This window comes from Hordeum vulgare, chromosome 4H, assembly GCF_904849725.1.
Source record: "Hordeum vulgare subsp. vulgare chromosome 4H, MorexV3_pseudomolecules_assembly, whole genome shotgun sequence".
Classification (NCBI taxonomy): domain Eukaryota; kingdom Viridiplantae; phylum Streptophyta; class Magnoliopsida; order Poales; family Poaceae; genus Hordeum; species Hordeum vulgare.
The window spans coordinates 37229733-37301821 of NC_058521.1; the positions used below are offsets into that span (position 1 = coordinate 37229733).

At 43.4% G+C, this 72089-nt stretch overlaps 3 protein-coding genes across 3 annotated transcripts; 2 read left to right on the forward strand and 1 right to left on the reverse strand.

Moving 5' to 3' along the window:
• The first annotated feature begins 15794 nt into the window (after positions 1 to 15794).
• Positions 15795 to 29298, forward strand: LOC123447760 (probable pre-mRNA-splicing factor ATP-dependent RNA helicase DEAH4). Its single transcript, XM_045124413.1, has 16 exons — positions 15795 to 16024; positions 16415 to 16507; positions 16590 to 16694; positions 17988 to 18205; positions 18902 to 18954; positions 19575 to 19691; positions 20829 to 20920; positions 21658 to 21744; positions 21888 to 22102; positions 22609 to 22701; positions 23817 to 23940; positions 24348 to 24489; positions 25820 to 25889; positions 27705 to 27862; positions 28552 to 28727; positions 28816 to 29298. Exons 1-16 carry the CDS (start codon positions 15795 to 15797, stop codon positions 28964 to 28966), a joined length of 2124 nt encoding a protein of 707 aa, XP_044980348.1. The 3' UTR covers positions 28967 to 29298.
• Positions 29299 to 30891: 1593 nt separating this feature from the next.
• LOC123447761 (exosome complex component RRP43) lies at positions 30892 to 34585 on the forward strand. Its single transcript, XM_045124414.1, has 7 exons — positions 30892 to 31230; positions 31335 to 31404; positions 31498 to 31603; positions 32176 to 32242; positions 32823 to 32898; positions 33756 to 34045; positions 34272 to 34585. Exons 1-7 carry the CDS (start codon positions 31012 to 31014, stop codon positions 34362 to 34364), a joined length of 921 nt encoding a protein of 306 aa, XP_044980349.1. The 5' UTR covers positions 30892 to 31011; the 3' UTR covers positions 34365 to 34585.
• A 368-nt stretch (positions 34586 to 34953) lies between these two features.
• LOC123447763 (dolichol-phosphate mannose synthase subunit 2) lies at positions 34954 to 39331 on the reverse strand. The gene is made up of 3 exons (XM_045124415.1): positions 39156 to 39331; positions 35447 to 35595; positions 34954 to 35354 (listed from the first exon to the last, which is right to left on the reverse strand). Exons 2-3 carry the CDS (start codon positions 35534 to 35536, stop codon positions 35196 to 35198), a joined length of 249 nt encoding a protein of 82 aa, XP_044980350.1. The 5' UTR covers positions 35537 to 35595; positions 39156 to 39331; the 3' UTR covers positions 34954 to 35195.
• Between the last annotated feature and the right edge of the window lie 32758 nt (positions 39332 to 72089).

Below are 72089 nucleotides of genomic sequence, written 5' to 3' on the forward strand. Positions count from 1 at the left end.
ATCAGATGGAAGAGAAGGCAAGAGGAGGAAGAAGAATTGGTAAAACTAGAAAACAACCAGTTGAATATTGACGCACCTAAGAAATACGTTGTGACCGGATCTTAGAAATTTGCGTAAGAAAAAAATCTAGATTGAACTAGTTCTCACTAAAATTGGAAAGAAAAAACATAAGAGTTGAGGCAGACAGATCTTTTTTAGTACAATTCCAATGTAAATAGAATGATGTGCCCTCTATTCCTAAATACCAACCCCACTCCCATTACTAATGTTCATTGCACAATGATGAAGGCGCGCCATCCGAATTGTTCGAGCCCTTGATGAAGTATAGCTCAACCATGTGTAGACATTTGATCGACTTTCATCCTTTGGCCGAGGGACCCCAGTTTTGTAATCATTTGCTCCCTTTTAGTCCCACGAATTATCACCGAATATGTGCCCCTTATCGAGTGGGGCGTTTTGGAGGACGAGCGCCATGAGTGTCGTAATCCTGGCCAGCTATACCAACTTTGCGATGTATGTGTCCTTGGTTTCCAGTTTCATACACGAGCTATTTCGCGAAAATACGGTAGTGTCATGGGCTGGTGTGCATTTACTGATTTACACGTGCTTCGAATCAATTAGGAAAGGTGTTTTCCCCTATACCCTAAAACCTCTGGCGGTGCCTTAGGCGACTAGGGCTTTGACTGTGGATCCAGGGTCTCGTCCGGTGATCTATCGCCGGGGCGAAGGCAATCCGCTACAAAGGAACTCCCGATGGCTGCTCCCAATGACGCCGCTAATGAGGGAGAGGGGGACAGTGCAAAGGCGGGTCGTGATGCGAGGAAGAAACTGGAGGAAGCTCTGGGCAAGTTGGATAACTCTGAGGAAGAGGCTGGTGATTGACGATCACGTCGAAAGAGGAACTACGAGATGGTTGATGGCTGGTAAAATCCTTCACCGGAGCCAATTTCATATCCACACCATCACCAATGCCCTTCATCCGGCGTGGGGGAACCCACAGGGGTTGAAGTTCAGATCAGTTGGATCAAACACATTTGTATCTGAATTTGAGAACCAGCGCGACAAAGGTCGTGTTTGGGGGGATCGCCATGGCAAATCAATAAGCATGTTGTGGTACTTCCAGAGTTCAATGAGTGTATGAGGCCGGACGAACTTAAGTTTGCTCGGCTCCAAGTCTGGGCTTGGGTAGTGAATCTGCCCTATAATCTAAGGGATGAATGTTGGTGGCTGCCCATTGCAAAGCAAATGGATAAGAACATAGAATCTGTGAGTTTTGACCACATTGGTGGTTTTCTGAGAGGAGGGATTTCAATCGAGGTGGAGAAACCATTGCATTTATGGATCCTGATTGACTCTTCCAGGGGAAAGAAGGTGGATATGTATGAAATTCAGTATGAGAAGATTCCATACTTTTGCTTCTCTTGTGGCGGGCCGGGGCACTCTGAATTGTATTGTCCAACGATGGGCACTCGGGATGAGAATGGTGAGCTCGTGTTTGGACCAAAGCTACGCGCGCCAGATGAATTCAAGAAATCGGCGTCGACGGTGCCATCCTCCAGGGATCCAAATTCACGTGCAAATAGCAAGAACACAACCAGGAACTCGAGCACACATAAATATGCTGGTGAAGGAGTGGTCTCCCCTATCAAAAATAAACAACAACAAAAGTAAAAAAGAAGCACCTGCTCCAATTTATCGACATGTGGCAAGATCCTTGCTGCTAACTGATGGGAAGAATGTTGTTGGCGAAGGGGGGAACTGGCCTTGGGATGATTGACATAACTTCTGCAAGCAATGATGTTGAGGTTTGTGGTGACTGTAGCCCCAAGAGGAAGAAACCCACACATGAAAACTCAGCAGAGGCTGCGGTGCAACCCTGCCCTTCCCAATGAGCTGCATCAGCTGGAACTGTCGGGGGCTTGGGAACCCCGAGGCAGTTCGAGAGCTTCGCAGTATTGTGAAGCTGGAAGGACCTCTATACTCTTTGTAATGGAAACAAAAATTCGCACAAAAAGAGTGGAGGACGTGCAGAATAAGTTGGGTTTTGATGGATGCTTTGTTGTAGACAATGTCGGCCTCACTGGCACCATTGGTCTTTTTTGGTCTAAGGATGTTACGGTCGAATTAAGTTTTTTTAGTAAATGTCATATTGATGTCTTGGTACGAAATAAAGTTCAAATTTCTCTTTTGTGGAGGTTTAGAGGGTTCTATGGAGCCTCGCGATCTAAAGACACACATCCTAGTTGGAAGCTTTTACGTTCTCTTTTTGCCATGTCGCACGATGCTTGGTTGTGTATGGGCGATTTCAACGAAACTTTGTATGTCAATGAGCACTTCAATAGAGCTACTCGGCCGGATCAACAGATGAGAGCTTTTTGTGAAGTTGTTGATGATATTTCCTTCCAAGATTTGGGGTGGTCAGGCATGGCGTATACATGGGACAACCGTCAATTTGGTGAGGCTAATGTTAAAACAAGGCTAGATCGAGCCTTTGCAAACGAAGAATCCCGACAATAATTCCAGTTTATACGAATTAAACACCTTTCTTGAGTGGAATCGGATCACTGTTTTGTTGTAGCGGAAATTCAGGAATCCTTCCCTTCGAGGCCAAGGACAAAAAAGCAATTTCAGTATGAGAATGTGTGGTGGACTCACACTGATTATGATTGCCTAGTTGCTCAGACTTGGCGTAGCATAACCCATGGTCCAGGAATGCAGGACATTACTACGGCACTAGGAAAGCTCCAAGCAACTTTAGAAACATGGAGTTCTAAGGAGTTTGGATGCCTCTCGAGGACAGTAAGAAAGCTTCAGAAGAAGCTTGATCTTTGATACGTCTCCAACGTATCTATAATTTTTTATGGTTCCATGCTATTATCTTGTCAACTTTAGATTTTTTGTATGCATTTTATATCTTTTTTGGGACTAACCTATTAACTCAGTGCCAAGTGCCAGTTCCTATTTTTTCCGTGTTTTTGACCCTTTTCAGAGAACAATATCAAACGGAGTCCAAATGGAATAAAATCTTCGGAATGATTTTTCCGGAACAGAAGATATGCACGGAACTTGAGAACCAAGGCAAAGGCTCCCGGGGGAGGCCACAAGCCCCCTAGCCGCGACCGTGGGGGGGCGCCTACCATGCTTGTGGGCCCCCCGTGGCTCTTTTGCCCTACCTCTTCCGCCTATAAATTCCCTAAAAATCTAAAACCACAAGAGAGAGACACAAAAATACTTTTCCGCCGCTGCAAGCTTCTGTCTCCGCAAGATCCCATCTGGGGCATGTTCTGGTGCCCTGCCGGAGGGGGATTCGGACACGGAGGGCTTCTTCATCAACACCATTGCCTCTCCGATGATGCGTGAGTAGTTCACCACAGACCTTCGGGTCCATAGCTAGTAGCTAGATGGCTTCTTCTCTCTCTTGGATCTTCAATACAAAGTTCTCCATGATCTTCATGGAGATCTATCCGATGTAATTTTCTTTTGCGGTGTGTTTGTCGAGATCCGATGAATTGTGGATTTATGATCAGATTATCTATGAATCTTATTTGAGTTTCCTCAGATCTCTTATATGCATGATTTCATATCCTTGTAATTCTCTTCGAGTTGTGGGTTTCGTTTGGCCAACTTGGTCTATAATTCTTGCAATGGGAGAAGTGCTTGGTTTTGGGTTCATACCGTGCGGTGACCTCACCCAGTGACAGAAGGGTAGCGAGGCACACATCGTGTTGTTGCCATCAAGGGTAAAAAGATGGGGTTTATATCTATTGCATGAATTTATCCCTCTACATCATGTCATCTTGCTTAAGGCGTTACTCTGTTTGTTATGAACTCAATACACTAGATGCATGCTGGATAGCGGTCGATGTGTGGAGTAATAGTAGTAGATGCAGAAAGTATCGGCCTACTTGTCTCGGACGTGATGCCTATATGTATGATCATTGCCTTAGATATCGTCATGACTTTGCGCGGTTCTATCAATTGCTCGACAGTAATTCGTTCACCCACCGTAATATTTGCTATCATGAGAGAAGCCTCTAGTGAACACTATGGCCCCCGGGTCTACTTCACATCATATTTTCAGCTCTACACTTTTACTTTGTTGCACTTTCCACCTTCAGATCTCACCTTGGAATCAATCGTGAAGGGATTGACAAACCCTTTGTAGCGTTGGGTGCAAGTTTGCTATTTTTGTGCACATACTTTGGAGACTTGCCTTGATACTCCTACTGGATTGATACCTTGGTTCTCAAATTGAGGGAAATACTTAGCTGTTGTGCTGCATCACCCTTTCCTCTTCAAGGGAAAAACCAACGCAAGCTCAAGAGGTAGCAAGAAGAATTTCTGGCGCCGTTGCCGGGGAGTATCAAGTCAAAATTAGTCTCCCTTCAACGTGTCAATTTCTGGCACTAGGGATTATTCTAAGTGAAGCTTATCCAAGTAACTGTCGCAAACTCATCTCTTGCATTTACTTTTTTCGCCTCTCGTTTTCCTCTCCCCCACTTTTGAAAAACAAAATTTACAAAAATATTTGCCTTTTTCGTTTGCCTTCCCTTTGCTTGTGTGCTATGTGCCTTCAATATGCTTGCATCTTCGATGCTAAAAATCTATTGATATGGATCCTCATCCACTTTCTAATCTCTTTAAGAGATCCAATTATGTTGAACCATTTGCTAGTGAGTTGAGTGCACTTGACTTTATCTATGGAGTTTTGCTTGAGATGCGTGAATCTGAAAATCGCGATGAAGAAATTTATGAAGTAATTCACGAGGGCTCCTTGAATGAAAAGCATGATTGCAATGATTTCATTATAAATTCTACTAATGACAATCATGCTAAAAATATGCAAAACCCTAAGCTTGGGGATGCTAGTTTTGCTATGTCCACTACTTGTTGCAATGATCATGATTGGGGTAATGATTTTTCTTACGATCTTGAAAATTTGTTTAAGCCTCATGATGAATATGATATTTGCAATAGTATTGAAAGTGGGTTTGGAGAAGTCATGACTTTAGTTGATGATAATCCCACTATTTTTGAAGAGTGTCAACTTTGCATGCATGTGGATCATGAAAAGAATATACTATGTGATAGCTATATTGTTGAATTTGATTATGATCCCACATGCAATTGTTATGAGAGAGGAAAATATTGTGGTAGAAACTTTCATGTTACTAAATTACCTCTCGTTTTGTTGAGATTGATATTGTCTCTTTCTTCTTCCTTGCATATGGTAGTTATTGCTTGTCTTGATAATTTGTTTCCCTATAAAATGCCTATGCATATGAAGTATGTTAGACTTAGATGTGATTTTCACATACTTTATGATGCTCTCGTTGTGCTTCAGTTCTTGTCTTTTGTGTGAGCATCATTGAATTATCAATGCCCAGCTAAGGGCGTTAAACAATAGCGCTTGTTGGGAGGCAACCCAATAAATTTATCTTTGCTTTTTTGCTTTCTGTTTTGTTGTGTCCACACCATCATAATTCTGTTATGATTGTGTTTTTTATGTTTCTTTTTGTGTTTGTGCCAAGTAGAACCTTTATGATCAGTTTTGGTGATAGTTGTTTGATCATGCTGAAAAAGACAGAAACTTTGCGCTCATGAAATTATTTTTCATTCTTATCCAGAAAGAGATTTTGAGTTGATTCTTTTTTGCTGGTGGTTGATATGAAAATTTCCCTAATTGTCATAATTTTTCAGAATTTTTGGGATACCATAAGTATACGAAGTATACAGATTACTACAGACTTGTCTGTTTTTGACAGATTCTGTTTTTGTTGTGTTGATTGCTTATTTTGATGAAACTATGGATAGTATCGAGGGGTACTAGCCATGGAAAAGTGAGAATACAGTAATATAACACCAATATAAATAGAAATCAAGTTTGCTACAGTACCTAAAGAGTTGGTAGTTTGTTTTCTTGTGCTAATGATATCACGAGTTTCTGTTTAAGTTTTGTGTTGTGAAGTTTTCAAGTTTTGGGTGATGTTCTCATGGACAATGGGATAAAGAGTGGAAAGAGCTCAAGCTTGGGTATTCCCAAGGCATCCCAAGCCAAATGAAAGGACACCAAAAAGCCTAAGCTTGGGGATGCCCCGGGAAGGCATCCCCTCTTTCTACTTCAATCCATCGGTAACGTTACTTGGAGCTATATTTTTATTCACCACATGATATGTGTTTTGCTTGGAGCGTCGTGTATTATAGGAGTCTTTTCTTTTTGTTGTGTCACAATCATCCTTGCTGCACACCTTTTTGAGAGAGACATGCACTCATCGTGAATTTGCTAGAATACCCATTGAGCTTCGCTTATATCTTTTGAGTTAGGCAATTTAGCTCGCATGTGCTTCACTTATATCTTTTGAGCTAGATAACTTTGCTCTAGTGCTTCACTTAGATCTTTTTAGAGCACGACGGTGTCGTATTTTGGAGAAATAAGAACTCTCGATCTTCACTTATATCTTTTTGAGAGTGCTCTCTCTGAGTAACTTGGTAATTGCCTTGTGATGTGAAAGTAGTCCTAAAGATGGTAGGCATCCAAAGAGGATATAATAAAAACTTCCATATTCATGTGCATTGATTAGTAAAGAGAAGTTTGATTCCTCTCAATTAGTTTTGAGACATGGATATGGTAATATCGGAGTCATGTTAGTAGGGTGTTGTGAATCTAGAAATACTTGTGTTGAAGTTAGTGATTCCCGTAGCATGCACGTATGCTGAACCGCTATGTTAGGAAGTCGGAGCATAATTGATTTATTGATTGTCATCCTTTGTGTTGCGGTCGGGATCTTGCGATGGTTAACTCCTACCAACCCTTCCCCTAGGAGTATGCGTTTAGCACTTTGTTTCGATTACTAATAAAACTTTCGCAATAAGTATATGAGTTCTTCATGACTATTGTGAGTCCATGGTATAGATGCACTTTCACCTTCCACCATTGCTAGCCTCTCTAGTGCCGCGCAACTTTCGCTGGTGCACAAACCCACCATATACCTCCCTCAAAACAGCCACCATACCTACCTACTATGGCATTTTCATAGCCATTCCGAGATATATTGCCATGCAACTCCCACCGTTCTGTCTCATGACTTGTGCCGTCACTTTCATATTGCCATTGCATGATCGTAAGATAGCTGGCGAGATGTTTCAACGTCATACACTAAGCTAGATCGTTGCACATCCCGGTACACTGCCGGAGGCATTTCCTATAGAGTCATCATTGCTCTAAGTGTTGAGTTGTATGTAAATAAAAGTGTGATGATCATCATTATTAGAGCATCGTCCCATGTGAGGAAATAAAAAAGAGAGGCCAAAGACGCCCACCAAAAAAATGAAAAAAGAGGCCAAAGAGCCCAAAAAAAAGAGAGAGATAAAAAGAGAGAAGGGACAATGCTACTATCTTTTTCCACACTTGTGCTTCACAATAGCACCATGTTCTTCATGATTGAGAGTCTCTTGTTTTGACACTTCCATATACTAGTGGGAATTTTCATTATATAACTTGGCTTGTATATTCCAATGATGGGCTTCCTCAAAATTGCCCTAGGTCTTCGTGAGCAAGCAAGTTGGGTGCACACCCACTAGTTTTCCTTTTGAGCTTTCACACACTTATAGCTCTAAGTGCATCCGTTGCATGGTAATCCCTACTCATTCACATTGATATCTATTGATGGGCATCTCCATAGCCCGTTGATACGCTGAGTCAATGTGACCATCTCCTCCTTTTTGCCTCACAACCTCCACCACACTCTATTCCAACTATAGTGCTATATCCATGGCTCACGCTCATACATTGCGTGAGAGTTGAAAAAGGTTTGAGAAAGTAAGAGTGTGAAAACAATTACTTGGCCAATACCGGGGTTGTGCATGATTTAAATTCGTTGTGTGGGGATGATGGAGCATAGCCAGACTATATGATTTTGTAGGGATAACTTTCTTTGGCCTTGTTACTTCGAAAGTTCATGATTACCTTGCTAGTTTGCTTGAAGTGTTATTGTTTTCATGTCAATAGCAAACTATTGTTTTGAATCTTACGGATCTGAACATTAATGTCACATGGAAGAAGTTGCAAATGACAAATATATTAGGTAGCATTCCACATTAAAAATTCAGTCTTTATCACTTCCCTACTCGAGGACGAGCAGGAGTTAAGCTTGGGGATGCTTGATACGTCTCCAACGTATCTATAATTTTTGATGGTTCCATGCTATTATCTTGTCAACTTTGGATGTTTTGTATGCATTTTTTATCTTTTTTGGGACTAACCTATTAACTCAGTGCCAAGTGCCAGTTCCTGGTTCTTCCGTGTTTTTGACCCTTTTCACAGAAGAATATCAAACGTAGTCCAAACGGAATAAAATCTTCGGAATGATTTTTCCGGAACAGAAGATATGCACGGAACTTGAGAACCAAGGCAAAGGCTCCCGGGGGAGGCCACAAGCCCCCTAGCCGCGACCGTGGGGGGGCGCCTACCATGCTTGTGGGCCCCCCGTGGCTCTTTTGCCCTACCTCTTCCGCCTATAAATTCCCTAAAAATCTAAAACCACAAGAGAGAGACACAAAAATACTTTTCCGCCGCTGCAAGCTTCTGTCTCCGCAAGATCCCATCTGGGGCATGTTCTGGTGCCCTGCCGGAGGGGGGATTCGGACACGGAGGGCTTCTTCATCAACACCATTGCCTCTCCGATGATGCGTGAGTAGTTCACCACAGACCTTCGGGTCCATAGCTAGTAGCTAGATGGCTTCTTCTCTCTTTTGGATCTTCAATACAAAGTTCTCCATGATCTTCATGGAGATCTATCCGATGTAATTTTCTTTTGCGGTGTGTTTGTCGAGATCCGATGAATTGTGGATTTATGATCAGATTATCTATGAATCTTATTTGAGTTTCCTCAGATCTCTTATATGCATGATTTCATATCCTTGTAATTCTCTTCGAGTTGTGGGTTTCGTTTGGCCAACTTGGTCTATAATTCTTGCAATGGGAGAAGTGCTTGGTTTTGGGTTCATACCGTGCGGTGACCTCACCCAGTGACAGAAGGGTAGCGAGGCACACATCGTGTTGTTGCCATCAAGGGTAAAAAGATGGGGTTTATATCTATTGCATGAATTTATCCCTCTACATCATGTCATCTTGCTTAAGGCGTTACTCTGTTTGTTATGAACTCAATACACTAGATGCATGCTGGATAGCGGTCGATGTGTGGAGTAATAGTAGTAGATGCAGAAAGTATCGGCCTACTTGTCTCGGACGTGATGCCTATATGTATGATCATTGCCTTAGATATCGTCATGACTTTGCGCGGTTCTATCAATTGCTCGACAGTAATTCGTTCACCCACCGTAATATTTGCTATCATGAGAGAAGCCTCTAGTGAACACTATGGCCCCCGGGTCTACTTCACATCATATTTTCAGCTCTACACTTTTACTTTGTTGCACTTTCCACCTTCAGATCTCACCTTGCAATCAATCATGAAGGGATTGACAACCCTTTTGTAGCGTTGGCTGCAAGTTTGCTGTTTTTGCGCACGTACTTTGGAGACTTGCCTTGATACTCCTACTGGATTGATACCTTGGTTCTCAAACTAAGGGAAATACTTAGCTGTTGTGCTGCATCACCCTTTCCTCTTCAAGGGAAAAACCAACGCAAGCTCAAGAGGTAGCAATCTTTTCCGGTCTCAATCTGTTGGTCGCAGTCCTTCCCATGAGGAGAAATGCACGTTACAAAAACTGAAGGAAGCGCTATACCAAGAGGATATATGGTTCCGACAACGATCACGTGTGTCGTGGCTTCGGGAAGGAGACCGTAACACCTCCTATTTTGAGGCACAAACTCGACAACGCAGATGTTTGAATAAAATTTAGAGACTCCGGAGAGCTGACGGGTCGTTTCGTGGAGATGAAAATGAGGACAAGGCCGAGGTACAATTTTTTTATGAACACCTCTATCAGTCATAGGGCTTTGTTGATGCCAACGTTCTACTTGACCATATTCCGGTGGAAGTTACCCCATATATGAACGTCGTGCTTACCAAGCCTTATACTAAAGCGGAAGTTAAAGAAGCGTTGTTCCAAATGGCGCGTTCGAAGGCTCCTCACATCGACAGTTATATTGTTGATTTCTGTCAGCGCCATTGGTTGCTCTCAGGCAATGAAGTTACCAATGCAATTTTGGATTTTCTCAATGGAGGGGAAATGCCAGCGGGTTTGAATGACATCTTGATCACACTGATCGCTAAGGTTAACCGTCCCCAGTCCATAGTTTAGTTCCGGCCTATTGCCCTATGTTATGTTCTCTACAAGATAGGTGCTAAAGATATCATGAACCATATGAGACCTTTCATGGACGAGATTATCAGTGAAGAACAGAGTGTGTTTATCCCTGGCCGACTCATAACAGATAATGTACTCGTTGCATATGAGAGTGTGCACACTATGAAGAGGAGGAAAAAAGGGGAAAATTATTCTTGCGTGGTTAAGATGGATAGGATGAAGGCCTATGATCGCGTCGAGTTGCACTATCTTGAGGCAATTCTATCCAAACTTGGTTTCAGCTTGGTCTTTATTAGGTTAATCTTGAAATGTGTTTCCTCTGTCAGGTTCTCTGTCCGAGTAAATGGAGAGTTGCTTCCTCTCTTTACTCCTTCCACGGGGTTCCGACAAGGCGATCCGGTGTCCCCTTACTTATTTATGCTTTGTGGAGAAGGTTTCTCCTCACTTTTGAAGTTCTACAATGGTGGAACAGTCGACAGAGGCTTGAGAGTCAGTTACAGAGCTCCATGGGTTACTCATCTACTATTTACTGATGATAGTTTGATCTTCATCAACGCACAAAACCACAGTGCTCTCAGACTGAATGAAATCTTACGGATTTATGGGGATGCTTCAGGTCAGCGTATTAATCGTGATAAAAGTTCCATTTATTTTAGCTCTAATGCCCCTGACTTGTGTGAAGCAAGACACGAAAGCAACACTAAATATCCAGGTGGAGGCGTTCAATGAGAGATATCTTGGACAGCTGACAGACATGGGACGAATCACGAGCGGTACTTTTCAGTATATTGGCGACTGAGCTCGTGCAAAAGTTCAAGGCTGGTCGTAGAAATTGTTAGCATGTGCTGGACGGGAAGTACTTCTGAAATTTGTCATCCAAGCAATGCCCACTGACGACGAGATGATGTATATACTTCTCGCCCCTCGTTGGATACCCCAAGTGGAAGGTGGAGATGTAGTCAGCAGCAAACTTCCCTTACACGGAGAATGTAAGGTTTATCGAACCAGGAGGACTCCTAGGCTCAACAAGTAGGTGTCTTCCACCCTGGCGCTAGCAGAAGATGTGGACCTGCACACAAAACAAATAACTTTGCTCCCAATGAGTACAGAGAGGTTGTCAATCTCTCCGGCCTTATAGTTTGCAAAGGATCGAAACACAAGCGGGAAGGTAATAGTGATTGCAACGGAAAAGTAAATGAAAGCGGTAAATGATGGAGGTGTAAACAATGATGGTGATATGGACCGGAGTCACATGATGTTCACTAGTGACGTCTCTCTCCAAAAAGACGATAAACAACTATGCTAGGGTAAACAAATCACAGTTGGGCAATTGACAGAATTATGATCGCACCACAATGCTAATTATGCTCCTTGATAGTTAGAGGTTCAATAGTAATGGGCAGTACGCTAAGACAAGTAGACCGTTTACTCATAAACATCTACTTACTAATCATCCACCTTGAGATATCTATCCAGAACATCTCTATAGTATTAAGTTGCGAGCCCCACCCAAAGTGTAAACTCAAAGCAACGGACAACTGCATTAACGAACTGTGTGTAAGGTAAACAATCCTTGCAACCGTGGTCACAAGCACCGTTGTTTTCTCCCTGGTGGCAACAAGCACATCCCCTAGTCTCATGTTTCTGTCACTCTAGCTAGACATCGAGGGGCCCGAACCCACAATCATGCATAACGCTCCCTCTTGGAGTTACGATCTACTACTTGGCCAAAGCAATAAAAAGCAACGAAGAACATGCATGAATCACTAAGGAACATAATATAAAAGGATAATCAAATATATAACTCTTAACAATTTGAACATAATCTCATAATCCATCAGATCCCATCAAACCGAGCATAGCAAAAGCAAGAGGATTACATAGATGCCTTGATCATGTAGGGCACCTCACAAGGACTAACCATTGAAGCACAAGATTAGAGAGGAGACATCACATAGCTACTAGTCATGGACTTATGGTCCAAGGAGGACTACTCATGACACGTCCGGGAAGCATCCATGGCGGTGGAGAAGCTCCCGGGGGTCAATCCTCCCTCCAGTAGGGTGTCGGGAAGAGGTCTCCTAACGCTCCCGGTCTTGGAAGCGTTGCGGCGGCGGAACGATGGAGAAATTCGCGATTCTAGAAAGTCTGCGAGGGGATCTCATGAGTGGGGGATGGCAGCTCAATCTCCGTGCGGACAGACAAATGGATACGAGGAACCATTTCTATGATTCCACAAGTGTAGCCATCGTCTACAAGTATTGAAAAAGTCTATGATCTGATTGATTCTGATACTTGTACATGGAGGCAGGATGTTGTCATGGACACCTTTTCTCTTTCTGATGCTGCAACCATTCTGAACATACCTATTCGATAGGGAGGAGGGGAGGACTTCCCTGCTTGTGCGTTTGAAAAATCAGGAAACTATACTGTCAAGACGGCGTGCCGTGCTCTAGTGATTCGGGAAGCGCAAGTTGCTAAAGAGAAAGGGACGGCTACCGGAAGCTCACAGAACGATCAACATTTATGGAAGGCCTTATGGAAATTAAACGTCATTCCGAAAGTGAGGGTCTTTTGGTGGAGAGTGCTTCGGGGCATTCTTACTGCTGAAAGTACACTCAAGCATCGACATATTGCAGATTCTGAACGCTGCAAACCTTGCTCCAACATGGACGAGGACCTGAAGCATGCTCTCATACATTGTCCACATGCCCGGGGCTTCTTGGAAGAGACTTGCGCATGGTTCGTTCTCAGGCTGCCCAACCTCCATCCGAGTTCCTGGGCAAGGGATATTACATGTGATCCTCGGTTCACTCATGACGAACGTGCAAAGATCACAACCAGAATGTGGTCTATTGGCACTCCCGAAACCGTGTTAAACATGGGGAGGAAGCCAGGGATCCGGTGTCAACTATGCGAGCTACTAGGGAGGCGATTGCTCTACTGAATCTCCCTCGGGAGGCTACCGCTATCCTGCCAGGTTTTGGCTGGCGTCCGCCTGATGCGGGGTCTGTGAGGATCAATACAGATGACGCGCTTAATTTTGCTGATGCACGGGGTGGCGCAGGAGGCGTCGCCCACTCGTCGTCCGGCCTTCTAGAAACCTGGTGCAAATCATATGTGGGGGTATCAGATCCCTTGATCATTGAAGCCTTATCGCTGCGGGATGGTGTCCGTTTCGCTACTCTTAGGGGCTTCTCACATGTGTCAATGGAAGTGGATTGCCTAGAGTTGGTTAAACTCTCAAACTCTCGCCACAATTCTCGCTCAATTGTGGCCCCCATCCTACTTGAAATACGAGAGCTTAGTAACATTTTCTCATCATTCAGTTTACTTCATGTTAATAGGTCAGCTAACATTCCGGCTCATCTTTGTGCAAGACATGCTTGCACTTTGAATGTGACCGATAGCTGGCTCAATGTAACTCTTAACTTCCTTGTGACCAGTTTGTTGGCACACTGTAGTGGGTTGACTTTCATATGAAATAAAGCTCTTCAAGTTGCGTGCAAAAAAAATGCTTCCAATCAATTCAATGATTGCAAGAACATGATGTGCCTCGTGGACGGGTTTGAATTTCGGTATTCATATGCCTCACCGCGTGCAAGGCAGAAGCACGTTCGCACAATTTTTTTAACACATTACACACGCAAGCGTTCACATACATGCGCATACACTCATCCCTATGAACGCACACACGCACACCCTACCCCTATGAACACCTTCGAGAGACTGAACCGGTATATCATCTTAAAATTTTACGAAGTCACCGTAGGCGTTGCATACATAGAGTACATGCATCCTTTTTTTCCTATTACGATTTTTGTTTCGTTTTTTCCTCTACTTGTACATAAATATTTACGGTTTTTATATTTCATTCATTTTGAAAATATATATTCAAAGAACGAAAACTTTTCAAAGGTGTTGCAAAAAATGTTCATCGCACATCGAAAACAGCGTAATGTATTCAGAAAAAATGTTGGTCACGTATGTGAAAATTGTCCATCGTGTATATAGAACTGTATTTAAAAAATACTTATAATTTTTAAAATGATCGTGTGTATCCAAAAATGTTCACCGTGCGTTGGAAAATATTCATTGCATATGCAAAAAAGTTCATCATACATTTATAAAATGTTCATCACATATCAGAAAAATGTTTACGATGTATTTGGAAAATGTTAGTCGGGTATATAGAAACATATTAATCACGTATTTGAAAAACGTTCATCGTGTATATGAAATATGTTCATCATATATTTACACATATATTCACCACATATTCAAAAAATGGTCATCGCTTATTCAGAAAAATATCCATGCAATATCGAAACTTGTGCATGACATATTTAAATTTTTTGTCACATACTTAAAAAATGTGTGTCACATATTTGAAACTATACATATATTAAAATTTTAATATATCATTTTCAGAAAATTATCTATTTGAAATGTTATATTTAAAAAACTTAAAATATGAAAGTGATAAGGGGGGAGAAACATATAGGGAAAAGAAAAGAACAGGAAAAGAAAGAAAAAGAAAATGAAAATGAAGAAAAAGAAAAAGGCTGGCGTGTGCACAATGGAACATAATGGGCTTGAACATGGCACGTGTGCGTGCGCTGCTAGGGTGGCGTGGCTAACATGTGATAGTACTGTTTATAAATGGAGAATAGGGTGGTGTGTAAAAAGCGATCAGGTGAATACGTGAGAGTGACACCGGGCTACACCTGATCTCAATAAAGACCTGCGCCAGATTACGAGCTACATGGAGCTCGTCCAAAGAGCATTTTCGTCTCTTATAGATTCCTCCAATCTAAATTCCTCCAATCTTTTCTCTTACATCCAATGTAAAGCAAAAATTTAGTACTTATTATAGGACTAGCCAACCCAATAGGACATATGCTTGAACTTTGGAATGGACTATGATCGACCATCTGCTCTGCTCTCTTGGGTTAGCCCAATAGCTCAAAACAAAAAGGTAAAGAAAAGATAAATCCAAGAACCCTGCTTCGGCCATGTTGTCCTCGTCATCGTTGTCACGACTTTCAGTGTTGCTAATCTACCGGTTCTTTGTTTCTTTCTTACCTTTTTTCCTTCTGATTTTTTTATTTCAAAATTCACGATTTTTTTTAAAAAAATCCATGAACATTCTTAAAACAATTTATGATTTTATGAATAAATTCATGGGTATTTTTAAATTTCAAGAACACTTTTCAAATTATGACCAGGGAAAAAGATCCAATGACGTTTTAAAAACAATTCATGAACTCTTTTTAATATTTATTTACATTTTTTTCAAAAGAGAATATTATCTAAAATTCATAAATACAATATAAACTTCTTAAATATTTTCTTGGAATGGGGAATGGGCCCAGCCCACATAAGAGAGCAGGGCGAGGAATAGACGCGCCCGAACCACGCACGATTGAACTTTGAAAGCCGTCGACCATCTGCTTGCCCTCTGCGCAGCCCAGTAGCTAAAAAAAAAAAAGCTAAACCCTAGCACCTCGGTTCCTTCTGAGATGCCGTCGACGTCGCCGTCGCCGTCGGGGCCGCCGGTGCTGCCAATCTCGGAGCACGAGGACGAAATCGTGGCTGCCGTGGAGGCGAACCCGGTGATCGTGGTCATCGGCGAGACCGGCTCCGGCAAGAGCACCCAGCTCTCCCAGATCCTCCACCGTCGAGGCTACACCCGCCGCGGTGCTATTGCGGTCACCCAGCCCCGCCGTGTCGCGGCCGTATCAGTCTCCAGGTGCTCCCCTCTCTCCCAAGCGTGCGTGCGCAGTTAAATTTGCTAGAGTGTGGGCTAGTCGCGTGGGATGCAGGCGCCAGGGAGGCAGGGAGCATGTGGTCCTACTTCCTGATGTATCATGCTACCATTTTTGTCTTCCCTGTGAGCTGCGAGGGCGCAGTTAGGTCAATTGGCTGGATTGGGAGGAGGATGCAATCGGATCGATTGTGTATCAAGAAATAGATACCAAACTCTGATATTATGTTACAAATTACAGTGTACGAACATAATGTTCGATTGGAGTATCATTTTGTTGCACAGAAAATACATTAAGAGCATAAACACCTAGAACTAGAAGGAACTGCCCTGTATGGTACCTGAAATGCAGAGAGTAACTTCAGTAATTTTCAGGAGGGTGGCACAAGAGCTCGGTGTCTCAATTGGGGAAGAAGTTGGCTATGCTATTCGGTTTGAAGACCGAACTTCAGAAAAGACTAAGATCAAGTAAGCTTTAGAAAGCTTGAATACTCTTGTAACTTAAGTATGTCCTGAGTTCTTGGATTGAATATTTTGAATCAATTTGCAGGTACCTAACAGATGGTGTTCTTCTGCGGGAAAGCCTTTCAAACCCCGAGTTGAAGCAATACTCAGTAATTATCTTGGACGAAGCTCATGAACGTAGCTTGAACACGTATGACTATCTTTATGTTAAACCGATTTATAAGAATCTTTATCGTAATTTAGAGTTTTTTAAATCAAGTTTTGACATATACTTCTGTAGCATGTTCCTAAACCCAAATCATATAATTGTAGCATTTTTTATGTATTACTATAGAGGCATCATTACTATAATATAACCTCTCAAGTTAAAAAGGGTAAGCTTATAACCAAAAATAGGCCATGAAGTCATTACCCTATTAAATATAGTCGATAATCTTTGTTGACAGCATAGTTTTATGCAAGATTCATTATTTGACTGTTGTACTTTTCTGCGACCATCCAAATTTTTAAGTGATAGCCACCACTACCTAGCACAACTTATTTTTTATTGAAGTACAGTTTGCCAAGCGCTAGCACAAATGCATTAATATAATAGAATAAGAACTTTGGAGCTATCAAACTAGTAGGATGATCAAATACTGTTATTTCGGTATCTCATATGTAACTCAATCTTCACCTATACTAGCAGTTTGGGTTTTCTGTCCAATTTTATTTATATAATAAATCTGAGTTGTGAATTTGGGTTAAAACTTTGTACTATTTCTTGTTGATGCCTTCTTTCTACTAGCAGGAATTTAGTGCACAGGTCATACCAAATAATTGACTAACCACTCACTAATATATGTTTTCAAATAATATATAACACATTATCTAAACCATAATTCTCTCTAGCACATGCTTACTTGGTTACTCTTTGGATGAGATGGTCTCTGACTGCAAACACAAAGTAACTTTTAGCTCTTTGATGCATATGTTGATGTTGCAGCCAAGTAGAGTTACTTGGGTTGTACGGGTGGGAGGCTCTATTGAAAGTTTACCACTGGCATGCTGTTGCTGCTTTGATAGTAGAAGGAAATCGGGAAGACTGACAATTTAAAGGGATTAGGATAACAACTGAAAGAGGGAGTCCATGGATTAGGATAGCAACTGGAAGAGGGACCAGTTTGCAGCCATACTTAAATACTTAATGCTGATAATCACATATTCACACTCGTTGTTCTGCACTAAGAGTTGATACTATTTCATCTTTACCCAGACTTTCTGTAGCGTAGCTACACGGATTCAGAAGTTACATGCGAGAATAACAGAATGGATTCAAACATTTGATAACATACTCATTAGGACCGGCTAACTTGTTTTGGGATCCTGTGAATGTAATGTAGCTACCATAGTCTTGAAATGATACCATTTTCTTGATTTGTTTGTGTGGTCTTGATTGTGAACTTATCTGTAGTGGCTCATTTTGATTTTTTTTTTGTTACAGCGATATCCTTTTAGGTTTAATGAAAAGATTGATCAAACATCGAGCTTCAGATTTGAAAGTTCTCATCACTTCGGCGACTCTTGATGGTTTGAAAGTGTCAAATTTCTTCTCAGGATGTCCTGTGTTGAACATCCCTGGAGCTATATTCCCCGTGGAGAAGTTTTACAGCACAGACCGTCCAACAAATTATATCGAATCCTCTCTCAGAACAGCTATAGGTATGGATAATTTTTGTGTGCGTGTAACTGTTACAGTTTAAAACTTCTACAATAGAGGATACATCCATTGGTGATTGGTCCAACATCTGATGAGAATATTCCCTTAAGTAGTACCACCCTGTCCCTGATGAGTAGGTCCTGTACACCCCACCAAACACTAGGATACCGGCATGTCCTAGACCACTGACTAATCCCACTCCTCGCTGTTGATTCTGCCACTGTACTGGCTGCAATTTGCCTCCCTTGTCGTCGTGTGGTCGTCGCTGTCTTTGATGAAAAGGGAGGTGGTGCAAGTGTGGGTTTGTGGTGGTGTGAGCTGCTATGTCAAAAAGATCAGCCTTGGGAGGGTCATGTACTCAGGAGCTCTGGTTGCTGGGCCATTCCCTTGGCTCTTATCCATTTGGCATGATTAAAATTGTAAAGTGCATTGACAGGAAGGCATGTGCAAACTACAGGTTTGCCAGCTAACAGCCTACATGTCTTGGTGGAAATTGTTTGATGCATGCATAAATACGACCAGAGAGTAATGTTTATATTACATGACTAATTATTGGTGGAAACTAACATAGATTATAGGGAAGTCATATAATTATATTTTTCGACTTGTTTAAAGTTTTGGTCCTGATGATTTTTATATGCTTAAATTATTGGAGATCTTATTTTCCGTACTAATACCCATAGATTTTTCTCCAACAGATATCCATGTTAAGGAAGCTCCTGGGGATGTATTAATATTTATGACAGGAAAGGTCAGTATCTCAAAGTTGGCCACTGTCTATGCTCTTATATGCAACTTTGAAGGACATTATGTGGTCTCTGACACTATGGAAAGACCTTGACCTGTTTCTTAGCAGATTTAATTGCACAGTTTATGTTAATTTGTCCTCCTTTCTTGCGTTGTTAGTGTCTGGTGTCTAATACAGAGAGTCCCTGTACAAAGTTTGTCCTTAAGGGCAAAACAAATACTCCCTCCGTCCCAAAATAACTGTCTCAACTTTGTACTAGAGCTAATACAAAATTGTACTAAGCTTAAGACACTTATTTTGGGACGGAGGGAGTACTTGAGATGGTTTTTAATACCTGCTACCACTTAGTCCTAATTTATCACCAAATTACCAATATTCTTATATGGGAATAAAATATTTAGAAAGTAATTTCTCGTTATCATCTTACCTGATTCCTTTTGAATTTTGAAACTGTATTTTGTTCCTCCTGTCTAGAGTGACTGATGATTTTAATTTTGGAATAGCTGTAGAACCTTCATATGTTGTCATTGATGTGGTTTTAAAATGTCTGGAAGTATTTTGCATAATTTTGTTCATAACTATTGTTTGTCATACTTATACAAACTTGTTGGTATCCTTTTCAGGATGACATCGACAAGATGGTGTCAAAATTGGAGGAAAGAATTCAAAATCTCGAGGAAGGTTCTTGTATGGATGCTCTTGTTCTCCCACTCCATGGTTCTTTGCCACCTGAACAGCAGGCAATCAGTTAATCTTCCATTGCATATTTTCTTCTTTAATTTTTTGCCCTAAAACTTTCCACATATCCATCACATGGATGTTAAGATGCTCTCAGTTTTTATTTCGAAATCATAGGGATGCTTTTTCCCCAGCACATCTGTAACTCCAAATCACCCTTAAAAAGGTCCCAATTACAATAATTCCATGGTATGTTTTTTTTTTCAAAATTTAGCAATTAGCTTCGTAGAATTGAAGTTTGATTTTGTTTGAGGTCTACTTGAAGTACTTCAAAATTCACATGGCACTCACATAAGCTGAAATGAAGCAATATTTATCGCAGAAATGCTCTCTTTGCTTTACAAATTACTCTATACCTTTTCTAGTTGAGGATGAGAAGCTGGTTTTCTGCATGAATAGTTGAATCCTATAATTTACATGAAGTTCTACAGGTCCTAGCATTTCAATAAAACTTTCTGGTATGTGTCAGTTACAAGCACATGTATCATTCCAAATCACATACAGACCTTGAACTAAGATGAATATCATGATATGTTTTTATTTTAGAATTTAGATATAAGTTCTTGGAACTTAAGTTTGACTTTATTTTGGGGTCTATGTGGAGTACTTTAAAACTGACAATTTTGCACGGCATACAACTAACCTGAAAAGGGAGCAAGTTTTATCTCGTAAAGTTTTCCCAGTGTTGCTTATAAAAATTCTATATACTCTTTTATTTGACTATAAGAAGCTGATTTGTCTTTCACTTATTATCATATGCTTTTAGAATGTTGCATTTTGCAATTGTTTCGTAACGATCAATTATTGCTACTTGATAGTGTATTTTCTGAACCTTTCTGTTGTTTTCTGTGAGCTATCGTATTGCTAAAATATTATTCCCTCCGTCCGGAATTAATTGACGCTCAAACGGGTGTATCTAGCACTGCAATATGTCTACATACATCCATTTGAGCGTCAACTAATTCTGGACAAAGGGAGTACCTATTTAAGGTTTTGTCTTAACTATGCACATGATCTTGATCTCTTACCTCTTTCCTTAGCAGCATCCGTTTATTTATATATGTTTGTTTTGATTTTACTTTGGTCATAAGCATTTGATACTATAGAACTGTTGCTGATCTGTTCAACTTCATTTATAGGTTCGGGTGTTCTCTCCAGCACCTCCAAATTGTCGACGGTTCATTGTTGCAACAAATGTAGCTGAAACTTCGTTAACTGTGGATGGTGTTGTGTAAGCAAGCAAATGTTATCAGTTAAAGTGCACATACGTCCAGTTTCCATCTCCATACCCCGGGTTTTATATTTGATTTTGATTACTGGATGTTGGGTTTCTGAAATAGGGAATCTATATAGACTTCGCGGTTTTGTAGAAAATATACTCAAGCAAATTACCAGTTTTTTTTTCTGGACTAGTGTATCACTCCATCCTGTTTGTCACCGACACTAGCTTACTTGAATTTTGTAGAAGATTGATTTGTAAAATGGAGATGGCATACTTTTGCCTGTTACACCATAAATTTCCATCTAACTTGCACAATCGTCATTTGACAAGGGTGGTTATAAGTGTGAATTCATGATTCATGCGTGGTATTGCATCCTGAGGAGTTATTGTTGTGGTTGATAAAGTATATACAGCACCAAGATAAACTTGAAAACTGTCGTATGCCTGTGGGAGTTGTTAAGAACTGATGAAATCTACTTGTCAACCTCAGTATATTTTAATGATTTTAGTCGATGATGATCTGTATTATAATCGTGGTGTTACTTTTGATGAATGAGATGCTTTTGATTTGTTCTTATTTATTTTCTGTCTCATGCTAAAATACTGATACAGCAGCAACTACCCAACTGAAACCTGACCATCAAAATTTTGCAATATTTTCTTTATCTAGCTGAGTACTCAATGTCCTGCAATTTTTATGTTCCCAGAGATGCATTTTATTAATAGCGCATATCCTATTTCACCAGGTTTGTGGTTGATTGTGGTTATGTAAAGCAACGCCAGTATAATCCGTCAACTGGAATGTATTCACTTGATGTAGTTGAGATTAGCAGGTAAATAGTATGGGATATGCACTCTGGTTGTCTGTCTGCATCTTATTCAGTATACTTTCATTCACAGATGTCTAGCCATTGTCTTTTTTTTTTGTCTAGCTTTAATACACACAATATCTACTGATTTTTCCATGATTTACTAGAGTACAAGCTGACCAGCGAGCTGGGCGAGCTGGAAGAACTCGGCCTGGCAAGTGTTATAGATTATACCCAAGTTCCATCTACCAAAAGGAGTTTCTCGAGGCTACAGTTCCAGAAATTCAACGAACTTCCCTTGCTGGAAGTGTTCTGTATCTGAAATCTTTAAATCTTCCTGATATTGACATTCTAAAGTTTGATTTCCTCGACCCACCATCACGTAAGACAAGATTCAGAATCTTTTATTCATAATAATCCTTCTGCGCTTAGCTTGTAAAACTTCTTTTCATCTAATTAAGTACTATGTGTGGTATCCTAAGCAGCTGCGGGGCAAGTCTTTGTTCAGGCATGTGAATGAAGTGTTGGATCCAGCCCTTACTATAGAATTTAGTGTGCTGCAGCATGTTTGGTCAGCCGAATGACAATAGTTTTGTTGTGTATGAACCTAACACGAACCCAATATAAAAGTTCTCAAAAAAAGTGATTCATAGGTAAGGTAGATGCTGTTTGCACTTGCCATTTTCTATCGTGAGTTGTATGATATTGTATTTCCTGAACTTGCCTACCACTGTCATTAGCTGCTTGGTGTCACTTGTCAGGAATATGTGACTCCAAAGATCCTCATGGAAACCCCAATTATTTTTGTCTGTAGTGATCCAGTGTATAAAATTTAGGATTATCTTCTCTCTGTCTCCCTATTAATGGACCAATGCTTATGACCTGCAGGTGAATCATTAGAAGATGCGTTGAGGCAGTTATACCTTATTGATGCAATTGATGAAAGTGGGCAAATAACAGATGTTGGGCGCCTTATGGCAGGTATAAGTTTGAGCGTGAAATCAATTGTTGTTCAAAGCTATCTTGAATGATGTCTGCAGGAAAATTGCTATTATACCAAACCACAAACAAATCTGATTAAGAGCTTCAAAGATTCTAGTTGGATAAGTTATGGACGATCACTATAATATAATGCTGTATGTTTAATTCAAAAATGCATGGTGGTACTGTCCACACTTGGTGCATGTGATGTGTATTGGCACTAGTAGATATATTTCAGGTGAATATAGAAACAGTTTGGAATCTAGCCACCATATGCAGCGTATTGGGGCTAGTGGAAATTATTTTAGTTACATCTTAGAAAAGTTAAGATCATAGCCCTCACATCCAGCTGGTCAGTTTTGAAAATGTGACACCAAGCTATAGGAAGAGGATGACCCAGCTGCAGCCTGCAATCCATGTAAGGAAAGATCACAAGAGGTTGCGTTTAGTCCCACATCTAAGCACATTTGAAGTTGGGGCATTACCAAAAAATCGCCTATACAATTCTTGTATTTCACCTATACTCATTGTAAAATGCCTTTTGATATCTACACGAGCTGTTCATGTGAACAGCACTTGTGGGTACTATACTACTGTTGCTCATGAACTCTTAGTGCAGCAGGCCTCCATGTGTTTGACATTTTGTTCAGGAATGCACTTGTATTTCCCCGAATCCACGTATTTGCGTGGTACACCTATATGTTTGAAATTGAATTATACACCCAGCGTGTTCGTTTAGTTGAAGAAGGCCTAATGAACTGAAGTAAGAGCTCATAATAACCACACAGAGATTTTGTAGTCAGGCATCCAAAGGAGAGCATTTGGACAGGAGGGGACAATTCTACTGGTAAAGTTGATTTTAGTAATGAGCGTGGGGGATTTCTGTGGAGCAGTTATTAAGAAGTTAGTATTTTTGTCATTTTCGCTGTGTTACTTGTTGCATCTGTGTAACAAGCATATGCTCCAGAAATCTCTAGTCGACAATTCTCTCTACACTTGTCTAACTTGAAATTTATACACAGGTTTATGTTGGATAAGTTTATTTTGTTCTGGTAAATTTTGAATAGTCTTGATTTGGTTGTCTAAGTTGCATGCTGTGATTTTTTTTTGTACAGAGCTCCCTCTTGACCCTTCGCTTTCAAGGACTTTGATTGAAGCTAATGAACTGGGATGTCTGTCTCAGGCATTAACTGTTGCTGCAGTCTTGTCTGCTGAAATCACACTGCGGCAAACTAGAAGGTGACCATTTGTTTTTTTTTCTATTTCATGTAGGCAACTATGTCCCATTAGATAATTGTAATGTGTTGAAGTGTATATGTGAATTGCCTAGCCCTTTTCATAAGTTTGTACTTTTGGTTGCGTTGGCTAGTGCATGAAGCTTAACATGGTATCAGGGCTAGGGTGTTGAGTTCAAGTCCTGACTTTCTTTATCCAAAAGATTGTCGTTCCCCCCTTTGTGTCCACGTATAGGCCTCTTGAGCCATGCCTCTGAGTCTATCCACGTATTGGCTTCCAGCGTCACACGTGAGAAGGGGTGTTAAAGTGTACATGTGAATTGCCTAGCCCTTTCCATAAGTTCGTACTTTTGGTTGCGTTGGCTAGTGTATGAAGCTTAACATAATGAACTTGTTGGTTCTTATATACAGCAAGGACATGGAGGGAAAGAGAAAACGGCAAGAGCTACCTGATGGTTCTGGCTGGGGTGACCATGTACAATTGCTTCAAATATTTGAAAGCTGGGATCAAGCAGACTATGATCCAAGATGGTGCTCAGATCATGATTTACAGGTGAATGAAAATAAAACTGTGATTCGGATATGATGAAAAGAAAATTCGGATGAGTGAGCACTTGACCGTCTTAAGTTTGTGAACATACATGCAATCATGTTGGGCCTTCTCGGAACAGTTATGGTGTATCAAAAACTGTTGTCATTGTTATGACAACAGGGGGGGGGGGGGGTATCATTAGTAATGTAATCGCAACAATGATTCGTAGGGGGGTGTAGGGCGGCCTTATATCAAAGGTCGTCGTAGACCCACAAACTTGACACTCGATGTTTCTTGAGTAGGTTCAGTTGCGGCCTAGGCTTGCTGAGTCATTCGACTTGATCCTAGGTTCTCTGAGTGAATTTTGGAGCTCTAGTGCTCCCTTCGCTTGTGTTCAAGCGAGAGTGAGTGATGGTACATGCCCATTGGGGGTTTATAACTTTATACAGGCTAGGGGTCCTTGACAAAAGACCAAGGCCACCCGTGGTGTTGGTAGGTAAGAGGGTACATTGGTCAAAGTTGGTCGACTCGTCCATGGTGGACTAGGGAGAGTGGGAGTCCATAGCTTATGGTGGACCAGATCGTCTCATCCCTCCACCATGGTGGGCTTCTCTCATCTTGTGCCTTCCTTCCTTCCTTCCTTTACTTTTTCTTTTTATGTTCTCTTTTTTTATGACTTGTTGACTCGTGCTAGTTGCTTGGACTTTCGTTAACTTGACTTGACTTTGACAATTTGCCACATAAATGCCATGTTGGACTAGGTGGGGCACCGGGCAAGTTTAACTATTTGCACAGCAAGAAACATATGACAATTGACAGTACCTGATTTTTTCTGGAAAATGTTCCAGTAATCTTTGTTGTCAAAGTCTCATGATTCAAATTATGCCCACACTTTTTGTTTTAGTTTGTCAAGATGACAAAGGGAAATGATATTTTGTTCAGCAGAACTGAATCTATAGGGCGCTGACATTATATGTTTTATTCTGATGCTCTGTTTAAATGTAAGGATTGTCTAGTCTTATAAATTGAATGAGTTACTTGAAAGCCAGGGAATTATCTCTTCATAAACAATATGTACAATTTTGCAACGTGTGGCAATGCCTAAGCCTATAATTCACTGCTCAACGTTTGGCCCAACTGTTCTTTGTCCTTCATTTGTTGGTCATTTTACCTGAACTTGTAGTTTACTATTTATAGCTACATACATGACAATAGTAAACTTCAATGTGTAACTTAACAAAAGTTAAAAGTACTATCTAATTAATATCCATGAAAGACTTTGCAGTCGCACTTTGTTTTGTACAAAACATTAGATTTCTTTCTTTATGTTGACACCAGACTGTCTTTGCAGGTGCGGGGCATGAAATTCAGCAAAGATGTGAGAAATCAATTAAGTCAAATTATTCAAAAAATTGCTAAAGGTCAGTTTTCTACTTGTTATATGTTCTGTCTTAAAATTCATGACGAAGTACCCCTTAAAACCGCTAACCTGTTTCTCCTATTCTGAGACGTCTCTCTTGTAGAGTTGCTTTTTATATAAAGAACATGTATTGCTTCACTTTTGATTCCTAAGAATTACCTTAAAATTGTGCGGCAAAGTTAAAACTGAAGACTAGTGTTATAGGGGTTCATATGCTCTTAGTTTTTTTTTTTTTTGCCTTCAGAATCATGTGCAGCGATTTTTTGTTTCGATACTTGTGTTCTGAAAAATTCATATATGTAGCATTCCCAATGCTTTTCCACCATCAGCTGTATCTAAACATGCAACACTGGGTTGGAGCTGAGGTGGTGGGATAATTAGTGAAGAAACAGATGAAAGTTATATCTAACACATACTCCCCTCAGTCCCATAATGCAAGACGTTATTGCATCCAATATGTGAGTATATTAGATGTAATAACGTCTTACATTATTGGACGGAGGGAATAGATTGTATCCTGTCCCAAAGGCCCAAACTCCAATGACATGTTGGCAACTCATTTGCACACAAGCAATCAGTACATCCTGTCATTGAGGATTTAGTATTTCAGCTTGTATCATGATGTGGAACTAATAGATAGAACAATTTAGATACCACCACCGCGAGCACCCTAACATGTCTCAACATATGCCTTTGCAGAATTTGTGAAAGAATAAGTATTACAGAAGATGTGTTTAATCCTTGTACTCCTTTCAATCCATTTTACTTGTCGCAGCTTTAGTAATATGGATCGGAGGGAGTATCTTTTTTTTCCTGGCAGTGCACTTGTTGTGATATTCTTGCCAACAAAAATTGCGCATGTTCACCCCTCGAAAATAAAATGTATACATGTTCAACATGTATTTTTTTTCCTAAGTGTACAAGTACTCAAGAAGAGGGCAGGCCTGGCGCAGTGGTGAAGTACTCCCCACTTGTGCCAAGAGGTCCTGGGTTCGAACCAGCCTCTCTGCATTACACTGTAGCAGGGGTAAGACTAGGTTCGTATAATCCCTCCCCAGACCCCACCTTGTGTGGGAGCTTCTATGCACTGGGTCTGTCCACAAGTACTCAAGAAAATTGTGTGTGCATATGATCTTAAGAGCATAAAATTCCAGTCAGTAGATGCTTGATGCTCTCTGTAATTTTGAGTAATCCTTTCAGATTGTGTTGTCAAAATTCTTCTTTATAAAGTATTTTAGGCTGTATGTTGTCTAATTTTAATTTGAAGGTAAATATAATTAGATAGCAACTAATCAGAGTAGCAAATTTTGTTTCTTCAAATAGCACGGCAGATTTTGTCCTTGTATGTAGATAAACTAGTCTTTGTTGCCTAATGGTAGTATATTTGTTTTCCTTGAATTAAGGCTTCCTATTGTTGGAATGTAAGCAGAACATGTCAAATTATTAATGTATATGCTGTCTCCTGTTGAAATTTCAGCACAACAAGTAAAATAATCATAATTTATGGACAAAAAGGAAATATTGTGACAGCCACACCATGTTGTTCGTATGAGTTGAAAATATCATGTACATTGCTCTCCCCGAGATTGCTGGAAAGTGGTTGGAGTCTTTTTCTCCTTCAGTTTTTCTTCTTTCAAGCTCGTGTTTTGGAATCCTTGAATCATCTCCAAAATTCCTGTATTTTATTTAATTGGAGAACTACAAAATACTATAATCTATTCTGCCTGGTATGTTGCAGTCCTGGACTTGGCCACATTTTCTGGAAATTGCTTAACTTGGCTGAATTTTGTAAGAGAACTTTCTTTGTAAAATTCAGGTCCAACAGATTTGCAAGCAAGGAGAGGACGGAAGAGTGACCCTGACTACAGAAAATTGAGAAGAGCACTTTGTGTAGGATATGGCAACCAGTTAGCGGAGAGGATGATTCATCATAATGGTTACCATACGGTTGGCTACAGGACACAACTTGTGCAGGTATAACCTTGGTAATCTGTCTGTTAGATTCAGTTAGTTTAGAATGCTAGGGACTAAAAAGCAAGGAAGACTGGAACCAGTAATACATGCAGAAACTAGTGCCTCTGTGTTCAAATCGTTTATACTTGCAGACATTACCAGCAAACCGTAAGCGGGTTTTCTAAAGCTGTGATCTACTCCCTCCGCCCCATAACATAAGAACGTTTTTTGAGCTAAAACAATTGGGAAAACGTTCTTATATTATGGGACGGGCTGGTACCATTTAAGTCATTTTAGACCATTTAATTTAAATCCACCACCGCGGAGATCATCCTGGTCAATTAAAATTCAGAATAGGATAGTGGAATCACAGGTAACAAGTATGTCTCATTTGTGCCTGTCTTGACTTTCCTTTGGAATTAGTGGAACTGCCAGTTGCTACTTGAAGTTCACAGTTATTTCTCAGCAATGCTTAATATGTTTATTCTAGGGGACATAGAGTTTGTTGTTTGTGCCATTTGGAAACGTGGTTATGACATGCCGAATATCATTTGTGGAGAACAGCTGTCATGCAACAAGAATTCTGATTCATCGACATATTTAACCTCCTCTTGTAGAACTGTACCTTTGTTTTATTTACCACATCTTGTAGTCTGCTAATTTAATTGCGCAACTACACTGGCACCTTCCTAAGTACGTCTTTTTTGCAGGTGCATCCATCTTCTGTACTGGAAGGTGATGAATACGGGAAACTGCCTGTGTATGTCGTCTACCACGAGCTAATAAATACTACCCGCCCTTTCATGAGAAATGTTTGTGGGGTTGAGCAGACTTGGGTTAAACCAATCTTGAAGAAGCTTGAGAAACTGAACATAAACAAATTAAGGTATGAAAGCCATGTATTCAAATGGTGATCATTCCGGTGTCATGATACAATGCTAGCTAGACAAGTAACCTTGAGTGTCTTGTTGCAGCGGCGGTTCAAGTGCGTTGACAGATTCCGAATCTCTAGAGGAGAAGCAACCAGGGTCGCCAACAAAAGCTGCGGCTGCTAAGCAATCTGATGTGGATAGTAAAATCCAGGCGGCCCGAGAGCGCTACCTTGCACGAAAAGGCAAGAAGTGACATATTAGTGATCTTCCAGTAGTATAATTATTTTGAAGAGAGCAAAGCATGCATAGAGCACATGAACATGAGAAGAGTAAACACATTTGGAACTGAGCTCGTAGTCTGATGTATACTAACCAATGCCACGGAACAACCTAAGATCTTCCCTGTCCAATGCCTTGTGGTGGGTTCCGTAATGTAGCTTGCTCAGTTTGCCCTTAGATATATGGGGCTTAAAGCCCCCAAATTACCTCCGGTTATTCCAGATGTTTATAAAGCTGATGTGGGCTATTTTTATGGACCCCAATAGCGAGCAATAGCCAGCGAATGTTTGCTGGGGAGGATGGCAATTGTGAATGTTTTCCATGGAAAGTTTAGTTGTATTGGGGTGGCAATTTCTGGAAAGAAGAAAACAAAAATTGCAGCCAAAAAGGGCAAGATTCGCCATCTCCTATGGCATAAAGTTGCCATAAAAAACGTCGGCTTGCTATCCCCATCCCAGCAAACGCTGGCTAGTCATCATTTTAGGCTTGAGAAAGCTCGAACGGAAAATCTCAAGTCCGAGTCTGACCTGGCCCAGCCAAAAAATAAACATCCGGCCCTAATGGAATAATAAGATCAATTTCGGGTTGGGCCTCAGTGTAAAATGACAATTTTTCAAGCTTGAGTCCATCCCAAAATACAAACCGGGCCTAGTTTTCAATCCTGAGCCCAGCCGAACACAAAGCACGGTCCGGCTTGGCCTGGGTTTTTCGGTCCGGGCTGCGCATGTCTGGGTGTAGTTCAATCCCCTGATTCTGTAGATACTAGACCGATCCTTTTAAAAGATCAGCCGTGAGCCGTCAAATTTTTCGTGTCTGACAAATAGAGTGTGCCTCACAATTGCAACGCAGATTGTTGCATAATTAATTTTTTTTTTGCAACATAGTAGAATTATTTCTGTAACATATGCCTTGTTGCAAACTTTTTTAAGCAACCATTTTGCTGATTTTTTTAAGGAAAAGATTACATCCCACCGGCTGATCCGGTTGATCCATCCGTCGCCCGCTCGTTCATTAGATCTCGCCTCAATCACGAACCAGATTTTGAAACTGGTTCGTTGTTTCAGAAACTGGAGCGTTGTTTCACGAACGGGGGCTGAAGCTGGAGCATTCCAGGTTCCTCTGCTACCGGGGACGAGCCTGTCGGAGTCCGGCGAACCGCCGCCGCCGTCGGTCCTCGCCAGCTCGCCGGATCCCCACCTCGCTGACGAGATCCAGCCCCTCGCCGGATCCCCACCTCGCCGGATCGCCGGATCCCCACCTTGTGCGACGAACGAGGAGGTGTGCGGCGCGAACGCCGGCGAGTCCCGCCGTCGGGGAGCTTCTCTGCCTCGCTGGAGATGCGTCCCTGCTCGCGCGCCCGACTCTCCGTTGAGCATGGATCCCGGCTGCAACGTGACTTTCGTTGTAAAAATTCCTGAAACTCGAGCGTTGTTGCAAAAAATTCTTCTGTAAAAATACTATGTTACAGAAAGACGAAAAAAAAAATCTGCAACAAGCAATTTGTTTCTGAAACTCGACCGTTGTTTCAGGAATTAACGGATCCAAAGTTTATTTCTTGCAACAAAGCGAAAGTTTCCACAACTCGAGCGTCGTTTCAGGAAATAACTACTGACCATGCGGCGGGAATGCAGGGCGTTAGATTGGCATCCGACGACTAGCTAGGTGACGGATAATTTTTAAAAATCATCTAGCGAACGTGTACCGTTCCCCATTTTTTTGCAACAGTTACATAACCTAGTTTAAGTCATAAGTAACAGCCTTTTTTTTGAACTTTCATAATTAACAGCCTTATATTTATCTTTTGTAAGAGTAAATTTTCGTGAATGTATTTTTATTTTATTTGAAAAACTTCGAAATGCAGCTTTCTTAAACAGCTCATTTGACCACGCGAAGCAGCCGGCGCTGATTAGCTACAGGGAGGCCGGGCGGCATAAACCCTAGGAACCCCGCGGCTCTTCCCTCCCTCCCTCTCTCTCTCTCCCTCCCGACAGAGCACGGCGCGACCCGCCGACCGTGGGAATGGCCGCGGAGACCGACGCGACGGCGCCCGGCGGGCTCGCGGGGGAGATGGAGGTCGAGGCGTACCGCCGCCTCTTCCCCCTCGCGTTCCTCGAGCGCCACCTCCGCGAGTCCGTCCGGCCCGACGCCCGACGCCTCGCCGAAGCCCGCCCCACCACCGTCGCGCTCGGCGCCGTCTCCTCCGCGCACGGGTCCGCCCTCGTCCGCCTCGGCGACACCGTAAGCTCCCCCTTTCGACCCCACGACCTTTTATCCGGCTCCCATTGCCGTATTGGCTGGCGTTGCGCCCCACCTGTTTGACGAAATGCCTTCCGTTGCCCCAGGCCATGCTCGCGTCGATCAAGCTCGAGGTGATGTCGCCCCCCGCCGAGACCCCGGACCAAGGATCAGTTGGTTCGTGTGGCCTTGCTCTTCCTTTAGCTGCTGCTGCTGCTGCCGGTGCTCTAGTTCTCAACGGTTTGGCTAACTTCACTGTTGTTTCCACAGCTGTGGAGTTCCACATGCCGCCTATCTGCTCCCCGCTTGTAAGACCAGGACGGCCAGCGGAGGCTGCGCCGGTTATCTCCAAGGCCCTGGAGGACGTCCTCATGAGGTTTTTGTTGTGGCTTGCCATTTCTTGTCTATCTTCGCCTCGCTGACACAAGGGATGGATGTATTACTGTATTCTGCTTTCAGCAAATCGTTATGGTGTAGTTTTAGATAGTGGGATATGATTACTTCTGTTGGTTCGTTCTTCCACAGCAAATAAGTACTGTATGTCGCACCTACAAGAGCACTGTTTGAAATCTATTCATTTGATTCTCTTTTCCTTTAGCCTGCTGATCACTTGAAGTCCGACATATGATTGTTGATGTAAATGGGTCGTTTCAAATATATTTTCCACAAATTGTTTCTGTGAATTGAAATCTCAGGGGTGTGATTTTACATTTCTTTCGCCGCATAAAATTCCGGTGATTATTTGATTGTTTCAAATGCAAGTTATAGGATAGGCATTAGTGTGCTTGCTGCTCAGGGATGCAGGTGATTTTTTTTCTGTCCCAGATTGGAGATGTAAGTTCGGTGATTTACATGATTACACAAATTTTCTACCTATCGTGCTCTAACACTTCTCTTTTCTCATATATGGCATACACTGAAATTACTTTATTGTATCCTCTTTTGTAGCTCTGGGATGCTAAATTTGAAGGAGCTCTGTTTGATCAGTGGGAAGGCTTCGTGGGTAGCATACTTGGTAATACACCTTCGATTTTGACATTGTGAGCTCGTCAGTGTTCATTGAACCAAAACATTTCCCTGACCAACCATCTTCAGAAGTCACTAGGACAAAATTCATGTGATATTGTTAAGTCGAATAAGATTTGGAAGGCCTCCACCCCTGAATTTCACTGAGGATCGACACTAACATTAGCGCTCCTCAATGGAGTATGATCAGCTTAGCGTAGCAACAAACAAGATAAATAAAACACAGCAGAAATTAAAGAAAATAAGAGCGTATGCATGATAACTCTGTTGTCTTTTTCTATTTCTTACTATGCTGATGTAGTTAGGATTTAATATAGTTCTGATGTTGGTGGTTAATTTGAGCTCCTACCTCTACTTAACAAGAGTTGCTTGTGTAATGTGGTGTTCATGCCTCGTGTATGGTAGCACCAGATATGTTGTTTCTCTAGATTGCTGCACTGGGCAAGCATGTGGCGTGCTTGTACATTGTACAAACCCAATGACGAGACATAAGTTTGAGATACCCGTTCGTAATAAGTATGCCAAATAGATATGTGCTCCGTTTATTTCTTGACACCTCAATTTTACAGGATGTCTATTGTTTGAATGCTGATGGATCTCTTTTCGATGCTGCATTGATTTCAGTGGTGGCTGCATTTACACATTGTAAGTTCAATTTGTTCTCTCTCTTAGTTAATTTGATATCCTTCCACTATTCAGTTGACCTATAATTGGAAACTATACTATTGGTTTTCTGCTGGTGGTTACTCAATAAAGTATGAACTGTTAGTGATTCAATCTTGTCTTTCTACTTTTTTTTATATTTCAAGCGCCTCATGGAGTTAACTGAGAAAATTTGTATGCACCTTCACATTTTAACCAGACCTGACCATAGTATTGTCAATTTTTGTACTTTGTATGGGTTGATTTTTGAGTTATGAAGTTTATATAACCTTTTGAAATTCCGAACAACGAGAACCATATAAAATACGGTAGCTTAAACCATATTGTGTGAGTCCCAAGTTTTGTTTCTAACTCGAGTAAGGTACAATGGCATGACTCATGATTGACTTGATTTTTTCAACCAAACTGACACTGTAACACGGAATACTTTGATGGTTTATGCATGGAACTTTTGGAATGAATCTGAATGATCTCTCAACTTGATTTTCTTTACCTTGATAGTTCAGGTTTGAATAGAGAATCTGTGTATATTACTGTAAGTGGTATGTACTGCATTAAGCTTGTGCCAGGTTCTCAATATGAGAATACATTTCATTTGTTGAGAGCACTGGCCTAAAGCTGTTCACACACTTATTCTGTGATAAACCTGGCAGAGGAAACGATGCTGTTACTTGGTTACTTTCTTACAAGGGACTTTTTGTATCCTGCTTGATTCTGCTTGTTTTGTCCTGTAGTTGAACATTTGTGTGACTTGGCACTAGCAGTATCTCCATGTCTCCTTTTCATGAGCGACTCTGAACACTCTAGTTTCCATTATTAATACTATGCTGCTTTCACAGTGGAAATTCCTCTGGTATCTGTTGGTGACGATGGTAGGGTGTTTACTGTTGGAGGCAATGAAGGCAAAACCAAATATGAATTGGTAAACAGAGAAAAAAGGAAGCTTACTCTTGGTGACATTCCATTTCCTCTCACATGTGCACTCCACAAGGATAGTATTCTAGCGGACCCAACTGCTGAAGAAGAATCGATAATAGAGACCTCTGTGACAGTTGTTCTAGATTCTTCCGGCCGCTTAGCGTCAATACAAAAACCTGGAGGTGGAGTGACGTCCATGGCAGCTATTAAGGTTAGATTTCCGATCCCTTTCCCCATATATACATAACAATGGAAATATGGTTTATTTCCAGATGTCTTAGTAATTTAGTATGCATCCAAGACAACTATTTTAGCTAATTGATGTTCATTTTATTGTATCACGCTACCTTGATATATCCATGGTCGTGGATGGCATATTTTCACCATTGGTTTGTGGTGGATGTAGTGGAAGAGCCAATGACCTTTTCTTTGTGCAGGCGTGCATTGGCTTGGCGAAAGAAAGAGGACAAAAGTTGAAGGAAATACTCACGGACTCCATTGAAGCAATGGAAGTCGACCAAGCTGAATAAGTCGGTGCAAATAGTGCTAATTCAGTGGTTGTACTGCCACTGGTAGTGACATAGAAATTTTGTTGCTTTTAACTGTGGGATTATTTTTCTAGTGACGAATGCAAGATGTAACAATCCGTACCCTGCATATGACTCGACGATATTAGCCGCATTATTTTTCCGAGTTTGTTTCCTGATTTTTCTGGTAGCTATTTTACAGAGTTTAAACTTCATTTCTGGTATTTATTTGTGTGCACCCATTGTTCAGAGGTGGTTACCTTTGGTTTTGTGTTTTTCATTTTGATTTATTGGTAGTCTAATTTTGTTATCTTGAGGATTGTCAATCTCCTTCATTTTGGTTGTAGAGCTCCCGATGCTTCAGAAATACTCCCTCTGTTTCAAACGCTTGCATTTTGACATGGAGGGAGTATTTATTTTTCATGCGTCTTTTTTTTTCATTGAATTTTCCCGTGTCATTTGTGAATAACTATATAAATACAATTATTCCCTCCATTACCCGTCATGGTTCTACTGCTGCGCAAATTTGACTATTCAGCTTTGAGACGTTAGAGAGAACTACACAGAAGCATGATACATGTTGAGCGCCAACTAAATGTAACAATACTTGATATTTGACCAATGTTTATTCTTGGAATGTTATACACCTTGCGATCAATAACTACCAAGAACATGCAAATGCCAGTTAGATCTAATTGAAGACATAAGTGCAATGAGAAATCCTTAGATCACAAGTGAAGGCGATTCAATGAAATACGATCATCCACAAAACCTGTCTACTATCCATAAGGAAACCAGAAATTCTACTGGAAGAGTGGGGGGTCGCGAAATCCATCAAGCAGCCTTCTTCTTTTTCTTTGACTTCAGCATGACAAGACCGATGAATATACTTAGGAATGAAAGTAGCACGACGCCGGCAAACACAGGGATGAAGATTGCGTATTCTTGAGGTAGAAAGTATTGGTGGACAAAATGATCATCGTCAACAAATGGCTGGGTGGGAAAACAGAAACAAAATCACCATCGATACATTAATGCAGAAACATATATAGAAATGAAGCATGTAATGCCCATAAGTTACTAACCAAGATTATGACCCAGAAAGTGTAGTAGGTAAAAATGGATAAACTCGTCATGGTCAACACAAGACCGACTGCTTTGTCACCCATTTCCATTTCTTCAGAAGTTATAGGAACCTAGTCTTGGTTTGAGATTAAAAAAAAAACTGGGTTTCCTGTACAGGTAAATGCAAACACGGTGAGTATCCAAATAACTTCACATGGTAAGGTTCATAAAATGAAGTGCCATGATAGTGACATCAAAATAAATAAATACTCCCTCTATAAAGAAATATAAGAGCATTTGGATCACTAAAGTAGTGATCTAAACGCTCTTACATTTCTTTACGGAGTAAAGTACTTATATTTCTTTACGGAGGGAATACACAATAATACCAAAAGTCCTGATGTACTTGGAGGTGCAACATGGTAACGTAATAAACCTGAGGAACCACTCCACCGCTAAAGCAACAAACTACAGTAGAGGCAAAATCATCAACTGCATATCTAGTGTAAGCATTAACTATACTTTTGGCCTAAATTTAGGCGAAATTTTTCTGCATTGCCATATCTTGCTGAACTTTTGATGACTAATGGACGTAATACTAGGTGAATCTCATATTGCAAATTAAACAACTGGAGAACTCAGCCTGAATTCAATAAGCAACCAATCAGCAAGTATTGCATTTCAATGTTGCAACAAGTAAAACTTGCTCACTAGAATTTCTAAGCACCAATAAAATAGAGTTCAGAGTGTCGCATATCATTTGGGACAACCGAAATACAGAGCTATTATATTCAGGGTGGTGAAGAAGCAACAAAGTCATGTCAAAAGTATGCAGAAAAAGTATCTCCACCAACCACTGCTAGTCCTGCAAACTTCTCAGATGAGCCACTCGACGAATACAAAAACCTTGTGCAAGGAAACTCTTTTGATGATTACATAGATTCAGTATATCAAAAAATAGCTGATAACAGAACACCTTTCATCACCTAGATTATGCTTTGTTATGGGCAGTGATGCTACTACAACAAGCAAGATTTTATTGTCCCTTGTTCACGAATAGAAGAATTTTCTTATGACATGGAGACACATCACAAACGATGCATCTAGGAGATACTGCAAAAGGTAATTCATCCTTTGTTAAATTTTAATAATATGTGAGATTTTACTGTTGATGGTAACACACAAGGTGTCTGCAGCTCTTTCGCTTCATTACAAGAGGTAGATCCACTAGTATGGCTTCTTGATTTTGATTAGCACAAATTATATGGAGTTACTACAGTTCAAATACAGTCCTGACATCAGTTTGTCTTTTGATATAATCATTTTTCAAAGTAGTAACTACACAAGCACCGCTGGGCAAGAACACAGTATACAGAGATCGCCAACAAATTCAAACGCAGGCAGATGAAATCAACCCATGGCTCCAGAATGAAGCAGTGAACTTAACTCTCTCTTCCATAAACGTCAAGCGTTCAGGAGAAATTAGAGCTGTCTAATGGGTAAGAGGGAATAACCTCTTCCATCATTTCCTGTTTAGGCCTTCTGTTTCTACCTTCGCATCTTTCAAAATAAGATTAAAGCATAGACTGCCAGAGCAGACGACCAAATTGGCAACATAGGTGCTATACATTGTGCTCTACGGCTGTATGTGTAGATAGATGGTTAGTTTTGCCTGGACGCTTGTATAATAACTGAACAAGATCGTCAGCATGAAATAGAGGATATAAACAAAACCACCATTCTCTTTACTTGTTTATCTGATTTGTTCTAACAACCCAAGCGTAACCTCAAGCACCTAGTGGTCCTGCTACAGATAACACACTGAAACAAGTGATCTCTCAGTGAATGTCGTCAGGGAAGACATGCAAATAATTTTCCTAAATTATGCATCACATATTATAGTAGTACAGTTAATCAGATATAAGAATGCTTCAGTCATGTATGCGCTACACACTTGGGTTCAGATGTATGTAGCCTCAAACTGCATCGTATCTACCATCCTGGCTGAGTCTAGCCTGGCCAATCTGATGCAAAACTGAGTTCAGATGTATGTTTGGTTGTGTGCATGGCGTGGGGTAGATCAATGTGAGATATTGTTTGGTAGGTTGTATGAGAAGTCAGCCAAGTACTTCCCCAAAGCATGACAGTGACGAAATTCGACGACCAGATCAAGCCGCCACTAACGCGAGCGGTCTTGCCGAGCCGGCACAGCCGGGGCCTCCGCCCCTGACACGGACTAAGCCGGCGAGCGGAGGAGCATGGATGTCCGGCGGCAGGTCGCAGCGAACGACGGAGCTCCGGGCGGTGCAAAAGGAGTTCAAATGGCAGGATTGAGGTGGACAGGGAAGCTCACCGGCTGCGGACAAGGAAGTTTCGACCGGCGGCACAAAAGGGAGCTCCGACCACCGTGACGGCGAATGGTTTGCCTGTTCGATCTGATCTGATGCGTGAGAGAGAGGTGAGGAAAGAGAGATACACGGTTGGTTTCGGTGGCAGTATTGATGTAATTCTGGAAAATGACGAGGTCGATCCCATATACCGCTTCGTTTTAAGTGGAGCCGCGGGTGCAGGTGCGAGGTTGCATCAGAGAAACGCTGGATTCCTGCGTTCCTCTCAGCTTGGCTGAGAGAGTGAGAGGCCTCTTTCTGCATCTGTCGGGCCAGGCCGAGGAGGCCACACAGGTAACCAAACGAGCTGGATTCTGCATCCGTGATGCGAGCCAGGTGCGAGGCACCCTTCCAAACACGCCCTTGGTTCATGGTCCTCATACCAAAAGCTACTACTAGTGATCGGAAAAAAGACAGAGGGCCTAACATGGGGAATGGAGAATGGATTCATTCTCCACCATGCAGTAAACAAATTCACGTCAAACTGAACGCTTTGGAACATGTTATTTTGGCAACATAAAGCAATCAAATTTGGTATGGACACAATAATCAAGCCTGTGGCTATGTCGTGTGCAAGTATGCATTATATCCCAGTCATGCATCCAGAGCAACATCTTACATACATGATGGCATTTTTTTTTCTTGCATTCAAATACCACGGAGGAAGGAGGCATTTCAATCTTTTTGTGTCTCTTGAGTTGGAAGTCTGAACACCACAGTATACGCACAAAGTTCAAGACAAGGGAAACAATATGTGGTAAATAAAGTACCACCTCCGTCCCAAAATAAGTGTCGTTGATTTAGTGCGAGTAGAACAGAAATTAATTGGCAACAAGCTGAAGTATATTCTTTCTTTGATAGAGGAGAGTTCGCTAGCTAAGTTGCTAGTTTCTACATTTTGTAAAAGCAAAGACAATTGGAACTGATTTGTTTCAATCAGCGAAGTTGGATGAACAGACTTATGTCAGTTGTCACAGAAATTAACTAAAGAAATGTTTTATGTTCACTCCTCATCATTGTGGCTAAACAGATCATGTACTCGAGACTTGCTCCCGATTGGCCCCTGCTAATCACACGAGAAAGAGAGAGAGATCAGGCCCCAGCAATCAGAGAGGAGCCTCGTGCTTTGGCCCTAGCCACCGCCGCCGCCAGCGCACACAGCTGACTCGTGCTCAGGCCCAAGCCACGCACATCAGAGCGCCGCCCGGCCGCGCGCATCGGGACGCCGCCCCGAGCCTCACCTAGCCCGCGCGAATCGCCCATACGCCGACCCCGTAGCGCCGTTCCAGCGGAGGTGAGAGAAGTGAGGAGAGGCGGGAAAAAGGACAGAGGGGACACGCACCTACGCCCTGCCGCAGCCGTCGCCCTTCAACCGCCGTCGCCGGAGCCCGCGATCTAGCCGACGCCGCACGGGCAGAGAAGAACGAGGGATGGAGAGACCAAAGAGGCAAACTTTGCCTGGAGTCCGATCACGAACGTCCGCAGGATATCCAACGGAGCCGGATCCTGCATTTTCATCGCTGTCTAGTATATCCTTTATAATCCCTGATTTTATTTCTCATTCACTTGTAAACGATATGTCCATTATGTGAGGAATAAAATATGTTCTTTAAAAAAACATGTAATTCCTTCTTCTATCATCCCAGTGTAAAAGTAATAACATCCAGTCAGCTTCATCGTCTTCATCTTCTGGATGCGCAACGAACGAATCTAGTGCCGATGAAGGGCCTATGAAAGTTTGCGTCGTCAGATTTGTTGACTCTAAATTGGTTGGCCGAGGGTGCCATGACTTCGACTTCCTCTTTTGTGTTGTTCGATGGCATGGCCATGTTTCTTCAACTCTGTGAACCGTTGATGATAGATTACAAGTCTGTATTGTGTTAGATGATGCTCCAGTAGTCGAGTCGATACTTCATTAGCGTTTTTTACAAAGTCTAGTGAAACTACACTTAAATTTTAAAAGATTTGGCATTGATTTGGGTCCCCTTTTAAATTCAAATCGGTGATAATTAATAGAAAACATAAAAGGAAATGGGAAAGGTTTTACCTCGCGGCCCAACACTATAGCAGGCCCAACCCACCAGGGGCTAGGTCGTCTTCTTCCTCGTACCTGTCGGACAAGGAGGGAGCTTGCCATGCGCCACTGTCCCTAGAACTTGTTGAAAAATGTAGTATAAAATATAAAAAATTGTCTTATGAATAAACTCGAGATCACTATGATATGAAGATGCAAATATGTTTGATCTAATCTTTACCAATGAACGCGAGGAAGATTGTAGGTTGGTGAAGAAGTTGATGTTGATTTCCAAAGTTAGGATTAAACCTCCCAACCACTAGAACTTTTCTTCCCCCGATATAGGAACAAAGAGATGATCCATTTGCCGGTATCCATGCGTACGAGATTACTGGTCCACCAGTGCTTCGACATCTAGAACGAAAGCTTACTAGAGTACTAGATGTATGGTGAAGCACTCTTAGGGAGAAGGGGATTTTCTTCCCAAGACATAGGGATGTGGATGACAACCCGTGGCTAAGGATATCAACGATCGAGCCGTCCATAAAATGCACCTTACCAGAGATCGAGCGGTCTAGCTCGACGAATGCCTCGGTCGATCGAGACATGTGGTTCGTTGCGCCCGTGTCAAGGAACAGACTTGCCACTCTTATCGTCGTCATGCGTGGGAGTGATCACCGACCTCTCCTTGTTAAGGAAGGTGATCAGGACATCGATACCATTGTTAACTTGTTATACCTACTGGACCAGTTACTAGAGCTCGCGCACGTCAATTGAATTACCAGGTACTTTCGTTTCTTGGAAATCCTTTTAATGTTCATGAACATATGATGTTGCCTAAATTAGATACTTTTGTATTGCCTATGAATGAAGGACCTAGCATGGACAAGGAGGATGGCCATTGGAGCGGGATCAAGCATGGAGGGGAAGGTGCACACGCGGGAAATAACAAGGGAGATTCCAGTGGTGATTTTCAGACTTTGAAGCCACCACAAGGAAAACATAAAGACTTGGACGAAATATACAAGATGTCACTTCATAAATTTCATCCATAGGCTATTATAGGTGTTGCATCACCTTATTTTTGGGTCAGGCCCATGTAATTTCGAAATACTACCACATAGCCTGTTTTTAGAGTTCGTATGTGTGGGGAAACCGAGTTTAGGGTCGTTTTCGGACCCCTCCTCCAAAGGTCACGAAAATCCCTCTCTATTCCCTCATATATACAACCCTTAGAGCACCGTTTAGACTTGGATCTTGTTTAGATTACAAGTTCGCCATAGCTGAAACTTCACGTTCTTCGTTTGTGTTCTACGACCAGACCAAGACGTCATAGAACCCCACTTTCATCAATAAAGCTTTCCTCTTATATTCGCAATATCGAGATTGCAATTTCAAGTTCTTGCTTGTTCTTCATTTGCATGCAGGAAATAGACCCTCGTGGTCAGGTTGATCATGCTCTGACGTGGTCAATAACCTCTCAGAGTAGGTTTAGCGATTGCTAAGGTGCGACGTCTTCGCACGTTCGTAGTCGGATCGTTAAATTCTACTCCACCAAAAACGATAGCCGCCATCTCATCGAAAGACAGGGACAACTTCACCTCTATCAAGTGGTATCACATTTCCAGGTTGCTCGGTGAGATTTTACTAGTTTTTCGTAGTTTAGATCGCATCTGTTCTCCATACCTATATTCAATGAAAAAAACAAAAAAATAATTAGGGTTAGTTCATCCTATCCGAATCAATCTCAACCTTTTGCAATTTTCTGTTCGATATTTTGCTTTGTTGAACTTGCGGTTGCATTGTCGTGTCGAGTTGCTGCTCTTAGAGTCTAGTCCTTTAGAGTTTCGAGTTCTATTCACAAGTTGTCACGCCGCCACCGCCCCATCTTCAATCTCGCTGCCACCCACCACTATCATCACCGCTGCCATATAGCATCACCCATTATTATCATCATCATTACCATATATCCCACCACATATCCGCCACCAACCCGAGTCCTTTACATATTAGGTGTCATTTCGAGATTCCTTTGTTTTCGGTTTCACGTTTACTTGCTTGAGTAGGTTTCAAAAAAAGGAGTCTTGCACAGTTTTTAGAGTAGTTTTTAGGCCAAATTTCAGCGGGTGAAAATATTTTTCCCTATCCTGTTTTAGGTTGTCCAGAGCGTTTTGAGACACTCGCCATCATAGCAATTTTTTGTCGCAATTTTTGGTCGTCGCAGCCCCGAATTAGTCCCAAAAAAATAGTCAATTTTTTCTTGTGCCTATCCTGTTTTTAGTCCTTCGGAAGAGTTTTGAGACACTCGCCTTTATAGAGATTTTCTGAAGAAAAATGAGCGCAAAAAAGCGCAAAGACAAATAAATCAGAGTGGTTCTTCCCTTGATTATGTGTAGCGTCGTGATTTTGTTCATGTTCTAGGCTCGCGCCTCTAGTACGGTCTAGCCTAGGACTAGCACGGTACCGTCGTTGAGCATCCTTTCAACTTTGCATCTCTGAACTGATTATTGTTGACCCTTTTTGCTACCATATTATGAGACTTCCCAACTCCACATACATCTACATCGTGTGTTTGACACCACCTGACAATCCCTCTATCCAAGCTTTGAGAGTTTTGACTACACCGGTTGCCGATCACCTCCTGTTGTCGGGTAAGAACTGGTAAGGATTTGAGATTTGCTTGACGGATTTGTGGCACACCACCACCACCACCACCACCACTTCCTAGTAGTCTGTTGGTTCATATTCTTCCGTGTTCCTATTGCTGCTAACCATGCCAGGATCACAAGCCGACGAGATCGACTAGGAGAGCCTGACCAACGAGGAGCTCCATGATAAATTTCAGCAAATGATGGCTGACCAGGTACAAGACTTCGTGACCAGCCTTGGAGAGGCCATGGAGAAGCTAGAAAATTTCGACACCAAGATGGATGCCAAGTTCAATGAGGTGCTTGCCCGTCTACCATCACTAGTTGTAGCTTCTGTCCCTCTCCAACAACAAAAATAACAATGAGAGCAACGAGGCCCAGATTTGTGGGACGAGCACGACATGTGCCTTCTAGCCAAGCACATAATTCTGGTGTTGTTGCTCCTACTGCTGCTCCTGCTGCTGCTACTAAGGTTTCTATGGCTGAGCAGAATGAGGATTATGATGGTGATTACAATGATGAGGGAGAGGTTGCTCCAAATCAGTACCAGGGACAACAACCACCACCAAAATCACTGGGTCGTCCACATGGATACAATCGCAATGGTAGGGTTGCACCACGCCCTCAGGTACGGGATCATGACCATCTTCCTAAACTTAAATTGAATATTTCTACATTTGATGGTAGATATGTTCCTGATATATATCTTACTTGGGAGTTAGAAACAGAGCAACGTTTCCTGAGGATAAACTTGTTGCTGCTGCTGTTTGTTCATTCACTAGTTTTGCTTGTGTTTGGTGGTCTGGACATTATAGAATACATCATGCTAATATTCCAACTACTTGGGCTGCTTTGAAAACTGCTATGCGTACTCGTTAGGTTCCACCATATTATCAACTTTAATTACTTCAAAAATTGCAGCGCTAAGACAAGAAAAAAATTCTGTAGAAGAATATTATGAGGAATTACAAACTGGCATGTTTAGATGTGGTATTGTTGAGGACAATGAAGCTATGCTTGCACATTTTATGGGTGGATTAAATAGAGATATTCAGGCTATTTTAGAGTATAACACTATCACTCGTTTATTCCATCTTGCTTGCAAAGCTGAACGTGAAGTGCAGGATCGACATGCATTGGACAGAACTATTTTTTCTGCATGTCGCACTTCATCGTGGACACGACGAACCTCATGTGCTACCACACATCCTTCTACGGCACCACCTATTCCAGCCACTAACTCTAGCCGAGATAGCAGGAAACAGGCACCTGCCCCCACATTCCGTCAAGAGCACATCTTCCGGGCCTGCACATAGTGCGTCTTCATCCGTTGTGTCCACAAGGCGAATACATAAGGTTATATGCCGTCGCTACGAGGGTGGAGGTCACTATGCGAGAGAATGTCCATCCAAGTGTGTGATGATTGTTACTGAGGATGGTGGATATGACTCCGCTAGTGATTATGATGAGGAGACTTTGGCTCTTCTTGCCAGTGACAAAAAAGGTGTCGACGATATTGAACAAGAAACACAATACATGGCTGCTGACTACGCTGACAGGTATGAAAGTTTAGTTGCTCAACATGTTTTGAGTGTGCAGGTAACACAGGTTGAGCAAAATCAGCACCATAATTTGTTCCATACAAAAGGAGTTGTGAAGGAACGTTCTGTTCGCGTCATCATCGATGGGGAGAGTTTCCACAACTTGGCTAACATGGAGATGGTGGAGAAGTTGTCTCACCAGCAGACCACATCCTCATCCTTGTTACATCCAATGGTTCAATAACAGTGGCAAGGTTATGGTAACACGTATTGTTCGTGTGCATTTTGTTGAGGAACGTCGCATGGGAAACAAAAAATTTCCTACGCGCACGAAGACCTATCATGGTGATGTCCATCTACGAGAAGGGATATTCGATCTACGTACCCTTGTAGACCGTACAACAGAAGCGTTAGTGAACGCGGTTGATGTAGTGGAACGTCCTCACGTCCCTCGATCCGCCCCGCGATCAGTCCCACGATCTAGTGCCGAACGGACGGCACCTCCGCGTTCAGCACACGTACAGCTCGACGATGATCTCGGCCTTCTTGATCCAACAAGAGAGACGGAGAGGTAGAAGAGTTCTCCGGCAGTGTGACGGCGCTACGGAGGTTGGTGATGATCTTGTCTCGGCAGGGCTCCGCCCGAGCTCCGCAGAAACGCGATCTAGAGGTAAAACCGTGGAGATATGTGGTCGGGCTGCCGTGGCAAAGTTGTCTCAAATCAGCCCTAAAACCTCCGTATATATAGGGGGAGGAGGGGGAGCCTTGCCTTGGGGTCCAAGGACTCCCAAGGGGGTCGGCCGAGCCAAGGGGGGCAACCCTCCCCTTCCAAACCGAGTCCAACTAGGTTTGGAAGGAGGAGTCCTTCCCCCTTTTCCCACCTCCTCTTTTTTTTTCTTTTCTCTTTGATTTTCTTCCTATGGCGCATAGGGCCTTCTTGGGCTGTCCCACCAGCCCACTAAGGGCTGGTGCGCCACCCCCAAGGCCTATGGGCTTCCCCGGGGTGGGTTGCCCCCCCCCCCCCGGTGAATACCCGGAACCCATTCGTCATTCCCGGTACATTCCCGGTAACTCCGAAAACCTTCCAGTAATCAAATGAGGTCATCCTATATATCAATCTTTGTTTCCGGACCATTCCGGAAACCCTCGTGATGTCCGTGATCTCATCCGGGACTCCGAACAACATTCGGTAACCAACCATATAACTCAAATACGCATAAAACAACGTCGAACCTTAAGTGTGCAGACCCTGCGGGTTCGAGAACTATGTGGACATGACCCGAGAGACTCCTCGGTCAATATCCAATAGCGGGACCTGGATGCCCACATTGGATCCTACATATTCTACGAAGATCTTATCGTTTGAACCTTAGTGCCAAGGATTCATATAATCCCGTATGTCATTCCCTTTGTCCTTCGGTATGTTACTTGCCCGAGATTCGATCGTCAGTATCCGCATACCTATTTCAATCTCGTTTACCAGCAAGTCTCTTTACTCGTTCCGTAATACAAGATCCCGCAACTTACACTAAGTCACATTGCTTGCAAGGCTTGTGTGTGATGTTGTATTACCGAGTGGGCCCCGAGATACCTCTCCGTCACACGGAGTGACAAATCCCAGTCTCGATCCATACTAACTCAACTAACACCTTCGGAGATACCTGTAGAGCATCTTTATAGTCACCCAGTTACGTTGCGACGTTTGATACACACAAAGCATTCCTCCGGTGTCGGTGAGTTATATGATCTCATGGTCATAGGAACAAATACTTGACACGCAGAAAACAGTAGCAACAAAATGACACGATCAACATGCTACGTCTATTAGTTTGGGTCTAGTCCATCACATGATTCTCCTAATGATGTGATCCCTTTATCAAGTAACAACACTTGCCTATGGCCAGGAAACCTTGGCCATCTTTGATCAACGAGCTAGTCAACTAGAGGCTTACTAGGGACAGTGTTTTGTCTACGTATCCACACAAGTATTGTGTTTCCAGTCAATACAATTATAGCATGGATAATAAACGATTATGATGAACAAAGAAATATAATAATAACTAATTTATTATTGCCTCTAGGGCATATTTCCAACACATTTTGCATTGCTACATATTCTGATTATGTTGATTCTGATGCGGTACTCATGCAAGCGTGCTCTGGTTTACTTGGTAGATCATGGCAATTTGATAAAAATTCTGTACACCATGGTAGGACATCAATATACTCTTGTTCATAAGGATCACAATATAACTTTGCTTCCTATGTCTCTTGAACATATTATGAAAGATGACGTTGCTAGAGCTAGTAAACAAAAAGATGAGCTAAATAAGAGTGAAAATCAGATTGTGATAAAGGAATTTGAGAAACACAATAAGCCTAACAAACCATCATCTAGCGTTGCATCTGAAATAAAATAAAAGAGTGGATGTTTACTTGCTACTAAATCTGATATTACTGATCTGGATTTTACAACATGTGTTTGCTATGCCTTTGTGTGCAAAGAGGTATTATTTTCATTCAAGGATGTTCCTACCTCTTTGCCTCCTGCTGTCACTAACATTTTGCAGGAGTTCGCTGACGTCTTTCCATAAGACGTGCCATCGGGATTACCACCTATTAGAGGGATTGAGCATCAGATTGACTTAATTCCCGGTGCATCGCTACCCAACCGTGCGCCATACCATACCAACCCAGAGGAGACGAAGGAGATGACGCATCAAGTACATGAACTGCTCGACAAAGGTTATATACGTGAATCCCTCAGTCCTTGTGTTGTTCCTATTATCCTAGTGCTGAAAAAGGATGGTACACTGCGTATGTGTGTTGATTGTAGAGGCATTAGTAATATTACTATTCGTTATCGTCATCCTATTCCTAGGCTAGATGATATGCTTGATGAATTAAGTGGCTCTACAATTTTCTCCAAAGTTGATTTGAGTAGTGGATACCATCAAATTGGTATGAAATTGGGAGATGAATGGAAAACACCATTTAAAACTAACTTTAGATTATATGAGTGGTTACTCATGCCTTTTGGGTTAACTAATGCACCTAGCACTTTCATGAGATTAATGAACAAGGTTTTACGTGCTTTCATTGGACGATTTGTGGTAGTCTATTTTGATGATATACTGATTTATAGTAGATCTTTGGAGGAACATTTGGAACATTTGCGTGTTCTTTTTCTTGATCTACGTGATGCACGTTTGTTTGGTAACCTTGGGAAGTGCATCTTTTGCACCCACCGAGTATCTTTTCTTGGCTATTTTGTTACTCCATAGGAAATTGAAGTTGATAAATCCAAGACTGAAGCTATTGAGAGTTGGCCACAGCCCAAAACGGTCACACAAGTGAGGAGTTTTCTTGGCCTCGCTGGTTTCTATAGACGTTTTGTAAGAGATTTCATCACCATTGCTGCACCTCTCAATGAGCTTATAAAGAAGGATGTCCCTTTTGCTTGGGGTACCGTACAGGAAGAAGCATTCACGGTATTGAAAGATAAGGTAACACATGCTCCTTTACTCCAACTTCCTAATTTTAATAAGACTTTCGAGCTTGAATGTGATGCTAGTGGAATTGGATTAGGAGGTGTGTTATTACAAGATGGTAAACCTGTTGCGTACTTTTCTTAAAAATTGAGAGGGCCTAGTCTGAACTATTGTACATATGATAAGGAATTATATGCTCTTGTTCGTACTTTGGAAACATGGCAACATTATTTATGTCCCAAACAATTTGTTGTACATTCTGATCATGAATCTTTGAAACATACTAAAAGTTAAGCAAAACTGAACCGTCAACATGCTAAATAGGTTGAATTCATTGAAACTTTCCCTTATGTCATTAAATAGAAGAAGGGTAAAGAAAATGTTATTGTCGATGCATTGTCTCATCGTTATACTATGCTTTCACAACTTGACTTTAGAATATTTGGTTTGGAGACCATCAAACACTACTGGAATCAAGGAATTTGCCATCAGCCAGTTCTCTGTCGTCTGCTGGCTAATGGCAAAGAGCCTCTTTACCGTCAGATGCCATAAAATAGATGGCAAAGATTTGGATGATGGCAAAGAAAGTGTTTGCCATCATCCAAATCTTTGTCGTCCGCCAGCAGAAGGCACACAAGGTGCATGCAGACGACAAAGGGCATAGGCACCAACCCTCACTTTGTCGTCTGCCAGCGGACGACAAAGGGGATGCCCTAACGCCGACGCCACCCTCAACCCGACCCCCTCCTTGCCGTATGTCGCCTCTTCTTTGCCGTCCGCTAGAGGACGACAAAGGGAATGCCCTATAACGTCCACTGCAACCCCCACCCACCCTACCCCCTCTCTCTCTTTCTCTTTGTGTCTCTCTCTCGCCCCCCGAGCGCCGCCCCGCCCACCGCAGATCCCCGCGCCGGCCACCCCTCACCGGAACTCCTCCGTACACCGACCCCCACCCCGCAACCATCTCTCCTCACCGTGAAGGGCCCCACCCCACAATTGGAGCTCCTCCCCGCGCCGGCCACCTCAACCTGCAACCGGAGCTCCTCCCCGCACCAGCCACCCTACCCCGCAACCGGAGCTCCTCCCCGCGCCGGCCACCCCACCACACAACCAGAGCTCTTCCCCATCACCCGTGGCGCCTCGACGCCCTCGCGCCCTGCCGACCCAGTGCCCCACCGCCTCAGCCCCCCCCCGACCCCCACCGCACTGGCCTCCATAGCCTGCCTCCGACAAAAGGAGGTGAAGGTGAGTTTTTTGTTATTTTTTTGCCGTTGAATGCTAGATTAGTGATAGGTCTAGTTTTGTTCTAGGTTTAGGTTAGGTTAGTGATAGGTTTACTTTAGTTAATTAGTCATAATTAAAATAAGTAGAAAAAAGATGAAGAAGAACAGAAGAATAAGTAGAATAGGAGGAGGAGGAGGAGGAGGAGAAGAAGAGGAGGATGAGGAGGATGAGGAGGAGGAGAGGAGGAGGAGAAGAGGAGAAGAGGAGAAGAAAGAAGAGGAAAAAGGAAAAGAAGGAAGAAGAAGAAGAAAAAGAAGAAGACGAAGAAGAAGAAGAAGAAGAAGAAGAAGAAAAGAAGAAGAAGAAGTGGAGAAGGAAAGAAGAAGTAGAAGAAGTAGCAGAAGAGGAGAAGAAGAAAAAGAGGAGGAGGAGGAAAGAAGAAGAAGAAGAGGAGAAGGAGAAGAGGAGATGTCGTTAGCAATATGATTTTTTTCATAGTTTGAACTGTCAATGTTGTGATGTGACGTCCTAATTTATTTTCACTCGGTAAAATTTGCAGGCTTTGTGCTATTTCATCTCCTTGGAGTCATCGTCGTCGAATATTTTGTTCCATGATGCCGCCGTTGTTCGACGACTTCCTCTACAACCCAGGGTGAGCTACAAATCCACCTTCACCTCCTACGCTCGTTTAATCATGTCAGTAGATTTCATTTTCATGGTAAGTCGCGTAACATAGGCGTCTCCCGTCCGAAAGTGTTGCATCGATAAATATGCATTTAGTTGCATATTTATCACTATAACTCATTCAGATTGTCCACCGATTTCCATGGACAGCCCGAGGATGTGTAGATTGGGTACATTCTCCATGCTCTACCCCATTGCAAGACAAAATTTCGGTAGCGCCTCCCTGTTGTTCTCCGGATGCACATTCTCTCGGCTTTTTGCCAAGACGTGTATTTGGAGAACAACGGGGAGGTGCTGTCGAAATTTTGTCTCGGAATGGGGTAGAGCATGGAGAACGCACTCACTCTAAACATACTCGGGTGGGATTAGGACCTATCTTTACCTATTAGCGTGTAGGTTGCATGGACGTAATAAAATTCACAAACTAGATTAACTGATGAATATACATGCTAAATTATATAGCAGCTAGGCAAGCTGAGTGATCGTGTGTGGATGTACATCGGTCACACTAGTCAGAAAGAGATGACCAAAGAATGGTTTATAAAAACCAAGGAGTTTGTGAAAGCCGCATTTGCAAATGGCCATGAAACAAGCTGGTGCCCGTGTCCTCGGTGCGACAACTATAAAAAGAGGACATAGGCTATAATGATTAAACACCTGTAGAGGAGGGGTTTTAAGCCGAATTATATGGTGTGGACATTTCATGGTGAGTCTAGACAAGGCACAAGAGCTGAGGTGGTTCGTCGTCGCACTGACGAGCATGGTACCGGGATCGAAGGCATGGTGCAAGACTTTGATGATGCTCGGGATTTGGACGATGAGATGGGGGAATCTGCAAAGGCCTTCTATGAAATGTTGGAGTCTTCAAAAAGTTCTATCCACGAGCACACTGAGCTTTTTCAGATGGATGCCATTTCACAAGTAAAGTTGTCAAAATATCGGCACCACCTGTGTTGACATGCCAATAGATACTGGATTAGTTAAACACTCTTGAGCCTAATCCAAAGCGTCCAGGGTATTTAAAGGGGTATAATTTAGAACACGCGTGGACTCACAAGCCATGCTTGTGGGATTTGCCTTACTTCAAAGACCTCCTTCTTCCACACAACATCGACATGATGCATGCTACTGCAACAAAAGACCTTCCAACGGCGCCAGAAATAAGCATGTTGACGGGAGACTATGCTTGTCTTGATACTCCTCAGCAACGGCGCCAGGAATCCTTCTACTACGGCTACGCCTTTAGGGACTTCCTTGGCAAATATGCAAAGGATTCCCCCGTGGCCTTGGAGCCTTGAGTTGGTGTTCCCTCGAAGCGGAAAGGGTGATGTAGCACAGCGGCGGTAAGTATTTCCCTCAGTTTTGAGAACCAAGGTATCGATCCAGTGAAGGATTGCGTCAAGTCACAAGTACCTCCACAAACACAAAGAGTTTGCACCCAACGCTATGAAGGGGTTGTCAATCCCTTATAGATTGTTTGCAAAGTGAGAACTGAAAGCAAAAAGGAAACAAAGCAAAGTAAAAGTGAAAGTGGAAACGATAGTTGTGAATAGACCCGCGGGCCGTAGTGTTCACTAGTGGCTTCTCTCATGAAAGCAAGTAGACGGTGGGTGAACGAATTACTGTCGAGCAATTGATAGAACCGCGCAAAGTCGTGACGTTATCTAAGGCAATGATTATATCTATAGGCATCACGTCCAAAACAAGTAGACCGATACTTTCTGCATCTACTACTATTACTCCACACGTCGACCGCTATCCAGCATGCATCTAGTGTATTAAGTTCATGAGAACAGAGTAACGCCTTAAGCAAGATGACATGATGTAGATGGACAATCTCATATCTACGATAAAAACCCATCTTGTTACCCTTGATGGCAACAACACGATGCGTGCCTTGCTGCCCCTTTTGTCACTGGGAAAGGTCACCACACGGTATGAACCCAAAACCAAGCACTTCTCCCATTGCAAGAATCATAGATCTAGTTGGCCAAACAAAACCCAAGACTCGGAGAGACTTACAAGGATATCAAATCATGCATATAAGAAATCAGCAAAGACTCAAATATAATTCATAGATAATCTGATCACAAATCCACAATTCATCAGATCTCGACAAACACACCGCCAAAGAGGATTACATCGGATTGATCTCCATGAAGATCATGGAGAACTTTGTATTGAAGATCCAAGAGAGAGAAGAAGCCATCTAGTTACTAACTACGGACCCGTAGGTCTGAAGTGAACTACTCACGAGTCATTGGAGAGGCGATGATGTTGATGTAGAAGCCCTCCAACTCCAAAGTCCCCTCCGGCAGGGCACCGGGAAGGGTCTCCAGATGAGATCTCGCGGAAACGGAAGCTTGCGGCGGCGGAAAAGTGTTTTCGTGGATGCCCTGATTTTTTTCCTGGGTTTTAGGGAATATATAGGCGAAAGAGCTAGGGCAGGGGGGCGCTAGGGAGGCCACAAGACTGGTAGCCGCCGCCCCCATGGTGGCGACTACAGGGCTTGTGGGCCCCCTGTGGCTCTCCTGCCTTGGCCCTCAAGTACCCTGATCTTCTTCCGTTCTGGAAAAATTTATTTCGGAGATTTTATTCCGTTTGGACTCCGTTCCAAAATCAGATCTGAAAAGAGTCAAAAACACAGAAAAACAGGAACTGGCACTTGGCACTGAATTAATAAGTTAGTCCCAAAAAAGATATAAAAGGTACATAAAACATCCAAAGTTGACAAGATAACATCATGAAACCATCAAAAATTATAGATACGTTTCAGACGTATCAATGCACGCTAGAAAAAATATCGGAGAGGCCATTTTTGGTACATTGTTCGGCATAGAGGGGTAGTCAAAGGATAATCCTAAGGCTAGAATCGATCAAGAGACTCTATGTTATAGACCGTTACAAAATATGCGACAATTGAAAGGAAAGCATAACTGGTCGAAGCCAAAGGCCTGGTTCAATCTTGGAAGACCAGATATGAGAAAAATTATCTTGTGGCTCAAAATGCACTTGATGTTCCTCGATGGGTATGCAGCAAATCTAAAGTGGGGAGCGAGTCTTGAAAGCGAATCTAAAGAGGGGAGCGAGTCTTGAAAAATTGAAAATATTTGGTCTCAAGAGTCATAATTGGCACATATGGCTTGAGCGGGTAATGCCAATGATGTTAGGTGGCTTTATACCTCAGGATGAATGGCTAGTACTGGCAGAGCTGAGCTATTTCTTCCGTGTTCTTTGTGCAAAAGAACTGTCGCCTGGCGTGGTGGATGACATGGAGGAGTTGGCGCCGGAGTTGCTCTCCAAGTTAGAGAAGATATTTCCATTAGGCTTGTTTAATCCAATGCAACATTTGATTTTACATCTCCCGACCGAGGAAAGATTGGGTGGGCCTGTGCAAAATAGTTGGTGCTTTGCCACTGAGAGGATGTAGAAGACGCTTTGAGCTAAATGTAAAAATAAACTTAGAATTGAAGCATCGATGACAAAGGCATTCATTACTCAGGAGGTGGCAAACTTCGTGACAGCACACTACAAAGCCAAAATCGTCATTTGCATAATCCGAAGCCTCGGTACAATGATGGTGACCCTAAAAAAGGTGGATCCAACCTCAACCTATTCAATGGGAAGCTCACACCAGCCAGTGCTTTGAAACCAATAATGTTGGATGTGGAAGGATGGCGGACCATTTCGTTGTATATCTTCAACAACCTAACAGAAGCGCGATCGTACATCGAGTAAGTTTTCGGTACATTTTTCCGCAACTTCTAATTGCTTTGAACTGCTCTTATTCCCGGATATTTGATACAATCGATACGTCGCCAAATTCTTAGATGGAGAGGTCATCCAAATTTATTTTGTCGAAGAGTATGAGCTTTTGGGGAAGCATGGAGGCGGCTATCCCGATTTCATCTCTTGGTTCAAACAAACGGTAATTATCAATAATGGACCATTTCATTTCTTGGTCTAATTTGCGACTAATGCAACAATCATTACGTATTAAACTTGTAGACTAATTCAGATTCTATGTACGTCGAATTGAGACAAGCTGCTAATGGTTTTCACTATAAGGTCCGCTCATTTGAGAAATACAACATCAACGGGTATCGCTTTCGTACCTTTGGCAAAGAGCTATCTATGCCCAATCGGAAATTTACAAATTGTGGTGTCTCTGCTATCGGGGAAGGAGGTACCGAGTATTATGGAAGAGTTGAAGCAATTTATGAACTTCAATTCTATGGCGAAAACCCACCGAACGTCGTAGTCTTCAAATGTTATTGGTTCCACCTGAAGGAGACTAGAAGGACTCATGAACATATAGGGCTAGTCGAATCAATCAAAGCACCCATTTAGATGTTCCTCATGTCTATATTACGGCTCAACAAGCGATCCAAGTTTTCTATTTACCATGGGCCTGCCAAACTAATAAGAATGTGAATGGTTGAGATGTTGTTTATGAAGTACCACCACATGCTAGACCACCTCCCCCAAATGAAGAGGATTATGAACCGCACATTAACCCAAACACATATGACGGAGAATTCTTCCAAGAAAGACGTCTTTCGAAGAAACATTTCAAGAACCATTGTACTTCACCCCAGAACATGGGAGTAGATAGCGACACTGAATCCGACTTCACCCCTGAGCCGGAACCATCAGAGCCGAAACTAGAAGAGGTTGCTGCTGTGGATGCATGTCAATGCTTGACCGATTATAGAAAGGCCTTCTACAAGTTGATGCCGGTGAACCCAATGAGCACGTCATTCATGAAGACATGCATGATAGTGATGATGATGATGATGCATTTATTGATCCAGACTATTATTAGTTTGTATGCATCTCAACTTAAATTATATATGTACATATTATTATTCATGTCAGGTATTCAATTTTTTTTATGTTGTACTAATTTATTTTACTCTTTATCATGGCAGGTGTTGAAAGATGATGTGCGCGGGTCGAGATCGCTCAGCGACCCGCGCGAGGGATACTTCCATTCCACCCCAGTCTCTCTCTCTAGAGTCTTGGCAGGTAGTGTGGGGACACCCGTCGATGTTTCTGTTGGAAATATGCCCTAGAGGCAATAATAAAATAGTTATTATCATATTTCCTTGTTCATGATAATCGTCTATTGTTCATGCTATAATTGTACTAACAAGAAACAGTAGTACATGTGTGAATAAATAGATCACAATGTGTTCCTAGCAAGCCTCTAGTTGGCTAGCTCGTTAGTCAATAGATGATCATGGTTTCCTGATCATGGGCATTAGATGTCATTGATAACGGGATCACATCATTAGGAGAATGATGTGATGGACAAGACCCAATCCTAAGCATAGCACTAGATCGTATTGTTCGTATGCTAAAGCTTTTCTAATGTCAAGAATCTTTTCCTTCGACCGTGAGATTGTGCAACTCCCAGATATCGTAGGAGTGCTTTGGGTGTATCAAACGTCACAACGTAACCGGGTGACTATAAAGGTGCACTACGGGTACCTCCGAAAGTGTCTGTTGGGTTGGTACGAATCGAGATCGGGATTTGTCACTCCGTGTGACGGAGAGGTATCTCTGGGCCCACTCGGTAGAACATCATCATGAGCTCAATGTGACTAAGGAGTTAGTCACACGATGACGTGCTACGGAACGAGTAAAGAGACTTACCGGTAACGAGATTGAACAAGGTATTTGTATACCGACGATCGAATCTCGGGCAAGTTCTATACCGACAGACAAAGGGAATTGTATACGGGATTGATTGAATCCTTGACTTCGTGGGTCATTTGATCAGATCATCGTGGAGCAAGTGGGATCCACCATGGGTATCCATACCCCGCTGATGGTTATTGGCCAGAGAGGTGTCTCGGTCATGTCTGCCTGTCTCCCGAACCCGTAGGGTCTACACACTTAAGGTTCGGTGACGCTAGGGTTATAGGGAATTGTTATATGAGGTTACCGAAAGTTGTTCGGAGTCCCGGATGAGATCCCGGACGTCGCGAGGAGCTCCGGAATGGTTCGGAGGTAAAGATTGATATATAGGACGGATGGTTTCGGACACCGGAAGTGTTTCGGGCATCACCGGTAACGTACCGGGACCATCGGAGGTGGCCCCGAGGGTCCACCGAAGGGGGGCAACGACCCCGGGAGGTAAGGTGGGCCAAGTGGGGGAGGGAACCAGCCCCTAGGTGGGCTGGTGCGCCTCCCCACTCAGCCCAATGCGCAGGGGAGAGGGAAGGGGGGCAAACCCTAGGTACAGGTGGGCCTTAGGCCCACCAGGTGGTGCGCCACCCCCTCCCACCCTAGCCGCCGCCCCTTTCCCATCTGGTGTCTACCGCACCACCTAGGGGGGAACCCTAGGGGTGGTGCACCCCCCTCCCCCTCCTCCTATAAATAGAGAGGGGTTTTGGCCCTTGGGAGACAGACTTCTCCCTCTCCCTCGGCGCAGCCCTGCCCTTCTTTCTCCTCCTCTCTGCCGGTGCTTGGCGAAGCCCTGCCGGGAGACCTCGTCTCTCCATCGACACCACGCCATCGTGCTACTGGAGTTCTTCCCCAACCTCTCCCTCCTCCTTGCTGGATCAAGGTGCGGGAGACGTCACCGGGCTGCACGTGTGTTGAACGCGGAGGTGCCGTAGTTCGGCACTAGATCGGAATCGCTGCGAGTACGACTCCATCAACCGCGTTCTAGCAACGCTTCCGCTTAGCGATCTTCAAAGGTATGAATATGCTCTTACCCCTCTCTCGTTGCTGGTCTCTCCATAGGAAGATCTGAATATGCGTAGGAAAATTTTGAATTTATGCTATGTTACCCAACAGTGGCATCCGAGCGAGGTTTTCTATGCGTAGATTCTATGCACGAGTAGAACACAAAAGTTGTGGGCGATGATTTGTCAATTTTCTTGCCGCTACTAGTCTTATTCTTTTCCGACGGTATTGTGGGATGAAGCGGCACGAACCGACTTTACATGTACGCTTACGTGAGACTGGTTCCACCGACTGACATGCACACCGTGCATAAAGGTGGCTAGCGGGTGTCTGTCTCTCCTACTCTAGTCGGATTGGATTTGATGAAAAGGGTCCTTACAAAGGGTAAATAGTTTTGGCATATCATCGTTGTGGCTGTCATGAAGGTAAGAAGGCGTTCTTGCTAGAAACCCAAATCAGCCACGTAAAACTTGCAACAACAATTAGAGGACGTCTAACTTGTTTTTGCAGGGTTTGACATGTGATGTGATATGGCCAAAGTTGTGATGTTGCATGTATGATGTATGAGATGATCATGTTATTGTAATAGGTTTCTCGACTTGCATGTCGATGAGTATGACAACCGGCAGGAGCCATAGGAGTTGTCTTAATTTATTGTATGAGATGCAACGCCATGTGCTTACTACTTTTACTTCATTGCTAACGGTTAGCTATAGTAGTAGTGATAGTAGTAGTTGGCATGACGACTTCACGGAGACACGATGATAGAGATCATGGTGTCACGCCGGTGACGATGATGATCATGCGATGCCTGAAGATGGAGATCGAAAGGGTAGCATAATAAGATGATCCCTCTTAAAATTTCGAGAACGTATTCCCCTAAATGTGCACCGTTGCGAAGGATCGTTGTCTCGAAGCACCACATGATGATCGGGTGTGATAGATTCTAACATTCGCATACAACAGGTGTAAGCCAGATTTACACACACGAAACACCTAGGTTGACTCGACGAGCTTAGCATGTACAGACATGACCTCGAATACAAGAGACCGAAAGGTCGAACATGAGTCGTATGGTTGAATACGAGCAACATGAAGTTTCTCACCATGGTGACTAGTCCGTCTCACGTGATGATCGGACACGGGTTAGTCAACATGGATCATGTATCACTTAGATCACTAGAGGGATGTCGGTTTAAGTGGGAGTTCATACTTAATTTGATTAAATGAACTTAATTGTCATGAACTTAGTCTAAAAGTTGTCTTTATAAATATTGTAGATGGCCAACATCAACCTCAATTTCAACGCATTCCTAGAGAAAAACAAGCTGAAAGATGATGGTAGCAACTATGCGGACTGGGTTCGCAACTTGAAGCTCATCCTTGAAGCAGCTAAAAAGGCTTATGTCCTTGATGCGCCGCTAGGTGACCCTTCCGCTCCCACAGCAGCCCAGGACATTCTGAACGTCTGGCAAACACGGAGTGATGACTACTCTCTGGTTAGGTGTGGCATGTTATACAGTTTAGAAACGGGGCTCCAAAGGCGTTTTGAGCAACACGGAGCATATGAGATGTTCCAGGAGCTGAAGCTAGTTTTTCAAGCTCATGCCCGTGTCAAGAGATATGAAGTCTCCGACAAGTTCTTTAGCTGTAAGATGGAGGAGAACAGTTCTGTCAGTGAGCACATACTCAAAATGTCTGGGTTACAAGGTCGTCTGACTTCACTTGGAGTCGAACTTCCGGATGATGCTATAATTGACAGAATTCTCCAGTCTCTCCCACCAAGCCACAAAGGCTTTGTGCTTAACTACAACATGCAAGGGATGGAAAAGACCATTCCTGAGTTGTACTGATGCTCAAGTCTGCAGAAGTAGAAATCAAGAAAGAGCATCAAGTGTTGATGGTCAACAAGACCACTAGTTTCAAGAAGGGCAAGGGTAAGAAGAACTTCAAGAAAGATGGCAAAGCTGTTGCCGCGCTCGGTAAGCCAGATGCTGGGAAGAAGAAGAAGAATGGACCCAAGCCTGAGACTGAGTGCTTCTATTGCAAGGGAAAGGGTCACTGGAAGCGGAACTGCCCCAAATACTTAGCGGACAAGAAGGCCGGCAACGTTAAAGGTATATGTGATATACATGTTATTGATGTGTACCTTACCAGCGCTCGTAGTAGCTCCTGGGTATTTGATACCGGTGCTGTTGCTCACATTTGCAACTCAAAGCAGGAACTGCGGAATAAGCGGAGACTGGCCAAGGACGAGGTGACGATGCGCGTCGGGAATGGTTCAAAGGTTGATGTGATCGCCGTCGGCACGCTACCTCTACATCTACCGTCGGGATTAGTCTTAAACCTTAACAATTGTTATTTAGTACCGACTTTAAGCATGAACATTGTATCAGGGTCTTGCCTAATGCGAGACGGCTACTCATTTAAGTCAGAGAATAATGGTTGTTCTATTTATATGAGTGATATGTTTTATGGTCATGCTCCGCTGGTAAATGGTTTATTCTTGATGAATCTCGATCGTGATATTACACATATTCATAGTGTGAGTACCAAAAGATGTAAAGTTGATAATGATAGTCCCACATACTTGTGGCACTGCCGCCTTGGTCATATCGGCGTTAAGCGCATGAAGAAGCTCCATACTGATGGACTATTCGAGTCTCTTGATTTTGAATCATTTGACACATGCGAACCGTGCCTCATGGGCAAGATGACTAAGACTCCATTCTCAGGTATAATGGAGAGAGCGACCGACTTATTGGAAATAATACATACTGATGTGTGTGGTCCAATGAACGTTGAAGCTCGCGGTGGCTATCGTTATGTTCTCACTCTCACCGATGATTTGAGTAGGTATGGGTATATCTACTTGATGAAGCACAAATCTGAGACATTTGAAAAGTTCAAGGAATTTCAGAGTGAGGTCGAGAATCAACGTGACAGAAAAATTAAGTGTCTACGATCTGATCGTGGAGGAGAATATTTGAGTCACGAGTTTGGCACACACCTAAGGAAGTGTGGAATCATTTCACAACTGACGCCGCTTGTCACACCGCAATGCAACGGAGTGTCTGAACGTCGTAATCACACTTTATTAGATATGGTACAATCTATGATGTCTCTTACCGACTTACCGCTATCATTTTGGGGTTACGCATTAGAAACTGCAGCATTCACTTTAAATAGGGCACCGTCTAAATCCGTTGAGACGACACCGTATGAACTATGGTTTGGCAACAAACCTAAGTTGTCGTTTCTTAAAGTTTGGGACTGCGATGCTTATGTGAAGAAACTTCAACCAGAAAAGCTCGAACCCAAAGCGGAGAAATGCGTATTCATAGGATACCCTAAGGAAACTATTGGGTATACCTTCTATCTTAGATCCGAAGGTAAAACCTTTGTTGCCAAGAACGGATCCTTTCTAGAGAAAGAGTTTCTCTCGAAAGAAGTAAGTGGGAGGAAGGTAGAACTTGATGAGGTAATTACATCCCCTCTCGAACAGGATAGTAGCACAACGCGGGAAGTTGTTCCTGTGGCGCCTACACCAACTGAAGAGGAAGTTAATGATGATGATCATGAAGCTTCGGATCAAGTTACTACTGAACCGCGAAGGTCCACAAGGGCACGCTCCGCACCAGAGTGGTACGGCAACCCTGTGATGGAAATCATGTTGTTAGACAACGGTGAACCTTCGGATTATGAAGAAGCGATGGCGGGCCCGGATTCCAACAAATGGCTTGAGGCTACGAAATCCGAGATAGGATCCATGTATGAGAACAAAGTATGGACTTTGGTGGACTTGCCCGATGACCGGCGAGCCATAGAAAATAAATGGATCTTCAAGAAGAAGACTGATGCAAACGGTAATGTAACCGTTTACAAAGCTCGACTTGTCGCAAAGGGTTTTCGACAAATTCAAGGAGTTGACTACGAAGAGACTTTCTCTCCCGTAGCGAAGCTGAAATCAGTCCGAATCATGTTAGCAATTGCCGCCTTTTATGATTATGAAATTTGGCAAATGGACGTCAAAACAACGTTCCTTAACGAGAACCTTAAGGAAGAGTTGTATATGATGCAACCGGAAGGTTTTGTCGACCCTAAGGGTGCTAACAAAGTGTGCAAGCTCCAGCGCTCCATCTATGGGCTGGTGCAAGCATCTCGGAGTTGGAACATTCGCTTTAATGAGGTGATTAAAGCGTTTGGGTTCATACAGGTTTACGGAGAAGCCTGTCTGTACAAGAAAGTGAGTGGGAGCTCTGTAGCTTTCCTCATACTGTATGTGGATGACATATTATTGATGGGGAATAATATAGAGATGTTGGAGAGCATAAAGGCCTATTTGAACAAGAGTTTTTCAATGAAGGACCTTGGAGAAGCTGCATACATATTAGGCATCAAGATCTATAGAGATAGATCGAGACGCCTCATAGGTCTTTCGCAAAGTACATACCTTGACAAGATATTGAAGAAGTTTAATATGGAAAACTCAAAGAAGGGGTTCTTACCAGTTTTGCAAGGTATGAGATTGAGTAAGACTCAGTCTCCGACCACGGCAGCAAATAGAGAGAAGATGAGTTCTGTCCCCTACGCATCAGCCGTGGGATCTCTAATGTATGCCATGCTGTGTACCAGACCTGATATAAACCTTGCCATAAGCTTGGTAGGGAGGTACCAAAGTGATCACGGTATGGAACACTGGACAACGGTCAAGAATATCCTTAAGTACCTGAAAAGGACTAAGGAAATGTTTCTCGTTTATGGAGGTGACGAAGAGCTCGTCGTAAAGGGTTACGTCGACGCTAGCTTCGACACAGATCTGGATGACTCTAAGTCACAGACCGGATACGTATATGTGCTGAATGGTGGGGCAGTGAGCTGGTGCAGCAGCAAGCAAGAAGTCGTGGCAGCATCTACATGTGAAGCGGAGTACATAGCTGCTTCAGAAGCAGCTCATGAAGGAATTTGGATGAAGGAGCTCATCACCGACCTTGGAGTGGTTCCAAGCGCGTCGGGTCCAATGACACTCTTCTGTGATAACACTGGGGCCATTGCCATAGCCAAGGAGCCCAGGTTTCACCAGAAGACGAAGCACATCAAACGCCGCTACAACTCCATCCAGGACCATGTCCAGAGTGGAGTGATTGATATTTGTAAAGTACACATGAATCTGAATATTGCAGACCCGTTGACTAAACCTCTTCCACGAGCAAAACATGATCAACACCATAATGCTATGGGTGTTCGATACATCACAATGTAACTAGATTATTGACTCTAGTGCAAGTGGGAGACTGTTGGAAATATGCCCTAGAGGCAATAATAAAATGGTTATTATCATATTTCCTTGTTCATGATAATCGTCTATGGTTCATGCTATAATTGTATTAACAGGAAACAGTAATACATGTGTGAATAAATAGATCACAATGTGTCCCTAGCAAGCCTCTAGTTGGCTAGCTCGTTAGTCAATAGATGATCATGGTTTCCTGATCATGGGCATTAGATGTCATTGATAACGGGATCACATCATTAGGAGAATGATGTGATGGACAAGACCCAATCCTAAGCATAGCACTAGATCCTATTGTTCGTACGCTAAAGCTTTTCTAATGTCAAGAATCTTTTCATTCGACCGTGAGATTGTGCAACTCCCGGATACCGTAGGAGTGCTTTGGGTGTATCAAACGTCACAACGTAACTGGGTGACTATAAAGGTGCACTACGGGTACCTCCGAAAGTGTCTATTGGGTTGGTACGAATCGAGATCGGGATTTTTCACTCCATGTGACGGAGAGGTATCTCTGGGCCCACTCGGTAGAACATCATCATGAGCTCAATGTGACTAAGGAGTTAGTCACACGATGACGTGCTATGGAACGAGTAAATAGACTTACCGGTAACGAGATTGAACAAGGTATTTGTATACCGACGATCGAATCTCGGGCAAGTTCTATACCTACAGACAAAGGGAATTGTATACGGGATTGATTGAATCCTTGACTTCGTGGTTCATCCGATGAGATCATCGTGGAGCAAGTGGGAGCTACCATGGATATCCAGACCCCGCTGATGGTTATTGGCCAGAGAGGTGTCTCGGTCATGTCTGCCTGTCTCCCGAACCCGTAGGGTCTACACACTTAAGGTTCGGTGATGCTAGGGTTATAGGGAATTTTTATATGAGGTTACCGAAAGTTGTTCGGAGTCCCGGATGATATCCCGGACGTCATGAGGAGCTTCGGAATGGTCCGGAGGTAAAGACTGATATATAGGACGGATGGTTTCGGACACCGGAAGTGTTTCGGGCATCACCGGTAACGTACCGGGACCACCGGAGGTGGCCCCGAGGGTCCACCGAAGGGGGGGAACGACCCCGGGAGGTAAGGTGGGCCAAGTTGGGGAGGGAACCAGTCCCTAGGTGGGCTGGTGCGCCTCCCCACTCAGCCCAATGCGCACGGGAGAGGGAAGGGGGTGGGGCAAACCCTAGGCAGAGGTGGGCCTTAGGCCCACCAGGTGGTGCGCCACCCCCTCCCACCCTAGCCGCCGCCCCCTTTCCCATCTGGTGGTTGCCGCACCACCTAGGGGGGAACCCTAGGGGTGGCGCACCTCCTCCCCCTCCTCCTATAAATAGAGAGGGGTTTTGGCCCTTGGGAGACAGACTTCTCCCTCTCCCTCGGCGCAGCCCTGCCCTTCTTTCTCCTCCTCTCTGCCGGTGCTTGGCGAAGCCCTGCCGGGAGACCTCGTCTCTCCATCGACACCATGCCGTCGTGCTGCTGGAGTTCTTCCCCAACCTCTCCCTCCTCCTTGCTGGATCAAGGTGCGGGAGACGTCACCGGGCTGCACGTGTGTTGAACGCGGAGGTGCCGTAGTTCGACACTAGATCGGAATCGCTGCGAGTACGACTCCATCAACCGCGTTCTAGCAACGCTTCCGCTTAGCGATCTTCAAAGGTATGAAGACGCTCTTACCCCTCTCTCGTTGCTGGTCTCTCCATAGGAAGATCTGAATATGCGTAGGAAAATTTTGAATTTATGCTATGTTACCCAACAACTTCTTTGTCGGTGTCGTTGCCCACCAGGAGAGGAGGTCGGGCAAGCGGGAAGAAGGCAAAGGGTACGTGACATGGCTGCGGGAGAGGTAGAAAGACTACTACGCCGTCCTAGCCGCCACCCCCAGCCGATTCACCCAAGCACAAAACTACTATGGTGGACCCGTTTGAGGTGGAGGCTATGGGGACTCCGGTCCAGGAGCCTCGGGTGGACGGGCATTCGACCCCTGAGACTTTGGCTCCCAAGGCTTCGACCCACGAGACTCCTGTACTAGGGGCTACGTCCGAGGAGACTCCCGCCCAGAGGCTTCGGTCAACGCGGAGACGTCCGGATGGGATACTTCGCCGGATTGGTCCAAGAGGCCGGGTGGCCATTCTGATGGTTGCGGGGAGGCCGGTGATGAGTCTACTGATAGTGAGGGCGAGGTGGTTGAGGGGGTCACCATGTACCAGCGTGGTATTACACGTCTCCCGATCATGGCGACGACCCGCGAGCAGAGGCCGGTGATTAGGCCTGAAGGGGGAAGTAAGTGCATTTACTCTTTTTGTACCTTTTGCCTTCAAGTTTCTTCAAATATTTAATGTGCTGACCTTGTGATACTGCAGGGGTTGGGATCACCCCCTTGGGTCCCCAATCCGAACACCATCCTTGGTGTGCTTTGCCGGGAAAATTTCCTGGGGTTTGTCATGTTGCCCACCGAGGGTGAGCTTCCTACACTAGGATTTACCTGGGAGCACTACCAGTCTGCCCAGGCCCCGCCGGAGGAGATTATCGATGGTCTCTTGTGCCACACGAGGTCCGAGATGGTGATCAACATATTTTGGGTAATTTCTCCTTTTACACAATCTAAAATTAACAATATAGCTAGTTATTGTACTAATTAGTGTCGTCTCGTTTGATTGTAGACCTTCTACAGGTGTGAAGAGGGATATGAGGATGCGGCGACCAATGTTATCGAGGCCGAGTGCAAACATCTATTACAGAATTTATGCCACGAGGCTCGGTCGCAGGTTGTTCGAGACTACTACGCCATGCATGGTATTAAGAAGGACAAGAAGTTGTGCCGCGGAAAGTATGTGAAGAACGAGCAGTACATGAAGGTAATTACCTATTCTTAAGGCCTTGTGTGTAGTTTTCTTGCTTTGATTCATAGGCGTAGCGCTCAAATTTCTCCTTACTAACTTATAGGTGCCCCCAATATGGTGTGCGAATCAGATGGATTGTTGGGAGGCGTTGGTGGATGAGTGGTGCTCAGGCCAATGGCCAGCCGTCCACGACAATGCGAAGGACCAACATGCCCAAATGGTTGGTGTGCCACACCATCAAGGCAGCGCCAACTTATTTCAGTTCAGACAGAACTGGGTATGTGGTTTTCTTCATGATTCATGCAATTCATTCTTCATGCTATCTTGAGCCCTTTACTAATACTTTCTTCCTCTCTTTTAGGCCCATCACAATTAGATGGAGGTGCCACAGTTGTACAACCTTTATGTCATGGCCCATACTGCATCCTACAAGAAGGCCAAGGCATTCTCTGAGTCTGACCTTGATCATCCAGAGAAGTTCACCAACATCTCGTCCCACCACAATCTTGTGAGATACAAGGACGAGGGGAAGAAGAGGAGAGGGGAGGACTTTAATCCAAGCCAGAAACCTTTGGATCCAGAGCTGGTGATGATATCTGGTGGCGGGAGGCCCCATGGCTCTATATCCATTGGAGATGGGCTCATACGTTGTCCTCTCATTCTCCCGGAGATCAAGGCGTGCCAGACGAGCTCATGTCCTGAGATAAGGCCTCGTCCACGGTGAGTCGATCTCGCCATCGAGGTTAGTTATACGAACGTTGTGTGTGTGGCCATCGATGATTACAATGCTAACGAGGAGTGGTGTTGGAGGCTTCTCTTCAAAAAGAGAGAGCGGCAACCCCGACACTTCTGGAGGACAGGGACCGTGCCGTGAAGGAGAACACAACTCGGTTGTTGGAGGAGGAGAGGGCATGGAATGAGGCGGCTAATCGGGCCATGTACGATCTCCTTGTGGTAAGTTTCTTTTTCAAATTAGCCAAATCATGCATGTGATATCCATTTCATTACTAACTGATATGACTGACCCTTCAAAACCAAATGTGCAGTCTATGTGCCTCCAGAACGGTAAGACCCCTCCGCCGATGTCGGACATTTCTGGGGTTGGAACGGTGAGTTTCATTTCAATGGTCATTAGTTACTAGTATGAGCATTTGAGTATCCTCATGCTAACGAGACATTGCAAAATATCTTTGGTGCAGAATAACTCCCGAGTCGCATCGCACGCCCCTTCTCCACAGCAACCTTCCCCTAGTGAACCCGGCCCTAGCAACCCCCATGATTCACATCCTTGATGACGACAACGGTAAGTTTTGCCTAGTGTTCTGCAACATACTTAGCTTATTTTCTCCAAAATGAAATACTTAGCTAATTATCCTCTAAAATGACATAATTTGCTTATTTAGTTCATTTATGACATAATTAGCTTAGTTAGGTCAAAAATAGCACAAGAAGCTAGGTTAGCTCATAGCTTAGCGTATCTTCATCCAAAATCACATAATAAGCTCAAAATAATATAAGTAATCACGTTCACCTTCTTCTTCCTTTTCTCCTCCTTCTCCTCCTCCTCCTCCTTCTTCTAGTTTTATTCTCCAAAATGACATACTTCGCTATTTATCCTCCAAAATGACATAATTAGCTTATTTAGTTCATTTATGACATAATTAGCTTAGTTAGTTCAAAAATAGCACAAGAACCTTGGTTAGCTCATAATTTAGCGTATCTTCCTCCAAAATGACATAATAAGCTCAAAATAAGATAAGTAATCATCTTCACCTTCTTCTTCTTTTTCTCCTCCTTCTTCTAGTCTTCTCCTTCTCCTCCTTATTCTTCTTCTAGTTTTATTCAATGAAATAACATACTTAGCTAATTATCCTTTAAACTGGCATAATTAGCTTATTTAGTTCATTTATGACATAATTAGATTAGTTAGGTCAAATATAGCACAAGAACCTTGGTTAGGTCATAACTTAGAGCATCTTTCTCCAAAATGACATAATAAGCTAAGTAATAATCTTCACCTTCTTCTTCTCCTTCTTCTTTTTCTCCTCCTTCTTCTAGTCTTATCCTTCTCCTCGTCCTTCTTCTAGTTTTATTCTCCAAAATGACATACTTAGTTAATTATCCTCCAAAATACCTTAATTAGCTTATTTAGTTCATTTATGACATATTTAGCTTAGTTAGGTCAAAAATAGCACAAGAACCTTGGTTAGCTCATAACTTAGTGTATCTTCCTCTAAAATGACATAATAAGCTCAAAATAAGACAAGTAATCATCTTCACCTTCTTCTTCTTGTTCTCCTCCTTGTAGTCTTCTCTTTCTCCCCCTTCTTCTTCTTCTAGTTTTATTCTCCAAACCGACATACATAGCTAATTATCCTCCAAAATGACATAATTAGCTTATTTAGTTCATTTATGACATAATTATCTTAGTTAGGTCAAAAATAGCACAAGAACCTTGGTTAGACCATAACTTAGCATATCTTCCTCCAAAATGATATAATAAGCTCAAAATAAGTGTGACAGCCCGATGTCGACGTTCCAGAAGGTTCCCCTTCTATTCCGTTTTCGTCGTGTGTCTATTTTCTTTTGCCGCATCATCATCGCATCATGCGCATCATCAGCATTGCATCGGCATCTCCGTTGCCGCCAGTTTTCAAAACTTGTGTGCGTTGTTAGTTGCCGGTTCTCGTCGTTGTCCGAGCCCAACCGCACACGCACGCGCCCGCGGCACCGTCGAAACCCTGTTTTTAAAGTATGCGTAAAACTTTCTCTGATCGGGTTGAGATTTGACGTGCGGTGTTATTTTATTATAGCTAGGCTGCCTGTCGAATTTCATCGCGATCGGAGTCCGTCTGGTACCCGAACGGTCGACCGTAGCGGCACCGTATTCGGTCTACCGTCGGACGTGTTCCGGCGTTTTTATTTGTGTCGCCGCACCGCTCGTTCTCCCTCTCGTCTCCGGTTATCCCCTCTACACGGCCGCGTACCCATTCCCGCCTTCGGAATCGTCCGAATCCGACCGCACGGTTGGATCCGGAACGCGATTCCGGGTAACCTAGCCCCCCATTTGTCTATATATAGCCCCTCCTATTATTTTTAGACAACCCCCTCTCCATCCTCCTCGAAATCCGTGCCTACCCCCGAAACCCTAGCCAGCTTCTCTCCTCCCTCCAGCCGCCGGGCCCGCGAAGCCCATCCGGGGCCCGCCCAGGCCCGGATCGCCCCGCCGCCGCCGCAGCACCTCCCGGGCGCCTCCCTGCCTCCCGTGCTCCTCCTCCTCGTCTTCCCATGGGCAGCTGGGGCTGAAGCCCTCGTCGTCGCCGGCCGGAGCTCGCCGGATCAAGCAGCTCGCCCCATCGACGCCCCGGACCTGCAGCTGTCGCGTCGCCCGCCATGGCCACGAGCTTCCTCGCCCTCCTGCTGCCCTCGATCCCACGAGCCAGTGCGCCAGGTCGAGAGGAGGAGCCCTCGATCGCTTTTCCCCGAGCCGCCGCTTGCCCACCCGCCGGCAGTAGCATCCTGCCGCCGCCTCCCGTCGGTCGCCACTCCTCCAGCGCCGGCAACAACATCCCCATCGCCGGTTCCCGTCGCCACGAGCTGCAACGTCGCAGTCGCGTTCCAGATCGAGATCGAGCGTCGGCTCGAGCGCGTTGACCGCGCGTGGGCTCCCTGTCGTGGCCCAGGCGGCCTGCCAGCCCCTTGACCGAGCTCGAGCTCGAGCTCTGCGAGATCTGGCCCACCCGACCTCCAGCTGCCTCCCTCAGCCTCAACGGCCCACCACCGAACTCCTCCTCTCCTGGGCCGAAGCCCGCAAGGTGAGGCCCCCTCGGTCACCCTAAATCGCGCACTAGGCGCTAGATAGTAACCTGCGCTGCCCCATGTGTAGCCCAGTTCCAGATAGTTTCGGCCCGTTAGCTATTTAGATTTTCGGAATTTAATTATAAATTCCAGAAAAATAGGCGATAATAAAACGTCCGTAACTTTTATTTCGTTAGTCGGTTCGTGATGTTTAGTATATGGTTTTGGCGTAGAATTTCGCGTAGAAGACTATTATCCAACTTGCATAATTATTTGATGTAGTTTTGCGTGTCGGATGCCTAGATATGCGTGCTGTTTTAATTGTCTTGGTCCCGTGTTATTTTTTGCGCTAGACCGTTTTGCCTGAATGCCGTTTTAGAAATGCCCATGTTTTAGGGACCTTTTTTCCATGCATTTTAGAGCGGTCATTTGTATTTTTGCGTGTAGGGAATTGCCTCTAGTGTTTTCTCCCGTATATAGGTTATTTTCCCACATTAATGTGTGGCATTATTCTGTGTTGCAAACCCCACATATTTTATATGTTTCCGGGGTAGAAAAATCCCATGGATTTTTCTGTGCAATTAGTTTTAGCTTTTGAGGAAGTTAATTCGCGCGATATTTTGCTATGTTGCCCTTTTGTTTAATTCGTAGGATTTATTCCGTGCGTCGTTTGACGGAGTTGTCAACTAGAGAGTTGATCTTGGATGTTTTGTTTAGCCCCTGGTATTTTTGGTTGCAATAGAAATGCATGTTTAGGTGTTGTTTGCTTGCTCTCAAGTTGCTAGAAATAGTGCTGATTTGGAGGTGCTGAAATATTTCTAAGTCTGGGATCTGTTATTATTTTGTTGTTGTCTTGTCTTGCTTGCATCTTTTGATATGTAGCTCTTTTGAGGTTGGTCCAATGGAGTTAGTTGTACCCCTTGTGTTTCTCTAGCATGCTGTAAAGTTTCATGCCATTTGGAGTCCTGTAGCTATAGGTTTTGCTGCTGTCAATATTGCTTCAGATCAAAAACTGCACTTTCATGAGGTGTAATTTTCACTAAGTCTGAAATAGTGGTGTGAGATGCCATTTTGTGTCTTCTTTCCCTAGTGATCCATGATGCCATGATAGTTGTTGTTAGTTGTTTGTAGTAGTGCTTCTTTCCCTCTTCCGTGCCATGCCTTGCTTGAGCATATCGGAGTTGTGTAGCCGTAGTTGTGGGGCGTAGAAAATGCTATGTGGCTGATTTTGGCAGATTTTAGTGTTTTCTTGATTTGCTCGTAGTTGTTGAACCGTAGCTCCGTTTTGATCGTGCCCTATATGAAACTTGCTTAGAATCTCGTGTAGTTTCATTTTCTCTTGCTGGTTGCATGTGTTGAAGTGCTCGTAGCCGCCGTTGCACACATATTGCATTCATGCCATCATATCTTGCGATGCTTGTATCTTTTGAACCGTAGCTCCGTTGGAGATGATCTCTATGTGTAGATTGCTTGTCATGACGCGTAGAATCACGTGAACCTATTTGTTTTTTCTGTTTAACAACTAATTAAATGTGTTAGTTCAGATCTGGACTGAATTGTAAATTAACATGTGAGGTCGTTTCGGAGATGTTATATGTCATTTCCGACCTCATTTAAAATGCCTAGATAAGTAGTTTAATTACGCTTCACCTCTTGCCATGTTTAATCACATTTAATATTGCCGTGTACCTAATCGGGATATAACTAAATAATTAACGTGGAGTTTTCGTCAATATGCAACTCGTTGCATATTGAACTTCACTTAATGTGTAGTGTTTGATTGTGTGAATTGTCATGCCGTGACTTGCATGTATTCAGCTTCTCATGCATCATTTATGTTGTGCATCGTGTGGTGAATTCCGTTTGATGATTGTGTTTCCGGTTTGCTTCGTCTTGATAGAGTTCCGCAAGCGTGTCGGATGTGAGGACCGTTCGACTACATCGGTTCGTCTGCTTCACGGAGGCGTTCTTCTTCCAAGCGGGATCTCAGGCAAGATGATCATTTCCCCAGATACCATTACTATCATTGCCATGCTAGTTTTATCGCTTCTATCGATTATGTCTCGTTGCCTACCACATGTTAAATATCAGCTTCTCAACAATGCCATGAAACCTTCAACCTGTTCAACCTAGCAAACCATTGATTGGCTATGATACCGCTTGCTTTACCCTGTGTTAGCATTGCTAGTTGCAGGTGCAGATGATTCCATGTGATAACATGGGTTCCTTGTTATATCACCATATCCAAATGCCATTTAATTTAATGCACCTATATACTTGGTAAAAGGTGGAAGGCTCGGCCTTACTAGCCTGGTGTTTTGTTCCACCTTTGCCCCCTTAGTTTCCGGCTACCGGTGTTATGTTCCATAATTTGAGCGCTCCTAACACGATCGGGGTTGTTATGGGGACCCCCTTGATAATTCGTTTTAGATTAAAGCTGGTCTGGCAAGGTCCAACTTTGGTACTACATTTGCCTAAACACCTAATAAAATTGCATAGGGACTTTTCGGACCCCGAGGATAATTTAATCAACCCCCGGGCCAGTGCTCCTCATGAGTGTTGGCCCCACCTGAGCGATGTCCGGCGCCCCTCTGGTCACCCGGAGGTTTAGCGATCCCGACGTCTAGCTCATCCGCCGTGTCCTGAGAACGAGGTACGCGACTCCTATCGGGATCGTCGACACGTCGGGCAGCCTTGCTGGATTAGTTTTACCTTTGACGAGATATCTTGTGCATCGGGATTCTGGTGATGCTTTGGGTAATCTCAGAGTTGAGGTTTTCCACTAGGGAATCCGACGAGATCGCGAGCTTCGTGATTGAGGATTTCTATGCGGCTTGTGGTAATTTGTGATGGACTAGTTGGAGCACCCCTGCAGGGTTAAACCTTTCGGAAAGCCGTGCTCGCAGTTATGTGGAAACGTGGAAGCTTTGTTTAACACTGGTTCTAGATAACTTGAAGTTAACTTAATTAAAACTTGCCAACGGTGTGCGTAACCGTGACTGTCTCTTTCGTGAGTTCCTTCTCCGATCGAGGACACGGTGGGGTTATGCCTGACGTAGGTAGGTGTTCAGGATCATTCATTTGATCATCAGTAGTTCACGTCCGTTATGCGTAGATCTTCCCCCTCTTGTTTCTTGTACTCGTAAGTTAGCCACCAAATATATGCTTAGCCGCTGCTGCAACCTCACCACGTAACCATGCCTCACCCATTAAGCTTTGCTAGTCTTGATATCTTTGGAAATGAGATTGCTGAGTCCCCTGTGGCTCACAGATTACTACAACACCAGTTGCAGGTACAGATAAAGGTTACTTGACGCGAGCGCGTTGATTGTTCATTTGGAGTTGCTTCTTCTTCTTCTTCATCGATCTAGGATGGGTTCCAGGCCGGCAGCCTGGGATAGCAAGGATGGACGTCGTTCTTATTTTTCTCGTTTGTTTTCGTCCGTAGTCGGACCCTGCTCTTACCCTTGATGATAAAGTAATGTACTGATGTGACTCTGATGTAGCTTGTGGCGAGTGTAAGCCAGCTCTGTATATATATCTCTTCTTTTCAGTACATGTACTTGTGACGATATCCATTCTCGCGACACGACGAGATGCGCTTCTATCCCTGACGAGGCCTTCGTGTCAAATTGAGGATAAGGTCGCATCTTGGGCGTGACAATAAGATAAGTAATCATCTTCACTTTCTTCTTCTCCTTCTTCTTCTTTTTCTCCTCCTTTTTCGAGTCTTCTCCTTCTCCTCCTTCTTCTTCTTCTAGTTTTATTCTCCAAAATGACATACTTAGCTAATTATCCTTTAAAATGACATAATTAGCTTATTTAGTTCATTTATGACATAATTAGCTTAGTTAGGTCAAAAATAGCACAAGAACCTTGGTTAGCTCATAACTTAGAGTATCTTCCTCCAAAATGACATAATAATCTCGAAATAAGATAAGTAATCATCTTCACCTTCTTCTTCTTTTCTCCTCCTTCTTCTAGTCTTCTCCTTCTCCTCCTTATTCTTCTAGTTTTATTCTCCAAAATGACATACTTAGCTATTA

Coding starts and splice junctions, on each gene's coding strand:
- LOC123447760 (XM_045124413.1), top strand. CDS start 15,795: ATGCCGTCGACGTCGCCGTCGCCGTCGGGGCCGCCGGTGCTGCCAATC. Junction 16,695..17,987: donor CATGAACGTAGCTTGAACAC/GTATGACTATCT, acceptor TTTTTGTTACAG/CGATATCCTTTTAGGTTTAA. Junction 25,890..27,704: donor TATTCAAAAAATTGCTAAAG/GTCAGTTTTCTA, acceptor TGTAAAATTCAG/GTCCAACAGATTTGCAAGCA.
- LOC123447761 (XM_045124414.1), top strand. CDS start 31,012: ATGGCCGCGGAGACCGACGCGACGGCGCCCGGCGGGCTCGCGGGGGAG. Junction 31,604..32,175: donor CTGGAGGACGTCCTCATGAG/GTTTTTGTTGTG, acceptor CCTCTTTTGTAG/CTCTGGGATGCTAAATTTGA. Junction 32,899..33,755: donor GGTGGCTGCATTTACACATT/GTAAGTTCAATT, acceptor CTGCTTTCACAG/TGGAAATTCCTCTGGTATCT.
- LOC123447763 (XM_045124415.1), bottom strand. CDS start 35,536: ATGGAAATGGGTGACAAAGCAGTCGGTCTTGTGTTGACCATGACGAGT. Junction 35,355..35,446: donor CTTTCTGGGTCATAATCTTG/GTTAGTAACTTA, acceptor TTTCCCACCCAG/CCATTTGTTGACGATGATCA.